The sequence below is a fragment of the Rhinichthys klamathensis genome, unplaced genomic scaffold (genome assembly GCF_029890125.1).
Source record: "Rhinichthys klamathensis goyatoka isolate OS25496 unplaced genomic scaffold, OSU_Roscu_1.1 h1tg000336l_1, whole genome shotgun sequence".
Classification (NCBI taxonomy): domain Eukaryota; kingdom Metazoa; phylum Chordata; class Actinopteri; order Cypriniformes; family Leuciscidae; genus Rhinichthys; species Rhinichthys klamathensis.
In genome coordinates, this window is record NW_026606850.1 from 485645 (window position 1) to 557733 (window position 72089).

The following is a 72089-nucleotide window of genomic DNA, read 5'->3' on the forward strand; positions in this document are numbered from 1 at the left end:
GTGCTCACCAAAACCTAAATTTTTGCTGCATCTACAAGCAGAGTGATACCTAGCGGTCAAAACTGTTCACTAGCTGAAAAGTCTGCTTTTATGCATAAGAGGGACGTAACTATATAGGCTTAGACAAGCTTTGACGTACAGCTAATCTATTTTCTTACTCTGTAAACAAATAGAATAAGTTGTTTAAAGTAAAGAGAAGAGTTCCATGAGTAAAAGTAACAAATGCCAAAACACATTTGCATTTTACTGAATGTAACGCCAAGTTCTTGAAAGACTTAAAGTATAGGAGTCCCCTTTTAACCCGTTCAAACATGAATAACTCAGTAAAATGTGCAGACACTCTGCAGATACTGTTGAATTGTTCTGACATGCTCTGGTTCCCATGACAACAACTGGTCACAGGAAGTGCTAACTTGTGATGTCACGTTGTAAACAAACCAGCCTACATGGCTAGGCTAACCTACCCTAGCATTCACCCAGCTTAGGCTAAGCTAAATAATAACTTCTACACAGCAAAATCCCCAGTGTTAAATTAACACTCTGAGTGTGGACTCATATAAACACTGAAGCAGTGTTAAAGTTAACACTGAAGCAGTGTTAAAGTTAATGAGATAATTAAGTGAATAATTGAGGGATGATTGAGCATCATTAAAGACACCTGATGATAACAAGCGGAATCACTGAAGGAGAAAACCGTAATTTTAAGTCACCAATATGGTGATCAGTATTTGCTTTAGTTGGGCTCTTGACCCTTTAATCATTAACTTCAGATTTTGTTTGGCTGCTGTACGTGAATTATAACAGCCAGATAAACATATAAAAAAAGGTGATCTGATGGTGTTGGTTGTGTTTTAACATAATCATTATTTCACAATCATTTGACCTGAATCACTGAACTCATATATAGGCCAATTTCTGAATTAGGTTTACTTTATTAATTATAGCAGCACTGTCCTTGTATGGCATCATATTTTTAGCCTTTTCAATGAAACCAAATGATCAACAAAAAAAAAACATCAAAAATATTTATGTTGGCACACACAGACATCAAGAATTAGCATATGAATCTCAGCAATGGTGACAAACAGATCACTTCTGAACATAAGCTCATTATTTATTCATGCAGCAATGCATGATTGGAGCCATGAATGAGTTTTTATTGGTGGCACCCAGAATGCACTGCAACATGCTTTAATAATTGTCACCATTGTTGAGATTCACAGGCTGATTCTTGATGTCTAATAACTGTATCAAATTAATGAATTTTTTTTTTTGTATATGAGACGTGTATAAAATGAACTTCTGTGGATTACTTTGTAAAAGTTTAAAACACTATGCTGTGCAAGAATAGTGCTGCTATAATTGATAAAGTAAACCTAATTTGGGCTCTATATGTGTTCAGTAATTCAGGTCAAATGATTGTGAAATAATTATTATGTTAAAACACAACCAACACAATCAAATCACCTTTTCTATATGTTCATCTGGCTGTTATAACTCACGTAGAGCAGCCAAACAAAATCTGAAGTTAATGATTAAAGGGTCGAGAGCCCAACTAAAGCAAATACTGATCACCATAATGGTGACTTAAAATTACTCCTTCAGTGATTGTGCTTGTTATCATCAGGTGTCTTCAATGATGCTCAATCATCCCTCAATTATTCACTTAATTATCTCATTAACTTTAACACTGCTTCAGTGTTAACTTTAACACTGCTTCAGTGTTTATATGAGTCCACACTCAGAGTGTTAATTTAACACTGGGGATTTTGCTGTGTACAGTTAGCAGTTAGCATTATTCACTGGAAGCCTTAATTGTAGCTTTTGTTTACACAATTCAAAGGATTCTTAAATACTTTCTTTTACCCCAGTTAGGGTTTGTAATTCCTCACTTTCCTTACTTTCAATTCTTCTCAGCTAAACTTTCACCTTCACTAATTAACCATAGTCCTGGCTGAGCGCTGTAAGCTAAATTTGCAGATGCCCTGTCAATTAAACTTAAGTTTAACTACATGTTAACTGTGCAGCTAGAGAAGAATTCGTATAGTAATGAGAATTTCCATCAGCATGTTGACTTAACATTTGGAGGGACCAGACATGGGGACTTGTGACTTGGTGACTTGGACTCGAGTCGACTCGAGTCGCTATTTTTATGACTTGTGACTTGACTTGACATAAAATGAAATACTTGAGACTTGACTCGGACTTGGAAGTTAAAGACTCGGGACTTGACTTGACTTGAGACACGATGACTTGAATGACTTGAGTGTTAATCACATCATGTTTTCAGTTTGAATATAAAATATATATAAAAAAATGTTTTAAAGTTGATCACGACACTATCATCAGTCATACCTCGTACCTTACGCACACCACGCCCACTTAGATCAGATATCACATCAAAATGTCAGCCGGAGGGGTACCGAGGGTCATTGCTTTCGGCTTCAAGAATTATTCACACGATGGCAAAAGACGAACAGCGCTTTGCAAGACATACAACATTAACATTGCGGACAGCCAGACGACAACCTCCAATTTCGTCCGTCATTTGAAGAGCCATTCTGCCCAGTAAGTGCTTGTCAATTTGTTAATGTTAGTTGGTAGTTAGCTAATGTAATAGCTAAAGTAGCCATTAACCCTTTCACAAGTAAGTTTAAACTATTCTAACTGATCCCCCAGCGTGAGTTTTTCTAGGCGACCGTTATTTAGAACCTGTCACTCACTTTAATGTTTCATAGTGACGCATCATTGCTTGTCAAGTGACACAGCGCAACCACAACACAGCGCTGAATGAATCTGCTTTTATGCCATTTTTCCTGTTTTATTCAAAATGTTCACAAATGTATTAGCTATAACATGCAACACTGATATTCCGATTGTCAAATATGTGTAAGTGGATGTGTTTTGTTGTTTAAACACCTTTATAATGATCGCGTTAGTTGAGCTGTATGTGCGAATGGGCGGTGCCATGTTAACGTTAGTTTACAACACATCAATTTCTCAACTTCTCACGAAATACATGAAAGTAAGTGACCGGTGAACTGGGAGAAGAATAGGGTAAAATGTAAAGCTACTTACACAATGTGTATCTGATATGAATAAAACGTGCGTCTTATTATAATGGAAATGATTATTATTGACGCTTCCATAGACATCAGTGTATATTTTACAAACTACAAATATATTTTTTGCTAGTAGTTATGTGTATTTAAATGTCTGAAACCTAAAATAAAAATGATGTGGTTGAAAACACTGAACAGTTGTGATATATGACAGCACTGAGAGCGTATGTCTCTGGCTCAGCGCCAGCCAACGCGTTTGAATTCATTGATAAATAACTTACACGAAGCAGAATAGTGGGTCATATGTCTAATGCTTTTTGAAAACTTAAAAGGGGCATATAATGCCATTTTTGTACAAGCTAATATGATTCTTTAGGGTCTAAATTAAAAGTTTGTAATATACTTTAATTAAAAATTCTCATTAGTATTGTAAGAAAACACTTATTTTACTTGGTCAAAAACAGCTCTGTTTTCAGCACGCCGTTTCAGTGTATATGACTTTAAATGATAATTCGCTCACCCCGCCCCTCTGTTCTGTGCGTACACCGTTTGTAACACAATAACCATAACGCGTTGTTCAGTATAAACGTGGAATTATGAATTATATTGAGAACGTCATACATAGAAAACATGCCGTAATGTACCCTGAGTGTAAACCTTAGACGCATTCATTGTGAAGTGTGCAGCTAGCGATTTGCAAAGATATAAATATTAATATAAAGTTTAATAAAACGTTACACTCACTTCAGTTCTTCTGGAGATTAAGCAGGAACACGAATATCTGGTACCGATCTTTTTTCATGAGCAGCTACTTAGCAAATCCAGCTTTATACTCACCCTCGTTTATAAAGCAGTCTGGTGTGTGAAATGATTCGGGCAAACATGAGAGCATTGACGTTGCTCGTGGGGAATATTCCCTTCGAAAACAAACTCAGCCACTGCGTCTTCAGCGGTTCGGATTTAGGAACATTAAAATGACTGCTGTGTTCGTTATTACACCCAAGAACAGAACACCACAATCGCTTAGATGCCATTCTGCTCATAGACAGTGCTCCAGCATATCAACAATGACCGCGCCGGTCCGCGCAGACTATGATTGACAGCTGGCTCATGAGCGAGGGCGGGTCTGTGTTGAAACTCGGCTGTCATTCAACAACCGTGGGAGGGGCTTCCGAGCCTGTGACGTCACAGGCTCGAACGGCTCGATTTGAGGCAGGGGAAAACGTATAAGGAGATTAAAACAAAACCACTGGATGGATTTTTATCATTATATGATGGTTGTGTACAGGCACTGCCAACACACATTTCAGTACAATCAACTTGTAAAAGTGCATGTACCATTATATGACCCCTTTAAGGCTTTCTTCTTCATAAAAGAAGTCGGACATCACATTTTTGTATACATTTTTATTTCTTTAAATTAGTAAACTACAGGACACCATCTTTCAAAACATGACCTGCGTGAAAGAGAAAAGTGAATGAATGTGTCATTGTTCCCAAATGCACTTCCGAATGCGCCTCTGTTCATTTCAAACCAAACTGACGCCCATAGATCAAATTCTGCAGGTAAAATTACAATAATAAGGTGACTTGACTTGGACTTGACTTGACCTACTACAAGACTTGACTTGACTTGACTTGACATAGCCTGTGACTTGACTTGACTTGACTTGCCCAGGAAAAAAATACTTGGGACTTACTTGAGACTTGAAGGTTAAGACTTGAGACTTACTTGAGACTTGCACATGTGTGACTTGATCCCATCTCTGGGAGGGACACACAGAGTGTGGCCTTGAACACGCAACCGCTGTAACCCACTGTGGAGTGTTGGTCTGGGCAAATCCAAAGTTAGTCACTAGTGCTACTGATTATTATCACATTCAGATCATTACCGCTGTTTTGATTACTTACTTTATGTTTATTTATTCTTTTAAATTTTTGTTTTCATTATTTATTTATTTATTTATTTACTTTTCCCACTTTGATAATAATAGCAGTCAGCTATTCCCCGGTCTATTTGGTCATCTATATGATTTAATTTAATTTACTCTCTTGTTCGAATGTGGTTCCATTTCCCATTGGGCCCAGAAAGGAAACAGAGACACCTTTATTTGTGATTGTGCTTACTTTTAACAAGTGCACTCATTTTTGTGACCCTGCAACACAGGTAATTTCAACAATTTACTAGGGCACAACTATAGTCCAAAGGATTGATAATAAGCATAATTGGAATAGGAAAGCTGTCCTTTTTCTCCCCATCATTCACTTCGTCAAGCCGTAGTGAACCACTACTTAAGTCCAGAGAAATAATTAAGTCGTAAGAGCCATCTTAAGTCATTTATTTAATCTCGGCTATGCCCTTTCCAGGAAATACTCTCGGAACCACATAAGTCTTAACATCCACAGCCAAGATGATAAAGATAAAAGAGACACATCACTAGCTAGATACACATCACTAGCTAGATACACATGAAACACCTAACTTTATGCTACATATCTAGCGAACCCATTAAACCGTGGTTCTGAACTTTTAGGGTCATGCATTAGTCTCTCACCACAAGTATGACCAAATGTCACAGAGCCCCTGCTTCACCTGACCTTAACCTTCTAGCTACCAAAGACTGTGACAAAACAATGGACACTATGAGAAACCACCTCTCTACCCCTCCAACCACCCACGGACGCCGTCTGCACCCAGGGACAACCGGTGCCCCTGTCACCTTACGTCGACAAGCACATGCTGCGTACACAGGACAACATTCAGCGTTCTGCACCTAATGCCATCACTGCGCCACAGCTTGTGGTGCCACAGTGCAAAAGGGGGGTCATGCCAATGTACGCCCTGGACGCACCACGTGCTGCACAGCTCAGCACCAGAGACACTTGCAAGACACTGAAGCAAGTGGCATACCGGCATCATCAAAGCGAAAAGACTGTCCGAGCCAACCGAGGACGACACTCGCTGAAATTTTTCCTCCCTTTCTCTTTCTCTCTCCCTTTCACTTTTACCAGGATGCTGCTGTGGTTCGCGATGCCTGTGCCTCCAGCCAACCAGAGGACAGCCGCAATCGGACATCTCACCAGGTCCGACAGCAGGCATCGTCCGGAGAGGACAACAACTCCTGATCACCAACTGCAGGAACCACACCCAGAAAGTGTGTGTTCGACGCAACCCCCGCAACGTCTACAGAGCACCTCACCCCAGCACAGCAGCCCAGCTGTACAGCTGGACCCGTGCCCGATGGACAGAGGACTCCCTCGCTCACGCCAAGGCCAAGGCCGAGCACATGCTCAACCAACTTGATAAAACGACTGTCACACAAGCGGACTTAGGTGGACACAACCACCGTTTCAAACGGTTCCTGGGAGCTTTGCTCGGAGCCGCCGCTGCTGTCAGAACTCTGTTAAGCATTGGTATGCCCAGTGCCAACGCAGTGAACCATGTGACTGAAATTCGGACTGAGGTCCCACAGCTAAGACTGCAACTCACAACACAGAGTGCATCCCTGCAGACCATCGGAAAGACATTGATGGGAACTGTGGTAATTCTCAACATTCACAGCGTTCTGCTGAACCAGACAGTAAAATCCATGAAACAGCTGTTTACTGTCTTCCAGAAAGACTTTGCTCAAACTCCGCTGGTCACAGCCCCGGACGGGGTGGCCTACCACATGACCAGCGACACACCGCTGCACCTGGCCCCACATGTGCAGCCCACGACCAAAGACACTCACTATCTCTGCCCTAGTAAACCCTTCCTCAAAGACAACACTGACGGAATCTGCGGTTTGCAACCCATGATCAGCAACACACGCTGCCTTGCAGAAGCCAAGCCTCGCACGCAAGTCACCGAGATACAAGCAGAGACTGTAGGTGACAGATGGCTCGTCAACACTCCCGTGCGAACAGCTACGCTCACTTACAACCAACATGACACTGCCACCCGTGTCACCTTGCTCAAACAGAGCGTGTGGTTTCAAGTACCGAAAGGTGCCATCCTCCACCTGGATGACCTGACATTGTTCCATCTTCCAAGCAAAGAGTACAGATTAGAACTGGAAACCCCATCCTTCTTCAGGAACCACACTGTCACCCTAACTCCTGAACGGGAATTGTGGTTTGCAAAAGGGGGTCCCAGTGAATTGACATTGCTCCTATCGACACAGCCCTCCAAGCTTTGTCCCGACCGCCAGTCTTGACTACCGCACCTGTGGTCCAGGCCTGGACCGCAGCCGACACTGCGCGGTGCATCTCTACGGTAACCGGCCACACTCTGACACTAGGTTTGGCCTCCACTCTGCAAAGGAGACTCAACGAGATGCAAACATCTTCAGCCAAGCTCACGAAAGCCGTGCCTGAAGGTCTCAGACAGAATCCCCGGAAAGATGGGGGTGCCAAGCCAGAGACCACGCCGAACCCCATCGAGCTGAGCCCTCAGCTCTAAGCTCCACCTGCTGCCTTACCATCCTGGCCCACCTGCTACAAGCCCATCCTGATTCGCCTGTCATCCTGCCATCGTGATGTCATCCGATGATGTCCACAACAGGGACGTCATCCGACGAAAAGGGGGACTGTAGCGACTCTGACAGGGTTATCCGGACAGATGTATCTAAATTAGCGAATCCCGATTTGCAAACAAAGGTCAGTTCTTCGTGAGTAAACAAAGGGGCATTCTGTATACGACCCCCTTCGGGCATGTTGACCAGATTGGTGCCACTATGGCTAGCACATGACACATTTGGAACAAGCCAGCGTTGTCTTCAACAAATGGTCAACCATTCAAACCTCGCCGTCTCACGGGACACGCATCCCCCCCACAGAAAGAGTCCACAAAGCTGCCTGAACGCTTAAGGACAATCACACATTAATGCACACACACACACAAATGTCCTATAATGTGTATATAAATGTATATAACACAGAAATTGTATCCAACCTTCCTGTACGCATGCACATCTTATTAGCTTTGCTTTATAATAGAAGTGTGGTTTGCTAGTGTATAGCTCTGAAGTCTAAGAGTTCATCAAAAGAATGTTCCAACACATTAACACAAAAGAAAAGTACCTCTACATGTTTTAAATGTATTCATTTTTGTGCTTAGATGTCGTCACATGCCATACTGGAAGTACTGACAATTTTATTGTGTGTTAAGCAAACTTTAAAGATGCTTGTAATTCTGCATATGAATGTAACTCTATATTCCGATAATCTTCATGTGCCGTGTCTGATATGTCTGTAATTCGCTCAATCTAACGGAGCCGAATTCCGATAGCAGAATGAAGTAAGGTGCATTATTTTACACATTTCATATTTCAGGAGCCGAACGCTCAAATACAATCTCCTCACAAGTCAGTCAAGTGGGAATCCCCCACAGGACAAAGAGAACTGTGTCCACTCCAGATCCGCGGACGGTCATGTGTGATTCGCGCAAACAGAGGCGTGAACCCTCCTCTCCATAAGAGACACAGCAGTTTCTACACCACACGAGAGCTTTTTCCTGTGAGAGGTTTCTGGATCCATGGCCCCCTTAGGGGGGGCTTTCTACGTTTTCTTTAATCTTTCTTTATTTTCGTCTTTGGACTTTTCTTACGTTTAGTTTCAGTGAAATGAACGTAATCGGCAACTTCAACCTGAAGGAGACTCTTTGAATCTGCAGCGACCACGCTCGCCCGGAAGAGCTGAGAAAGCACGCACCCGCTCTTAAGGACACACACGCAAGACACAGTTTTCCTCAGCAACACCAGGAGAACCAAAGACCTTTAAGCCTTCATTCAAACTAACGCGCTTTGCTCGCTCTGAAAGACCACGTGAACGCGTGACGCAAGGACAGAGACACAGACACATGCTTTCTTCACATCACGCCAGAGAGCGTTACCTGTGCAAGTAACCGTTTACCATTCTTTCAAGGTTTAAGATCTGTTGAGTCTTGTTCTAACTCAGAGGTTCTGTGTCTGTGATGAATTTTGCCAAACCAGAAGATCTCTCATCTTCTTTCTCTCTCTCTCCCTCCCCATCTTTCTCCCTCACAACCTCTCTCTCTCTCACTCCTGTTTGTTACTCGTCTGTCTCGTTAGTTTTACTGTTTAACTGTACATACATGTATCCTGTGTTCAAATGTAGAATTCTGTATCCGTAGTTTCAATTATTAAAACCATATTCTTGATTGATCCTGAAGTGCTCATTTACAAGTCAATGAAATGAATATCTCATAGCTACAAAGCTTTACAAGTTGTTACTATATCAGTAACATAAATTTTATAAACACGAGAAAAATTAATGTTCACGGCCGGAACATTGAGATTTCTTGGAGTTTATAAAAAGGGACAACCTTGTTGAGAAGTTGGTAAGTTAATCTTACGGCTGTTTGCTGGACAAACCGATTGTTTGATAAACTAAATTAATTCCCTTAAAGGAACACTCCGACTTTTTGGGACTTTAGCCTATTCACCTTATCCACCAGAGTTAGATAAGTCCATACATACCTTTTTCATCTCCGTGCGTGCTATAAGTCTGTTTGACGCACCCACCGCTAGCCTAGCTTAGCACAAATACTGGATGTAAATGGTTGCAGCTAGCATACTAATCCAAATAAGTGACAAAATAATGCAAACATTTTCCTATTTTCATGTTGTGATTTGTATCGTCACAGAGTGTACAAAAAACAAAGTCACATGAGACACAGACATATTTTAACCGTATAAATACTGGGAACTATATTCTCTGAAGGCGAAGCACTGCTACTTGGGCGGAGTGATAACCGCAGCACCTGAGACGCGCCGTGGTGAGGAGCAGAGAGTTCGTTCAGAGTTTGGGTACGGTACGTCTCAGGTGCTGCGGTTATCACTCCGCCCGAGTAGCAGTGCTTCGCCTTCAGAGAATATAGTTCCCAGTATTTATACGGTTAAAATATGTCTGTGTCTCATGTGACTTTGTTTTTTGTACACTCTGTGACGATACAAATCACAACATGAAAATAGGAAAATGTTTGCGTTATTTTGTCACTTATTTGGATTAGTATGCTAGCTGCAACCATTTACATCCAGTCTTTGTGCTAAGCTAGGCTAGCGGTGGGTGCGTCAAACAGACTTATAGCACGCACGGAGATGAAAAAGGTATGTATGGACTTATCTAACTCTGGGGGATAAGGTGAATAGGCTAAAGTCCCAAAAAGTCGGAGTGTTCCTTTAAAGTTGTCTCATATAATCGATCTGTAATGAGACCATTGATATATGAATGAGGAATTATAATTCGTTATGATTTACCATTCATATATACAATCGATCTATTTTCAATTTCGATAATTTAACTGTAATATGCAATATATTAATCATATTCATGATTAATTATTAAAATTCCCTATGCATAATTTGAGCTAATTAAGGCACATCTCGATGTGGCTACATGTGTTTCATTTGAAGTCACCATAACAGTGATTAGTGTTTCCATTAGTTGGGCTCTTAACTCTTATTATATCTTTTGTCTTTATTGGCTGCTGTGATAGAGTGTTTGTCAAACACATTTACAGCAGCAAAGAAAGCTAAAGTGACACGAGATCAGGTGATCATGGTTAGCAGTTGATGGTTTTATAATAATCATGAAACATATTGATTCCCTGAGGTATTTTAATCTAACAATTATGTTACTCCACTAATATACACATCACAAATAGGGCTGGGTGATATATCGCATGATATGTTATGCGCATCTCTTCAGTAAAGCCGGTTCCTTGATTATTAGTAAATCTCCTTCACCTGCTTTCAGATGGAAGATATGATGCAGATATGAGTGTTAAAGTTAATGAGATAATTAAGTGATTAATTGAGTGATGATTGAGCATCTAAAGAAGGAGAAAATCTAAAATTGTAAGCCACCGTTATGGCGATCATTGTTTGCTTTAGTTGGGCTCTTGACCCTTTGATTAATAACTTTAGATTTTGTTTGGCTGTTGTATCTGAGTTATAACTGCCAGATCAACAAAGAAAAAAAATGATCTAATTATGTTGTCTATATTATGACAATCATCATTTGATCTGTATGTTTGTGATTTATGCTGTTGATTACAGCATAACTGTGATTCTGCAAAAATATCCAGAATTTTAGATATATAAAATATTAACTATTTTATTATTTTATGCCATGCCAGCAGGCGGCGATATAAACCTTAACTGTAAAGCCACGTTGGCCAATCAGAAGCGCAAATCTGACGTCAAACACAACACAGTGTTTATTAATAAACTAGTATTTTCTGGCTGCAAAGATACAGTTGGCAATGTTGACGCCATCTTCGCATGTCCTGATAATATTGTCTGCTATTTCGCTTCTTATTAATCCAGGCAATTGGTTGATGAAACATTGATTAAAATGAAGAACATTTTTACAAAACGAAATTCACTTTAAAGAATGGCTTTCTGCAAAACAAAACTTAAATTAAGTGGTCAAAGATAAGATGACCAATATATCAGGATACATTTTGAATGGGTCATGTCCAGAGGTGGGAAATCCAGGGGCCAATGAGTAGAAGTCCTGCCATGTGTTTATTCCACCCATAAACTCAGTCAACTGATTTCACTAATTAGTTCTCTCTCCTGTCTGAATTAGCAAATCCAGATGATTGGAACAAAAAACTGAGGAGGACTTTTACTTTCTGAACCTGGACACCTCTGCATAGTAATGCCACATGTCAGCCAAGAGCAAAGAAATAAACCAGACCTGGACCTTATAGTAGCCAAAAAAAATCTGTGTATATTAAATATGAAGTAATTTCAGCCACAGCCTCAGATGAAATCAACTGAAGAGAAAAGAAGACATTAAATCTGTGAAGATCTCAGCAGAGGAGGATTAAACAACTCCACAAACAGCATTACCAGCTTCACTTATTACTAACCAGACTGACTTTATTTCTGTCAGACGTCTACAGAAGTTTTATTGAGAATTAACAGAGGTTTAACTCTAATGTGTTTCATTTGAAGTCACCATAACAGTGATTAGTGTTTCCATTAGTTGGGCTCTTAACTCTTAATATATGTATTGTATTTTTTGGATGCTTTGACAGTGTGTTTATTAAACACATTTGCAGCAGCAAAGAAACCTAAAGTGAAATGAGATCAGGTGATGATGGTTTCCTGTTGATGGTTTTATAATCATCATGAAACAGACTGATTCACTGAGGTATTTTAATCTAACAATTATGTTGTCACATTAAAAAAAAAATCTTGATACAAACCCTGTGTTACTGCAGTATGAGATCCAGAAATTTTATAACAATCAGTTAGAAGACTTTAACAAACATGAGCATGAAAAAGTCAGTTTAACATGACACACACAGACATCAACAATCAGCGTATGAATCTCAACAATGATGACAATTCAAAGTACTTTGATGCAATGCATGCTGGGTACCAGCATAGTACCAAACTCCCAGCATGCATTGCAACATGAATAAAAAAGCTGAATTGTCCTATAATTTTGTTTGATTCTAAATATTTGCTTTTATGTTTTGCTGTTGTTTTTGTTGTGAATTAGTAGCTTTTCAGTGATGTTCTGAATTATTCTGTTTATCTAAATATTTGTGATTGTCACCATTGTTGAGATTCATACGCTGATTGTTGATATCTGTGAGTGTCAGCATAAACCAACTTTTTATTTCATGTTTGTTTAAAGATTTAAACCGATTGTTATTATGCTGGATCTCATGCTGCAGTAACACAGGGTTTGTGATGTGAATATACGTATTAGAGGAACAACATAATTGTTAAATTGAAATACCGGTTACACAGGTTATTTCATGATGATTATAAAACCATCAACAGGAAACCATCATCACTTGATCTCATTTCAGTTTAGTTTTCTTTGCTGCTGCAAATGTGTTTGAGAAACACACTGTCAAAGCGGCCAAAAAAAAACACAATACATATATTAAGAGTTAAGAGCCCAACTAATAGAAACACTAATCACTGTTATGGTGATTTCAAATGAAACACATTAGAGTTAAACCTCTGTTAATTCTCAATAAAACTTTTGTAGAAGTCTGACAAAAATAAAGTCAGTCTGGTTAGTAATAAGTGAAGCTGGTAATGCTGTTTGTGGAGTTGTTTAATCCTCCTCTGCTGAGATCTTTACAGATTTAATGTCTTCTTTTCTCTTCAGTTGATTTCATCTGAGGCTGTGGCTGAAACTAATCCATATTTAATATACACAGAATTTTTTTGGCTACAATAAGGTCCAGTTCTGGTTTATTTCTTTGCTCTTAGCTGACGTGTGGCATTGCTATGCAGAGGTGTAAAGTCCAGGTTCAGAAAGTAAAAGTCCTCCTCAGTATTTTGTTCCAATCACCTGGATTTGCTAATTCAGACAGGAGACATAACTAATTAGTGAAATCAGCTGACTGAGTTCATGGGTGGAATAAACATATGGCAGGACTTCTACTCATTGGCCCCTGGATTTCCCACCTCTGGTCATGTCTGACCCATTCAAAATGTATCCTGATATATTGGTCATCTTATGATCCTACCCATCTCATGCGATTCCTTTTTCATATAATCAACATAGATGAAATTTTAAAAAAAGAATATGAGAATATAAATATGAAACGTATATTTTATGTTTTTAAGTTATATTTAAACGTCACACCACTCCGCTTTTCCCGTGTGTGGCCTAGGCTATACATGCAGGTGTGTGTGCATATGGGGTTGGGGTGCGATTTCGAATAATCGAATAATACCCAGATCTTCGAATGCTATTTTTGCTTAAATGCCCATCCCTTCTAATGAGTAGCATCAAACTACTCAATCTTTACTTATCTACTACTCTACTGTAGTGACAGAAGTCTGAAAGAGACATTCACCAAGGGACTGTACCTTTAAGGAAGGGGGGGTTAGACGATGACGAGTTCCGGTTTTTGACGTTGTGTTTATGTTTTGATATCACTCGCTGTACTTGTGATAGAAATATTGAAGTGGATAGTAAAGTTGACTCGACGCATCTCCGTCTCTTGTCTCCTCACTTACTGCACTCCACATTGGTGACCCCTGATGCGAGTTGAACACGGCTGAATTATGTCACACAACGATGGTGGTGAAAACGCTGCGGCCGCAGCGCCGGCTGCTGCTAGCGGCGCGGCTAATGTCGGCGCTATCTACGCAGCCACCATCAAGTTACCGGACTTTTGGCAACACAATCCACGGCCGTGGTTTCAGCACATCGAGGCACAGTTCCAGGTGAGAGGAATAACACAGGACGTTACAAAGTATTTCCACGTAGTAGCGGCCTTGGATGCCTCGACGACGGCCAGGGCTATGGCGCTGTTAGAGGCTCCTCCAGCTGACGGCAAGTACGACGCACTTAAAACGTTCCTGTTGAGCCTCTTTGAACTGTCAGAACTGGAGAAGGCAGACCGCCTGCTGTCCCTGAACGGCCTTGGCGACAGCAAGCCGTCCGAGTTAATGGAGAGGATGCTGGCGGTGCTGGGCGCGGCGGATCCCTCGTTCCTTTTCGCCCACATATTCCTGCGGCAGCTTCCAGCACCCGTGCGCACCGCACTGGCTAGTTCCCCCCTCCCTTCCTCCAGAGACTACCGAGCACTGGCTGTGGAGGCAGACAGGATATTCCTCGCCAACCGACAGCAGTTTGTACATGCACTGCTGCCCACCCAGCACACGTCTGTTCCACCCTCGGAGGACGACCCAGACACTGCAGCTGCTGTGACGGCCCGCCGACAGCGTGAGGACGGGTGGTGTTATTACCATTCCAGGTTTGGGGCAAAAGCCAAGCAGTGTCGTCAGCCTTGCAGTTTCGGAGCCCAGGGAAAAGCCAGGGCCGGCGCTCATTAGCAGCTATGGGCGCTGGCCGTGACTGCAAGCTGTTATTCATCACTGACACCTTGTCTGGCGGGCGGCTGCTGGTCGATTCTGGGGCTCAGCGCAGCATCCTGCCAGCGCAGCCTGTGGACACCATGGCTGGCGGGCACGGCCCCCCGATGGACGCCGCTAACGGCACACCCATTCGTACCTATGGCACGAGGCATGTGGAAGACTAAATCCAGATAAAACGGAGGTATTATTTGTTGGTCCAAAAAACTATCCACAAAACCACTTACAATACAACTTTAATATAGAAGGATGTCCTGTTACTTTATCCTCCACTGTAAAAGACCTGGGTGTTATACTAGACCGAAACTTGTCTTTCGAAAATCATATTTCATATGTTACAAGAACAGCCTTTTTCCATCTTAGAAACATTGCTAAATTACGTAACATGCTATCTGTTTCTGATGCAGAAAAGTTAGTTCATGCATTCATGACCTCGAGACTAGATTACTGTAATGCTTTATTAGCTGGTTGTCCTGCATCCTCAATACAGTTAGTGCAAAATGCAGCCGCTAGAGTTCTTACTAGGTCAAGAAAATATGATCATATAACACCGATTTTATCATCTCTACACTGGTTACCTATCAAGTTCCGTATCAATTACAAAGTACTATTACTGACCTATAAAGCCCTAAATGGTTTAGCTCCTGTGTATTTAATGGACCTTCTATCGCCCTACAATCCATCGCGTTCTTTAAGATCACTAAATTCGAGGCTTCTAGTCATTCCTAGGATATCTAAGTCCACTAAAGGAGGGAGGGCGTTCTCACATTTAGCTCCTAAACTCTGGAATAGCCTTCCTGATATTGTTCGAGGCTCTGACTCGCTGTCCCAGTTTAAAACTAGATTAAAGACGCATCTCTTTAGCCAAGCATTTACATAATGCTTACCTTTTATAATACTGCTGAATCAGATCAAATGCATTTAATACTATAAAACTTGAAGAGACTGTAGGTTATCTGTATAGGTTGCATAGTATTTGCAGTCATTACGTTCCTGTGTATATTGCGTGAATGACGGGTGGTTGGGCAGATATTGTGTTGCGGTAGGTAGTATGCCATACGGAACCGTTGTCCACTGAAACTGCCTATTCACGCACCAGTGGGGCTCGACAGCCTTAGTCAACGGGTTGGCGCATATGGTTGGGTTGCGGAGAGATTGTGAGATTGTGGTTAGGTCTCAGCAGCAGGAGGGACGTAGAGGTCAGTAAGCTGGGCTGAGTTGAGTGGGGGACGGAGGGGGGTGATTTTGGGACGCAAGAGTCACTGTCTTCATGTTTTATCATTTACGACTGTGCTATGGAAATCATCATTATGAACAGCAGCTACGCTAATTATTTTCCCTTTGCTTTTCTGCTGTTATCTCGGGACGCGAGTCCCGAGAAAATGGCGTTCGTCAGCTCCAGTTTGTATCCAGCCACTCTCGGAGACTTCAGATGCTCCAATCACAAAGCCTGTGAAGTGACGACTCAACACGGGCGATATGGACTCTCTATGGTGGACGGCACTGATCCTCAACTACTCGTCTTAAGACCGGCGTGATTACTTGGACTTCCAAAAAATACTCTAAATGTTCCGATCCAATCTGACTTGTAATGCTGCCCGAATCATGCACTGTTCCTTCGTTAGTCAGAGGAGAACTGGCCCCCCGACTGAGTCTGGTTTCTCCCAAGGTTTTTTTCTCCATTCTGTCACCTGATGGAGTTTTGGTTCCTTGCCACTGTTGCCTTGGCTTTTGGCTTGCTTAGTTAGGGACATTTAATATTCAATAATATTATTGATCTGCCTTACTTAAGGTGGACATTGACGCAATTTCTTTTATAAACAAACTTTGTTATATTGTTTTCATGTTATCACTGTGAAGCGCTTTGATACAATCTGTATTGTAAGCGCTATATAAATAAAGGTGACTTGACTTGACTTGTTTCGGCGGACGGCGTTTCGGTTGGGACTTCGTCATGGCTGCTGTGTCTACGTCGCTCCTGGGGGCGGATTTTCTCTGCGCTTATAGACTGTTGGTGGATGTTACAAACTGCCGCCTGATCGATGCCCTCTCTTTTGCTTCGTACCCCTGCACGCTGGGAGGGACAGGGGCGCTTTGTCTGTCGAACACGCTGACCAACGGGGACCTGTATCAACGCCTACTTGCTGAGTTCCCTGACATCACCACACCCACGTTTTCATCGGCGGTGGCTAAGCATGGCGTAGAGCACTACATCACCACGGTGGGCCCCCCAGTTTACGCACGAGCCCGGCGCCTCGACCCTGCCAAGCTCGCTATCGCCAGGGAGGAGTTCGCCACCATGGAGCACCTCGGCATCGTGCGCCGCTCCAACAGCCCGTGGGCGTCCCCCTTGCACATGGTGACCAAGGCTGATGGCGGATGGCGTCCCTGTGGAGATTTCCGTCGCCTGAACGACGCCACCACACCCGACCGGTACCCAGTGCCGCACATCCAGGATTTTTCCGCCCACCTAGCCGGTGCCACCATTTTCTCAAAGGTGGACCTGGTGCGCGGTTACCACCAGGTGCCTGTCCACCCGCAGGATGTCCCCAAAACAGTAGTCATCACACCCTTTGGCCTTTTCGAATTCCTACGGATGCCTTTCGGCCTCAAGGGGGCAGCGCAGACGTTTCAGCGCCTCATGGACTCGGTGCTGCGAGATATGCCGTTCATGTTTGTTTACTTGGACGACATTCTCATGGCCAGCGCGTCCGCAGACGACCACCGGACGCATCTCCGGCAGTTGTTCGGCCGGCTCAGTGAGCATGGCCTCATCATCAACCCGGCCAAGTGCGAGTTTGGCCGGTCATCCGTCAGTTTCCTCGGCCACCACGTCACCCCACAGGGGGCAGTTCCCCTCCCTGCCAAGGTGGAGGCCGTCGCCAGTTTTCCACGCCCACGCACTGTGAAGTCCCTGCAGGAGTTCCTGGGCATGGTGAACTTCTACAACCGTTTCCTCCCCCGTGCGGCCCAGCTCATGCGTCCATTGTACTACGCTTTGCGGGGTAGGAGACCGGCGGACGTGTTGGCTTGGTCCCCAGAGATGGCTGATGCGTTTGATGCTGCCAAAACTGCACTGGCCAACGCTGCTCTGCTGGCGCACCCGTCTCCAACCGCCCCAGTTGCTCTTACTACGGACGCCTCTGATTACGCCGTGGGGGCTGTGTGTGAGCAGTGGGTGAGCGGAGCCTGCGGCCTGTGTGGCGTGCCAGCGCGCAAAGGTGACTCGTCATACCAAGGCTCCTTTGGCACCCTTCAAAGTGCCAGAGAGACGTTTTGATCATGTGAATGTGGACCTGGTAGGCCCACTTCCCCCCTCCCGTGGTTACACCTACCTCCTCACCATGGTGGACAGGACCACCAGGTGGCCAGAAGTAGTTCCCCTGTCCTCCACTACATCAGCGGAAGTGGCCCGGGCGTTCATTATGGCTTGGGTGGCCCGTTTTGGCACACCGTCCGACCTCTCCTCGGACCGGGGTCCGCAGTTCACGTCGGAGCTTTGGTCTGCGGTCGCCGAGGTCCTTGGGGTGAAGGTCCACCGTACCACAGCCTATAACCCACAGAGCAACGGATTGTGCGAGCGGTTTCATCGTGACATGAAGGCCGCGCTCAGGGCCAGCCTTACGGGCAGCGACTGGGCTGACCGCCTCCCATGGGTTATGCTTGGCCTTCGCTCCGCCCCTAAGGAAGATCTTCAAGCCTCATCGGCCGAGCTGGTGTATGGCCAGCCTCTGCGTGTTCCGGGGGAGTTTCTTCCAGATGCCACCGCCCCGTGGTCAGTTGCCTCACATCGGGCTGCATCTCGGGACATTGCAGATGCTTTTGTTCCTATTCCAACGTCTCACCATGGCCTTCCCCGGTCCTATGTGCCCAAGGATTTACCATCAGCCAAGTATGTCTTCATCCGCCATGATGGCCATCGGACACCGCTGCTTCCCCCATACGATGGGCCCTTCCGTGTCCTGGTGGGGGGGGTTAAGAACTTTGTCGTGGATATGGGCGGCAGGCCTGAGCGGATGGCTATTGACCGTCTCAAGCCTGCTCATGTGGATATTGGCGAACCGCTTCAGCTGGCCCTGCCCCCAAGGCAAGGGCGCCCACCTGCGGCAACCGCGACCCCTGCCCCTGCCCCGCCCCTTGCCCTTGGCCCCTCTACTGTTAAGCGCAGCCGCTATGGCCGCCAAGTCCGCCCCCCTGTACGTTGATTTTGTTGGAAGGACTGTTATGTGCTGGACTGTTCTGTTTTGCACTAGTGCATAGTGTCACAAGTTCTATTTGGGGTACATGTTCGGCCTGGCCCTGTTTATGGGTGAATTCTGGGGGGGCCTGTGTAGTGACCCACAAGGAAGTCTGAAAGAGACATTCACCAAGGGACTGTACCTTTAAGGAAGGGGGGGTTAGACGATGACGAGTTCCGGTTTTTGACGTTGTGTTTATGTTTTGATATCACTCGCTGTACTTGTGATAGAAATATTGAAGTGGATAGTAAAGTTGACTCGACGCATCTCCGTCTCTTGTCTCCTCACTTACTGCACTCCACACTACTATCTTTTTATTTTAATGAATTTTGTCAAGGTACATCAGACTTCTCTATTTTAGGCATTTAATTTTTTATTTTGTCCTCAAGTTTACTATATTGGACAATGTTTAATTAAACCTTGTTTGCTGCATCAGACTGCTCCATTTTGTTTGTATTTATCTTTGTCTTATATTAAGCATCGGGATCGTAATCGGCAGATCACCATGACAAGAAATCGGCAATCGGTATCGGCTGCAAAAATCCTGATCGGAGCATCCCTAGCATCTACCCTTAACACAATTTGTTTTTTTACACAAGCAGTGCACAAGTTCCAGTATGGCCTCTGGAGCTGGCAGAAGTGTCATCCAGTCCAGTCCACTCCATAGAAATCTCCTACCATCTTCCAGCCATGATTTACAGGAGGAGGAATGTCTGGCACCTGTGTACTGCAGCCTGATAGCTTGCCCGCTTAGAAGTGTAGTGATCAGGGGCGTAAGGCCTCAGAGTAGGGCTGCACGATTAATCGCACGATATTGTTATGCGCATCTAATCAGTAAAGCCGGTTCCTTGATTAGTAGTAAATCACCTTCACCTGCTTTCAGATGGAGCGGCATTTACTACAAAGAGCCGTAGTTCACTGACAAGCTGAGCCAAATCGCGTTAAAATTGAGGACATATCGCCAACGATATTTAATGCGATATGGCTCAGCTTGTCAGTTAACTACGGCTCTTTGTACACAGCAAAAACTCAGTGTTAAATGAACACACCTGGGAGTGTATATGAGTCCACTCAAGAGTGTTAAAGTTAATGAGATATTTAAGTGATTAATTGAGTGATGATTGAGCATTATTGAAGATACCTAAAGCAGAATCACTGAAGGAGAAAACCGGAATATTAGGTCACCATTATGGAGATGAGTGTTTGCTTCAGTTGGGCTCTTGACCCTTATATAATTAACTTTAGATTTTGTTTGGCTGTTGTATCCGAGTTATACATGCCAGATGAACAAAGAAAAAAAATGATCTAATGGTGTTGGTTATATTATGACATTCATCATTTGAACTAATTGTTCGTTATTTAGTCTGTTGGTTACAGCATAACTGAGATTCTGCATAAATATCCAGAATTTGAGATATAATATAAAGGATTTCTTAAAAGTTGTAAAACAAAAAGAAAAAATATTTCTTTTAGGCACACACAGATATCAAGATTCAGTCAATGCATCTCAACAATGGTGACGAGCAGAATATTCAATTAGGAAAAGTAAATTACATAGACAATTCAGATCATAATTTATTCATACCGCAATGATGGGAGCCATTAATGAGTTGTGATTGGTGGCAACAAGGATTATTATTGTCACCATGGTTGAGATTCACAGGCTGATTATTGATGTCTGTGTTTCTAAATAAATGCATTTGAAAGTGATTTGATCAGAATTTTTTTTATTAAATGTGTTGGATTATAAGAAAAATACAATTATCATATGCTGTAGAACCACTAAACTGTTGCTATCAAGTTAAACCAGATCATCTGAATGAGTTTCATTTTTCAGATCACAGGATGATTATGTCAAAACATAACCAACACTATCAGATCACACTTGTCTTTGTTCATTTGACTGTAATAAATCAATGACAGCAGACAAACAAAATTTAAACTTAAAAGTATAAGGATCAAGAGCCCAACTAAAGCATACACTGATCGCCATAACGGTGGCTTACAATTTTAGATTTTCTCCTTCAGTGATTCTGCTTGTTATCATCAGGTGTCTTCAATAATGCTCAATGATCACTAAATTAATCACTTAATTATCTCATTAACTTTAACACTTGAGTGTTAATTTAACACACATATCTGCATCATATCGGCCATCTGAAAGCAGGTGAAGGTGATTTACTACCAATCAAGGAACCGGCTTTACTGATGAGATGCGCATAACAATATCGTGCGATTAATCGTGCAGCCCTACCTCAGAGCCCATGTTATTACTGGAGTTGCCTTTCCATCCTCTGCCTCTACCACTGAGGTTCTGCACCCTTCCCCACATCACTGATTAAAAAGAAATGGTTTGTAACTTTGATATATTGGTTCCACCTGTTCCCTTACCTTGGGTAATAGACCAGTTTCACAGCGTTCAGGTGTCCGCCCTTGTTGATGTTAAAGATGCCGTAATTGGAAGGGTAATTTTTTGCAGGGTATTTTTATTATATTACTGTTAATACACTGTATATATTATTTGTACTACTCTTATACTGTTACTGCTACTATACTGCATAAGGCTACTGCTAATACATTGCACATTTATATTTCATTTATATTACTACTATTACATACTACTTTCTTAACTGTATACTGCACTGTATGCTTTATACTGCACCGCTTGTCATGGTTTGTAAATGTAAACCTCTGTAATGGGCAATCACAGTCTCCAAAATCATATTCAACTATGTAAAGACTATCTGGAGAGGTGCCTTAAAAATGGTGTTCCACTATAATTTTGATTCTGGAACAAAACACAAAAATCAGTTTGGGATGTTTATAATGGCCCTGCACAATATTGTAATATTTTTGTTACCTCATTATTCGCTCAGTGTTCAAAGAGCGAAATAGCATGCAGAAATACAACTGCCACTAGTAAGTCTAAATATGACTTACTAATTTCAAATGAAATCTGCTCAGCATCTTTCAAAATGGCATCTAATTGGTTTCTTCCATAAAAAGATGGCTTCCTTAGACCAAGGCCATTTGGCAGTCCAACTACCGTCAGGCCTTGGTTTAAAAGGCCTTTTAGGGAGCCTTCCAGAACCTCCAGCCTCCTCTGAAAGACATGAATATGCTCATGCATGCACACAATTTTTCAGTTTGACAATTCCGACTTCCCTACCGGTTTATAATCAGTGCATAGACTGTAAACATGTAATTCTTAAGATTGTATGCTATAGGTAAACAATTTAACAAGTTACTTAAAATGCCACAGATTCATGGAGGCATATTAGCTTATCAATATATGTAAATATTTATATATTTTTCACATTTACCTATAAAAAAGTTAGAAAATATGCTTACTATATCTTTGATTGAAGAGGTCCTGCACTTTCTTAACCAGGTCATTGACTTGACCTTTGTTGCTGTGGGTGGTGCTGTCGGTAGTGCAAGAGGAATTGGCTGCAAACGTAAGGACAAACCATATCATTTATCTAACAGAATCGTATTACGTATCTTTGCACTATTACAAGCCATTTGTGTAGTTTTTCATAAAAACAGTATCACCTTTGAAGTGCAGTGCAAAGTTGTTTGCTGTGTCTGCGGAGTCAAGGAAGTCAGCTGCCCCTTTGCTGCTGACTTCGTAGACCTCTAGGCCAGACTTTTGTCGGTCAAAAGATTAAAATGGCCGTCTCAACACCCAACTCCTCAAGTTTGGACACCTTTACCATTTTCAGGTAAAAAAGAATATCAAATAAAAAAATCCAACATGCATACCAACATTCCAACATATACTGAAGAAACAACTCATAACAGGGCATGGCAGTCTATATGAAAACACTTTTACTGGGTGAAAATATTGTGAGAAATAAGTGCTTAAGGAAATTACATTTACTACACATTAAGAGTCTAAATGATGTGCAGAAAAAATGTGGAGAATATAATTGGTGTGAATGCTGAATCATCAAAGAATCAAATCAAAATATGAACAGAAATAGCCATTGTGTTCTGCTCCATTCACACTTGTGGTTAATAATCCTTAAATCTACAACAACAATACCACTTATCAAATCAAATTAAAGGCAGGGTCCAGGTTTCTGGAAAAACAGCTTGAGCAAGCTAAATTTTGAAAATATACAATTCAGAAGTCCAAGACTTCGCCCCGAAACTACGCATCCAGAGTACAGTAACATGCAATGCTTGGACCCGTCTGGGGGAGGGACCAATGCCAACTGTTTTTGATTGACATATGACCATTCAATCATTTCTTCATCCTTGTGAAATGACTGCTTGGTGTTTTTCAGTCCTGTATGTTCACCAGGTAAATGTTGTTCTTTTGTGATAGATCATCTAATTAATTGGTCACAAACAGTTGTTGAAGTGGAATTAAATCAATATTGTAAAAATGTATTTTAAAAACATCATGGACCTTGCCTTTAAGTTCCCTTCTTTCCAAACCTGTAATTTCAGCTGGTTCAGATTTTTCTTTTTTTTTTTGAGCTCCCTCATTTCAATGCTAAGATCTTGCCCTTGTGCCCTCAGCGCTGCTGCTTCCTGTTTATATTTGTCTTTCTGCTTCTCCTCTAGTGTGGACCACCTGCCTTTTATATCCTTCATAGTCCCTGAAGAAAAAATAATGCACAGTAAACTTAACACTTTAAAGTCTGCAGAAAATGTGTCTGACACCTCGGTTTGCCCTTGGATTGTGAAATCCACCTTTCAAACAATAATTTGTAAATACATCAACAAACAGACCAGTCTTATATCAATCTATGTAATTTCTACATGTAGTAGCTTTTTGTGATGTTCAGAGTTGATCCGATTATCTGAATATTTTGTTGATTGTCACCATTGCTGAGATTCATTTGCTGGGTTTTGATATCTGTGTGTATCAGCTATGTATTTTTCTAATGCTCACGTTTGTTAAAATCTCTCTATGTTAATTAGAAAAATTACAATAGGAAAAAGGAATAAACTGTTAAGCATGTAGTGAACTTACTTTGATGATACACTAAGCGTTAGAAGTAAATTGCCCTCCCTCCTTCCTTCCTTCCCTCCCTGCCTGCCCTTCCTCCTCTTCTCTACTGTGTTCTTTTTCCTGAAAGTCATGTGATTTGCTGGAGAGCGAGAGCAGACATCGGAAGACACAGATCCTCTCTGATTGGCTGACGTGTAACACGTACAGGCTGCTATTTAAGCCCACAATATAGTGGCAAAATACTGCAGCAAAATAATTCAAGAAAGCAAGACACTTATCTTGAATAATATCATTCAGAAAACTCAGTTTGCTGTTTGGAACACAGATTTCCTCAGGTTTGACTTTTTCACATTTGCATGTATTGCTATTTCACTTTTAATGAAACCCAATTAATCATTTCTAATTCATTCTGTGGGAATGTTAGTTCTATTGGAAGATTAGAGTGTCTTGGTTAATGAGAATGTATGTTTTATGTTATGTTGTATGTCTCACGCAGATTATAGGTGAATTAGGGATGTGCTAAAATCTGAAAGCGCTTAACTTGGTTTAATGCACTAAGAAAAAACATTTACTGTGATATAGGCTATTTCTTCAGACTGTTTAGATCTGCAACTGCAAACCGCAAAAATTGTAAATAATAATAATAATAAGACATCAGGGAATGGATGCTGCATGTGGATTGTGACTCATAATAGAAATATCTGATTCACAAACAAAATCTTTTGATCAATTGATTATTTTTAAATCAATCAAACCGATTCACAGAGCTATTAGTGGATGTAAAGAGAAGAGGCTAAGTTTTACTGGATATATTATCTATGGATTTAAATGAATTGCAATACATTTCAGGCTTAAAATTTTGGTTTTCCTAGAGTGATGTTTATGATGATAACTACAATATGATATAACAAACTGTCATACAACACTAATTTGTTTAATGTGCCCCTATTATGCTTTTTCAAATATTATCTTTTATGCAGTGTGTAGTATAGCTGTTTGTCACTGTAAAAAGTTTTAAATAGCAAAATGCGCAACGAACAAATGTACTGACTTCACAAATTACATTGTATTTAAAAGAAAATAAAAAGTCTGATCTTTCGCATGAACATTTTGTTGGTGTAAAAAAACAATGAATAACAAACAACCACTTTTGGTCACTAATGATCTGTGTGAATAATGTCATTTCCTGATGTCAAAACCTATGTCACTTCATCATCCTTGAATTTAAATATAAGACATATAAAAATAAATTAACAGCTATCTTAAGAAAATGTAAAAAAAGACTATTATAGTAGATTGCTGGAAACTAATAAAAACAATATAAAGGGTACGTGGAACATTTTACATTCATTATTAGAAGGAAAAAAACAAGTACTGGTTTTCCAAACGAATTTATTGATAATGGTAAAATAATTAAAAACATGGATGAAGTCGTGGCTGGCTTCAATGGATTCTTTGTGAATGTAGGCCCTAATTTGGCCCATGAGATAATACCTCCACAAGAGGGCGATGTCCCACAATATTTAGAAGAAAGAAATCCAGCAACTATTTTTCTGAGAGATACTGATAAAACCGAAGTACTTGATATTGTTAATAACTTTAAGAATAAAACATCAAGAGACTGTAATGATATTGATATGCTTTTAATTAAACAACTAATTGCAGTAATAGTTGATCCCATAGTATATATTTCTAATCTCTCTCTGAAATTAGGTTCTTTTCCCACAAATATGAAAATAGCTAAAGTGGTCCCTATCTTTAAAGCTGGTAATCAGAATCTTTATACTAACTATAGGCCAATCTCACTGCTTCCCCAATTCTCTAAAATTCTGGAGAAGATATTCTCCATCAGATTGGATAGTTTTATTGATAAATATGGGATCTTAACTGATAGTCAATATGGTTTTAGAACAAACCGTTCTACATCTCTGGCTTTAATTGACCTGGTGGAAGAATTAACAACCAGTATTGATGATAAGAAGTTTGCCATAGGTGTATTTATAGACCTTAAAAGGGCCTTTGATACAATAGATCACCATACCCAGCCAGCACAGCCATGTGGGGCCCACATGGGTTTGACGTGGGCTATCTAACTGGGACCCAGACAGTTTTGCTCCCGGTTTCCATGTAGGCCCCACATGGGTTTGCCCAGATGAAATGAACACTGCTCAGTGTGCACACTACAGGCTGTTAAATGTAACACTGATCAGTGTTGGAGTAAATGAGATAATTAAGTGATTGAATATGATTGATGATTATTGAAGACACCTAAAGCAGAATCACTGAAGGAGAAAATTGTAAGCCACCGTTATGGCGATCATTGTTTGCTTTAGTTGGGCTCTTGACCCTTATGTTATTAACTTTAGATTTTGTTTGGCTGCTGTTTCTGACTTATAACTGCCAGAAAAAAAAAAAAAAAGAAAAAAGAAAAAAAAAGTAATGTAATGGTGTTGCTTATATTATGAAATTTATGTCATCATTTGAACCTTATGTTTAGTGATTTATGCTGTTGGTTACAGCATAACTGTGATTCTGCATAAATATCCAGAATTTTAGATATAATATAAACCAGGGGTGCCCAATCCTGCTCCTGGCGATCGACTGTCCTGCACAGTTCATCTCCAACCCTAATCAAACACACCTGAAGCAACCAATTAAGGTCTTCAGAGCACGTCAGGATCACTTGAAAATTAAAGGCAGGTGTGTTTGATTAGGGTTGGAGATGAACTGTGCAGGACAGTCGATCGCCAGGAGCAGGATTGGGCACCCCTGATATAAAGGATTTCTTAAAAGTTGTTTTCAAAAAAAAATCTTTCTTTTAGGCACACCCAGACGTCAAGATTCAGTCAATGCATCTCAACAATGGTGATGAGCAGAATATTCAATTAGGAAAAGTAAATTACATAGACAATTCAGATCATAATTTATTCATACCGCAATGCATGATGGGAGCCAGTAATGAGTTGTGATTGGTGGCAGCCACTGCAACATGCATTATTATTGTCACTATTGTTGAGATTCACAGACTGATTATTGATGTCTGTGTTTCTAAATAAATTCATTTGAAAGTGTTTTGATCAGAACAATGTTTATTAAATATTTTGGATTAAAAAAAATACTGATAATCATATGCTGTGGAATCACAAAGCTGTTGCTAACAAGTTGAACCAGAAGTTGAACCATCTCAATAAGTTTCATTTATCAGATCACAGCATGATTATGCCAAAACATAACCAACACTATAAGATCACACTTTTCTTTGTTCATTTGACTGTTATAAATCAATAACAGCAGACAAACAAAATTTAAAGTGACAGTCTAAGGGTCAAGAGTCCAACTAAAGCAAACGCTGATCGCCATAACGGTGGTTTACAATTTGTGATTTTCTCCTTCAGTGATTCTGCTTGTTAACATCAGGTGTCTTCAATAATGCTCAATCATTATTCAATCACTTAATTATCTCATTAACTCCAACACTGGTCAGTGTTACATTTAACAGCCTATAGTGTGCACACTGAGCAGTATTCATTTCATCTGGGCAAACCCATATGGGGCCTACATGGAAACCGGGAGCAAAACTGTCTGGGTCCCAGTTAGATAACCCAGGTCTAACCCATGTGGGCCCCACATGGCTGTGCTGGCTGGGTATTTTGCTTCAAAAATTGGAAATTTATGGAATTAGGGGAATAGGGCTAAACTGGATAAAAAGCTATTTAGAACATAGACAACAATATGTGCAGATGGGGGAGGAAAGGTCGAAGCTCCAGAATACAATATATGGTGTACCACAAGGTTCAATTCTAGGACCAAAATTATTTATTTTATACATAAATGATATTGTTAAAACTTCTGATTTGTTGAAATTCGTAATTTTTGCAGATGATACAAATATATTTTGTGAAGGAGAGAATCTCCAAAATTTGTTGAAGACTGTCTCTAAAGAGTTGGCTAAGCTTAAATTGTGGTTTGACTTAAACAAATTATCTCTCAATATAAAGAAAACTAAATTTATGATCTTTGGGAAACGTAGAATTCCCGAAGATTTAACTATTGAACTATTGTGTGATAATTCCAGATTAGAAAGAGTCTATGAAAACTCCTTTTTAGGAGTAATAATTGATCATAAACTAAGCTGGAAACCTCAAGTCAACTATATTAGTTCTAAATTGGCAAAGATTAATGGTATATTTTGTAAAGTGAGACACATATTGAACCGAGATACAATGCATATTTTATACTGTGTGCTTTTTCTTCCTTACTTGCACTACTGTACAGAAGTGTGGGGCAATACCTATAAAACCACCCTTAAGACGATATGCACAATGCAGAAAAAGGCAATAAGAATAGTCTGCAATGTTGGTTATTATGAACATACAAATGAACAGACATTAAAATGCAGACATTAAAATTTAAAGACATAGTGGATCTTAAGACTACACAAATCATGTACAAAGCTAAAAACAAAGTACTTCCTAGTAATATTCAAAAATGGTTTAAGGAAAGAGATAGTAGATACAATTTAAGAAGGAGAGGAAATCTCTCTCAATCAATGGCACGTACCACACTCAAAAGCATGTGCATATCTGTCAATGGGGTGAGGTTGTGGAATAATTTACCTGTAATAATTAAGGAAAACAATCATATTGTGCAATTTAAAAGAAGGATTAAAATGTCTATATTAGAAAAGTATATGAACTAAGGTGGACTTGGGACAAATGTCTCATTTTCTCTTCAAGAGGTTGATTTGAATTACCATACAGTCTGTTTCTTGCCATTTCATTAATGTTTTTATTATTGTTAGTATTACATTTTGTGTCTTTTTATTATTTTTGTTTTTCTTTCTCATTTTATAATTGTACTGTGTGATTTATTTTTAGATAAATCTACTGCTAATGATTAAGTTTTTTCTTTTTCTCAAAAAGGATAGATTATGATACTTTGTAAAGAGAAAACAGTAGCCGTTTCAAAGCTAGATGTATAAAAGGGGAAGGCAATAAGTTAGCTTCTTCCTTCTCCTTTTTTTTCTATATTTTTTCTTTTCTTTTGAACATGCTGAGATTATGTTCTTATTATTTTTTGTTAAAATATGTTCTGTTACTAATGATCATGTTCTGAAGAGGAAAAGGAAAAGAAAAGAAATAAATTATTCATTCATCCTTGCTTCTTTTGTTACAAAAAAAAGTGTTTTATTAAACACTGTTACGAAGAAGAAAAACTGACATAAAATGGGCATGCAAGTCAAACTGCCCAACTAAAGGAAACCCAGAAATAAAGGGTCTGGTTTGTAATAAGTGAAATGTAATGTATTTTCAGTTGATTTCATCTAAGGCTGTGCAAGTCAGTTGTAGTTCTTGTTTCTCCTTTCTTCAGTGATTCTGATTGTTATTAACAGGGGTCTTCAGTAATCAAACAATCATCACTCAATTAATCACTTAATTCTCTAATTAACTCTAACACTGCTTCAGTGTTACTAATAACACCCTGCAGCTGGTTCCCATATGAACACGGAGTGGTGTTAATACTGGGGAATTTACTGTGCAGTTATCATTAATTATGAAAGGTTTCTTTTTTTTTGTCTTAAAAAGTATTGAAGTGGTTCTGTTTGAAGTGTACGTTATGAAATATGTTTTTTTTTCTTTTTTTCCTGTGTGTGTTTGTTGTAGAGCAGAAGCGAGGTAAAGTCAGAGCCACAGAAGTTGCTGTTTATCTGACAGATCACAACAAACCCATTGATGTGAGTAAATCTTTCTGTTTCTGTTTAATGAGCTTAAGTCCTGAATTAAGAAGAATTTTGACACTTTTTTGTTTGTTTGATTGTTTTTTTTTTTTTTTTTTTACATTATTTTAGCAGGAAGAAGAGAGGATCCTTAGTTAAAGCTCTTGAAGAAGTGATAAACCAGATTTGAACTGTGTATAAAGCCATCCTTCTGAATCTGATGGAAATTCTAAAGCTACTCTTGAGAAAGGGAGGAGAAACCCTGATGACATTTTAGATTATAGCGAAGCATTTGTTGTCATTTTTTAAAGGTGTTGACAATTTAGAGAAAACTAAATGAAAGATTGAGAAGAGATTTGGTATTAAAATAAAATTACAGTAATTGCTGTCCAGTTTATGATATCAAACGAGCAATACAAGGATTATATTAGGATTCAAGCAGAAGACGTTGAAGGAAAATGCTCTGGGTTTTAAGAGAAAGGGAGCGTAATGATGAGTGTAATAAATGTAAAAGTATAAAAGTCCCGTTCTTTAAAATGTCTGGCATTGAATCAGACTCTAAACCAGATGAAGATGTGCCATTTGTCATGTCACCCTATAAATTAGTTAATGGATTTCCTTCTGATACTGAAATAAGGATAAGAAAATCTTATGTCATGTCATACAACAAAAATACCCAAAATGCTGAATGGGTGTATGAGATACTGAACAAGGACACTGTGAAGACCAATTGTAAGGAGACCATGAGCTTTGGAAGGAATGAATTTGAGGGCACTGTCTATGTTCAAGGTCATCTTGCTGCGGCTGCCAATCACAGATGGTGTCAGGAAGCCTATCACGACACTTATTTGATCAGCAACATGGTACCACAGGATAAGATCTTAAACAACGGTGATTGGAAAACTATTGAGAATTACTGTCGGAAAAAAGCTGAGAATGCTGTAGTCTGTAATGTCCATGTGTACACTGGACCACTTTACCTGAAAGAAAATAAACTTAAATCAAAAGAGCCGGATGATCGTGCTGACCCCAGTGAAATGAAGTGGCTGAAAGGGAAAGCAGTGCCAACTCACTTCTTTAAGGTGATAATTGCAGAGAAGGAGGATGGGACGGTGAAAGAAGAAGACGTAGAATGCTTTGTGATCCAATCCAAATTTGATGAAGATACAGATATTAAAAAGGAAGCAAAAATAGACAACACAGAAGTGGTAAAAAACAAGTATGCTCAGCATTATGAGAGAGTTCAGAAACTCTCTGGGCTGAATTTCATAGAAAGCGATCCAAAAGTGAAAGCGGACCGTATAAAGACGATTACGTGGACAGGAGAAGATGAAAAAGGAGAGTTATGCAGTGCTAAAATAAAAGTCAGAATAAGTTCAGTCTAAGATAGAAGTCACATCAGATGTTTTTCTCCAACAGTTAACCAAACGTTCACTTAAGACATTATGCTTGCGAAGCCAAGACAGATATTTTAAAATTCTGTCATTCTGTGTATATGTGTCAGGACTGATGCACTGTTTATGTCTTGCGCACGCTTCAGAAGTGTCAGTCAGCACAAGCAAGATCTTTTTGTTTTCATAAGAATGGGTCTGTAAATCACATTCACTGGTTCAGACTCATGCCATCGAGAATTCACTATGAATATAGAAGGACATGTTTAACATTACTACAAATAGAGACACTAACGCTTTTTGTCTGAGACTTTAGTCTAAAATTGTGTTGTTTTTTTAGTAGAAGTAGTACTACTACTACTAATAATAATAATAATGCTAAATAATACCTATAATGGCAAATACTTAATGATAATAAGTCAGTTTATGTGTCAGCTCAATCATGGTATAGAAGGACATGTTTAACCCTCTGAGGTCTAAGGGTTTTTTGGGGTCCTTGAGGTGTTCTGACATGCTCTGACATTTGTGCTTTTTTCAGTTATTTATAAACATGTTGGCTAAAAACAAAACTATTAATTAAATATATTAAATATATATGCTTCTACAGTGTAGTTACAATAAAATTACAGGACTGTCCATATGGTCTGTGTACTTTTTGATCATTTCATTTTCTGTTTGGAATGGAATAACGAATAAATTACTAGTTACTAGTAAATAACAGTTTTGTTGAAATATCAACATCTAAACCTCTGCTAATTTTCACTAAGATCATCTGACAGCAATAGTCAAAGTAATTATGTCTAAATGAGACCATAAATGATATGTCCACAATGACCACATTTGAACTAGTTTTTAAACTTGTACGAAGAGGGTCCATGAACGTCTATATCGGACGTGCAGAACACGTGCTCCTCAGTGGACGTCTTTTCAACGTCCGACTTTTGTGACAAAGACGTTGAAAAGACGTCTTTTGGACATCATTTTGCTTAGTGATGTTTGTTTACTATGGGTGTCAAAAAACCTTTTCATAAATGGTTCTACAAAGAACCTAAAAAAAGTGACATGAAGAACTGTTATAGGTTCTTTAAAGAACCTTTGAGAATGGTTCTTCAAGGAACCTTTCAGTGAAAGGTTCTTTGGGGAACCAAAAAAGGTTCTTCTATGGCATCGCTGTGAAACCCCCTTTTTGGTTCTTCCTGGCACCTTTATTTTTAAGAGTGTAATAAAATGTATCTTATTAATTAAAAAAGTCAAACCTTGATGTCGTAGATGTCACGCTCTGTGTGGCAACTGTCCATTTCCTGAGTTCTCAATAGTAGGTGAACCTTCTCTGAAGAGAAAAGCTAATGCAAGAAGACCGGGGACCAAGAGCCCAACTACATCTGATCACCACAATGGTGACGTCAAATGAAACAAATATCAACATCTAAACCTCTGTTAATTCTCACTGATCTTCTGTAGACGTCTGACAGAAATAGTCAAATCTGCGCTTTTGTGACAAAGACGTTGAAAAGACGTCTTTTAGACATCATTTTGCTTAGTGGGAACCCTTAGGCTGTGTGTCCACCAAAGCGTTTTTAGCCAGCTGAAAACGCTAGGCGCTCTGCTGAAAACGCCTAGCTATGGGCGCTTGAGACCGTTTTGGCAGCGCAGCATTTTTTTCAGTTGAGACGCTTTGCTTGTTATGATACGGAATATCCGTGAAAGTGTTACTAGTATCTCATTTCACACATATTTTGTTTCTGTGTTGATTCTATATTAAAATGTCGATACAATGTAACATTATTTTCTCTGGCTCTTGTTTTAATTATTTTGTTCCGTTATTATGCTTGTTGTTTTCATCTGTTGACGTTGTACATGCAGTTTGTCGGTGTGGTATTAGTCCCGAAAAAAAGTGACAGTGATGAGTGCTGTGTTTTACCCTATCGTTTTACCCGTCGGTGTGTGAATGGGTGAATGTGAGGCAAAATGTAAAGCGCTTTGGTGGCCATTGGGTCTGTGAAAGCGCTATATAAATGCAGTCCATTTACCATTTACCATTTACCCAAAGTTGAAAATTCTTCAACTTTCGGCGACCTTTAAAAAACGCAGCACGCTCAGCCCTTCAGCGTGAAAAAAAACGCTCAGCGCCTTGTTACGTTCATGACGTTTTAAAAATGCGGCGCTCCCATTGAACTCAATTGAAAAAATACGTCAGCCACGTAAAAAAAAAATGCTTTGGTGGAAACACGGCCTTAGGGGTCGACAAACGCGCCGGCACATTTTGCTGGATTTTCTTCACAGCACAATAGGCTTAAATTACTCCGTCATGTATGGTCATAAAGAAAAAATAAACATGACAAAAGAATCTGTAAGATGTGTACTGTTTTATCCACTTACAATCAAAACAATTTGTGTGGGCCGGATCGGGGCCGACATAATGTTACTATGTGGGATGCAGTTCAGGGTAGGATCAAATTTCTCCCTGTGAAAAAAAAATGTGTGTAATACTCAAAATAGTTTGTGTGTTTTAACCTGTGTGTGTGTGTGTGTGTGTGTTTGAGTAGCGTGTGTATGCATCTACACATGCAAAGGTCCAAGGGCTCGATGTTTGCAAGTACACATGCACATATGTGTACATGAGCATAATGAACATGCTCCTGAAAACTAAATTTTTCTCTTATTTTCATTCACTTTCAATGGCCGGACATTTTTGACCGGGAACACCACAAGTATAACTTTGTGCCATTTTGTACAAAATACAATTTTTAAAAAACAAAATTCCTGATGAAACATTAAAGTAGACTAGTGTGATCAACAGTGCAAATTATTTTCATAGTTTATTTAATATTGTGAAAATTATTCATAAATAATGTAAAAAAAAAAGAAAAAGAAAAAAAACAGTATATAAAACCAGTCCTAATTGAAAGAAAACAAGTTGACAAAAAGATTGAATCTGATATTGGGTGATAATATAGCATAACAAGTGATTTATAAGCCATTTTTTATAGGCCGGTCATTTTTGACCGGGAACGCACAAGTATATGGTTTTGAACAAAACCTGAGGGTTAAATACCCAGTCATACAATTAATATGAAGAATACAGGAAAATAAAATATTTGCCATATGCAATTTATAGGCTACGTGTAGGCTACATTATTCTTCTATTACATCATATTGATATTCATACTGCCATTAAATTGCCACAAGGTTAAAGCAACATGCAACATAATAACATTAGTGTTTCTAGGTCTTCTGGACTGAAGCTCAGGCTCTACTCTTCACAAACTCTTCACCAACAAAACTCAGACAACAGAAATACTTTTTATCCCAACAGAACATTAAACACTAACAGATCTCTCAAGATCTCAGCAGAGGAGAGCTAAACAGCAAAACAGCATTAGATTCACTGAAGTGACTATGTGGAACCCACCTTTCCCACTCGGCAACCCACAAATGGGTCACAACCTCAAAAATAGTTTGCAAATATCTTTGTTAGACTATCTACCAATATTAGTCAATGGAAAGTCCCCACCATAACTGGAAAAAAATAAATAAAAAATCTTTTGGTAATACTTTGGCCAGAGGTCCTCACTTATAGTGAAATATTATGACAACCGAGATTAGTGAGGGACATTTTACTCACTGTAAAAAATGATTTCCATGATTTGTTAACACAACATTTTTTATTTTGTCAAATCAACTTAGATTCACTGTTGTTCAGATAACAAAACGTTTTTAGTTTAGGTTGATTAAACTAATGGCTTGGTGGCAATGCACTGATATAAAATAAAAACATTAGTTGATTGTACTAATAGATAGTTTACTGAGTCTTAATTTTCCCTGCGCATGCGCCGGACGCCCGAGAGAGTAAACAACAGACGACACTTGAAAGAGAAGGCGCGATTTTCTCTTCAGCTTCTTCAGAAGCAAGGAAAGACTGTTTATGGTAAGTAATTTTAAAATGCAATGTCTTTATATACTGGTTTTGTCTGAGGGTAATTTAATTACATTTATTTCCTTGGCAGCGAAAAATCAGAAGATGGTTTAAATCGCAAAAAGGAGGCGTGTTTAACAAACATTCCCTCATGCTATTTTGCAGTTCCAGAAAACAATTGCGCCACTGACCAGAAAAAACCTAGTCTAAAGTCAGTGGCGCGTTGCGCATTGTTCATAATGCTATTTTAAGCGCGCATGCTTGGCCATAATGTAGCGGGTGCACAACGCGCATAGGCCTACACTTTGATTCTTTCATCAACACAGATGCTGCAGTTTTTATTTTTGCAAATCAAACATTATAACAAGGAAAATTATTAACACATGAGGGAAAACATTGTGGTGTCCATGAAGATGTAATTTTTTTTTTTTAAATTCCTCCCAAGCCTGTTTAACCGACGCTGATTTGGGTGGGTTTCTCCCATCCCCATACAACGTCACTTCTCTGTCTTTCACGGTCCTGACAAGAACGTCGGTCTCCTCGGCTGTGAACCGCTCCTGGCGCGCGCCTAGTAAATCCGCCGTTATAATAGCAATCCACCATGCAGCACCTGCTCTTAAAGGGATACTCCACTTTTTTTGGAAATAGGCTCATTTTACAACTCCCCCAGAGTTAAACTGTTGAGTTTTACCGTTTTTGAATCCATTCAGCCGATCTCCGGTTCTGGCGGTACCACTTTTAGCATACATCATTGGAGTGGACAAGACCATTAGCATTTCTAAAAAAAAAATTACCAAAGAGTTTCGATATTTTTCCTATTTAAAACTTGACTCTTCTGTAGTTACATCGTGCACTAAGACCGACGGAAAATGTAAAGTTGCGATTTTCTAGGCTGATATGGCTAGGAACTATACTCTCATTCCTGCGTAATAATCAAGAAACTTCACTGCCGTACCATGAGTGCAGCAGGCGTAATGATATGACGCAGCGCCTGAAAATAGGCCACCTTCCGTCAACACAACGGAACTATTTTCAGGCGCTGCGTCATATTACGCCTGCTGCTCTCATGGTACGGCAGTGAAGTTTCTTGATTACTACGCAGGTCAGTCAGACCTCAGTCAGACTATTCAACTATTAAACTAGCTTACGTTACGGAAAATAATGCGATCAACCTAGGCTATCAATGAGTGTTTATTGTCAATAAATGTCGCTTGGAACAAAACAATTCATAACAACACATTGAGTGGATATATGGAAATACAAAATAACCCACTTTAACATTTAAATTATTTCAATTAGCAACATGAAACATGCATATTCATGAATAACATTAGGCTACATGAAAATCGAGTTGATTATAGAACAGGGCTGGACCAGAACATAACACAATAACATAAACAATAATTGTGTTAATACATTTATTCTGAATAACGTTCAAAGCGATTTTCACAAAAACACACAGGTCGAACTGCCTGAGCTAGGTTATTCCCCGTCAGACAGGAGTGTGAGTTTTCGTAAAAAATCGCTTTGAACAATTTTTATAAAGAATAATTTGAATTGATTACACAAAAGCTCTAGTATATACTAGAGTCAAACTTCTTCAACAACTGTTGGGGCGGACGAAATGTAGCTGATGTCAAGCCATTACGCGCAAGACCTGTGCGCACGTACATCAACCCTGAAAGAAGGGGTAAGCCCATCCTGCTTCGTAGGTCATCTTTCAGCAGTGTGACTTGAGAAAAAGCTCTTTCAACTGGAGCGTTGGATATGGGGAGGGTGAGCAATTTTATAGCACCAAAAGCCAAATCCTGGAAACAGTGGTTTCCTCCAGCATCTTTAAAAGATTCCACCTCAAGCCAGAATGCGTCAATGGCCAGGTTGGGAGAAAAACCTGCTGAGGCAACGTTTCTCAACTGAGTCTCAAGAGAGTCGAGAGAGCCAAAAAAAAACTCCCTAGGCAACTCTCGGACTGTTGGCTTGTAGGACATCACGGCAGCAGGACATAGGAGCTCCAGCTTTGCGAGCAGCTCCATGGATGCAGGCAGACGCATTTGGTATTGGACCAGGAGTTCTTTCAAAAAGTCTGCGCAACGTGTTTGTACCAGTAGCTTCATTTCAGGGGACAAGGTGCTTGCTTCCAGCTTCTGGCTGAATGTGGTCCCCAAGTCAGTGTCTGCAGGTGAGAGATAGACACTGGTGGAATTTAGGTCCAATTCTCTGAGTTGTTTTTCATTATTCATGCGGAAAACGCTAGGCTTGATCATGCGTCTCATGGTTGACGTGTAGAGCCGGTTAAGGTCTCGGAATACAGCGAGGCTTTCCCCAGTCTCCAACTGGAAATTCTTGTTTACGGCCTTAATTTCAAACAGCAGCGGACGTAGAAAATGCAAGTACAGACTGTTTGTTTTGTCTTTGTACATCTCGCTGAGGAGACGCGCGGCATAACAATGCTCAGCATTAGCAGCCAATGTAAAATGCAAGGTTAGCTCCTCTTCTTGGTCCAGAATTCGGTCTATGCAGTCTGCTGTTGCCAGCCAGCGGGTGACGCTCGGGGATAGTAACTTTAGGGGAGACCCACCATTGATGGTCTCGTATATTGCTTTATAATCGGTCTGGCGCTTTGCGGAGTGTGAGAACCCGTTATACTTCTCCCTGATCAGATAGTCTATATTAGGGCTGCACGATTAATCGCACGATATTGTTATGCGCATCTAATCAGTAAAAGCCGGTTCCTTGATTAGTAGTAAATCACCTTCACCTGCTTTCAGATGGACGATATGATGCAGATATGAGTGTGTTAAATTAACACTCAAGAGTGTTAAAGTTAATGAGATAATTAAGTGATTAATTTAGTGATGATTGAGCATTATTGAAGACACCTGATGATAACAAGCAGAATCACTGAAGGAGAAAATCTAAAATTGTAAGCCACCGTTATGGCGATCAGTGTTTGCTTTAGTTGGGCTCTTGATCCTTATACTTTAAGTTTAAATTTTGTTTGTCTGCTGTTATTGATTTATAACAATCAAATGAACAAAGACAAGTGTGATCTGATAGTGTTGGTTATGTTTTGACATAATCATGCTGTGATCTGAAAAATGAAACTCATTCAGATGATCTGGTTTAACTTGATAGCAACAGTTTAGTGGTTCTACTACAGCATATGATAATTGTATTTTTCTTATAATCCAAAACATTTAATAAAAATTCTTCTGATCAAATCACTTTCAGATGCATTTATTTAGAAACTCAGACATCAATAATCAGCCTGTGAATCTCAACCGTGGTGACAATAATAATCCTTGTTGCCACCAATCACAACTCATTAATGGCTCCCATCATGCATTGCGGTATGAATAAATTATTATCTGAATTGTCTATGTAATTTACTTTTCCTAATGGAATATTCTGCTCGTCACCATTGTTGAGATGCATTGACTGAATCTTGACGTCTGTGTGTGCCTAATAGAAAGATTTTTCTTTTTTTTTACAACTTTTAAAAATCCTTTATATTATATCTCAAATTCTGGATAGTTATGCAGAATCTCAGTTATGCTGTAACCAACAGCATAAATCACAAACAATTATTTCAAATGATGAATGTCATAATATAACCACCACCATTAGATCATTTTTTTTCTTTGTTCATCTGGCAGGTATGACTCGGATACAACAGCCGAACAAAATCTAATGATAATAATATAAGGGTCAAGAGCCCAACTAAAGCAAACACTCATCTCCATAATGGTGACCTGAAATTCCGGTTTTCTCCTTCAGTGATTCTGCTTTAGGTGTCTTCAATAATGCTCAATCATCACTCAATTAATCACTTAATTATCTCATTAACTTTAACACTCTTGAGTGTGGACTCATATACACTCCCAGGTGTGTTCATTTAACACTGAGTTTTTGCTGTGTACAAAGAGCCGTAGTTAACTGACAAGCTGAGCCATATCGCATTAAATATCGTTGGCGATATGTCCTCGATTTTAATGCGATATGGCTCAGCTTGTCAGTTAACTACGGCTCTTTGTAGTAAATGCCGCTCCATCTGAAAGCAGGTGAAGGTGATTTACTACTAATCAAGGAACCGGCTTTACTGATTAGATGCGCATAGCAATATCGTGCGATTAATCGTGCAGCCCTAGTCTATATTGCTGGGCAGCTGTTTCATCGCTTTGTGGGCAATTATATCCAGGGAGTCGCACACGCATCTTATAAGTTGTAAATTCGGTTGCCTCTGTCTCAGTAACGTGTACACCGAATGATGCCTGCCGACCATTACACTGGCCCCATCTGTTGCTATGCCCACCATATTCGCAATGTCCAGTGCACACTCCTGCAAAAATCTAATGACTGCCTCCACAATTCCATTAGCATCAGCATCTGAGAGCTCCACCAAACCCAAGTAAGTGCTAATAAACCGGTTGTGTTTTTTGGAGCGATATTTTATGCATATACAGAGCAATTTGCTCACTGTAATGTCTGTTGTCTCGTCCAAATATAGAGAGAACGGGGAGTCACCGATGTCCTCTTTTAGCTCCTGTCTAAAATGAGGTGCTATCTGGAATGCACCTGTCTCGTCTTTCAGTATATCAGACAGTTCATCAACAGCATTAATGGCCGTGTAGCACGCAATGTACGTTGCTATTCGCAGTTCTCGTTGTTTCTGGACATTGTTGTCAGGGTTACTGGACTCACCAACTCTAACTGTAAATGGTCTGACCGTTGGCTGGCACCTTGCCTTATGCTTCTTGGTGGCTGCATGATCTTTAAGATCTTTTAAATGAGCACGAATATCAGCGTTGCAGTAGTTACAGTGTGCCTTTCCTTCTTCTGCACCCGGTGCAATCCATGACTTTAGGTCTGGATCTCTTTCCTGTAACTTTTTCTATATTTTGCCCACTTTGGCATATTGTCAGTGTCAGTAGCTAAGTTTGAAAAAACCCGCGAATCGCGATCTAGTGTGTGTTTGAGGGGAGGGCGGTGCCGGCATGCGTGACGTGAGCTAGTGAGGGAGTGTCTGTTATGACTGAGTTAAGGGGGCACGTCAGCCAGACCTGTAGTGGGTGTGACGTGTCACGTGTGAGTGTGTGTGTGTATGAGTGAGTGAGTGAGAGTAGCCTACTGCCTGCTGAACAGAGAGTCGCTTAAAGAAGGATCTGAAGTACCGGTGTTTCGGCTACAAAAACCCGCCGAACTGATCCGGAACCAGCCCAATTTTTATCCACCCGCCCAAACCAAATTTTGCCCGCGAAAAAGATTGCAAAACCGCCCAATCTGGCAACCCTGGAAACGGCAATAAGTAATAGAGATTGAACGGTTATACTTATATTTCTGTAGCAATAAGTGTTCAAATTAATCTTTTTATGTAATATATTTCAGACTTGTTGAGCTTTGAACATGTTTGCCAATTAACGTTACACGACGTAACTTGGACCAGACCTGGGGAAGGCGCCATTTGCTTCTCTGCAAACTTAGGCTGTTTATGGTAAGTAATTTTAAAATTCAATATGTCTCTATCACAACTGGTTTTGTCTAAGATTAATTTAATGTATTTCCTAGGCGGCGAAAGGTCCGAAAATAGTTTAAATTTATTATAATTTTCACACACATCTAAAGTGCAGTGTTATGGAAGAACCATTTCTTTTCACAGAAAAGAGAAGAACTGTTTGAGAAATATAACTTGCCATTGATGTACAAGTGATTGCAATAGGCCTGTGTGTGTGTGTGTGTGTGTGTGTGTGTGTGTGTGTGTGTGTGTGTGTGTGTGTGTGTGTGTGTGTGTGTGTGTGAGTGTGTGTGAGTGTGATAAATATCTTTATACTGCAAGGCTATATTTATTTTATTTATTTTGTTTATATATTATTTTATTGCCATTACCTGTTTTCATACAGAAGTTTAGTTTGCTAAATATATCAAATATCTTTTAGTTGGATATTGGATGTGAAAAGAAATGGTTCTTCCATAACACTGCACTTTAGATGTGTGTGAATTTCCCACACCAGGAGTAATTTATATAGTTCTATTTTATAGCGATTATCTGTTCAAAAAATGTTCTATGCAAAATGTTCTATTAAAGAGAAGATAGAAAATAAATATTTGTGTGTGCTGTAAAGTGGTTTGAAAAAATGAAATCGGAATCGGCTAAAATCGGTATCGGCCTAGAAAATTGTAATCGGTGCATCTCTATTATTTACCAAGAGACAGGTTAGCATTCTTTACTAAAACATGGGTTACTTTTGTAATACAGTATTGCCTTGAATTATAAACTGCCTTTTTAAACTACCTATTCTAAAACACTTATTTCACACAATAGTAAAATTGACTATTTGAACATAGAACATAGCTTTGTTAAAATTAAAAAAAAGAATTTTTTTAATCGTTAGAACCCATTTCTCAATACTTTGGGTTACTTTTCTAAACTCTTCACACAGTAAGCACAACAGTGGTCTATGTGGGCTAAACTGTGGATCATTTATCACTGCTTTGGCACAAAAAACATTCAATGATTATATCTTTCAAATAATCTTTCTTTGCATGAATTCTTGTCTCTCACAGACAACCATTACCAAAACTACAGGCCAATCTGCACGTTTGCATACTCTTTTCAAAACTGAGAAAGTGAGTGACCCAAGTATTGAGAAATGTGTCCTAGCAATTGTAAAAAAAAACAAAAAAAAAACTGTAATATTCTACTTGTGCAATTTTGCTAGATTGCTGCAGAATTTCGACGCATAGTGTCCACAGACCTTAAGACGACCTTTTCCATGGGCTTGATGAGTACCTGAAAGGATTTTTGCGGTTGTACCAAGCCAAAGACATTGGAGAAGCCTGATTCAGTCTCTTCAAGATGATGTGAGTATATGTGAATTTAATTTAGAATTAGAAAAATGGTTCCAGTGTCACATGCCTGATTAATAAAAATTTCCATGCAACGCAACTTGATTTTGGCCTCGGTGCTCGAGGTCCGAGGCTATTGGCCCTGAATTGCACTGGCCTGACAGTGTAAAAGTGGCTTATGACTACTAGTTTTTATTTAAAGGGTTAGTTCACCCAAAAATGAAAATAATGTCATTAATTACTCACCCTCATGTCGTCCCAAGCCCGTAAGACCTCCGTTCATCTTCAGGACACAGTTTAAGATATTTTAGATTTCGTCCGAGAGCTTTCTGTCCCTCCATTGAAAATGTATGTACGGTATACTGTCCTTGTCCAGAAAGGAAATAAAGACATCATCAAAGTAGTCCATGTGACATCACTGGGTTAGTTAGAATGTGTTGAAGCATCGAAAATACATTTTGGTCCAAAAATAACAAAAACTACAACTTTATTCAGCATTGTATTCTCTTCCAGTTCTGTTGTCAAACCGCGTTCAGTGACGCTGCTGACGTGTATCTGGTGCGTCCCTGTATTTGGGTTCAAATAAATATGGCTGATGTCACTGATGTCACATGAGCCGCGTTTCCACTGTCGGGCCAGTGCTAGGCCAGGGCTTTAAACGGGCCGTGCCGGGCTAATAGCCTCGGGCCAGTAGCACCTGGCCTGCGTTTCCACTGTCGGGCCAGAAGCTCCACAGCGCGTCACTAAAACACGCCCGTAACACGCCTCTCTGGAACAACGTCACACTAACCCATCATTTCACCAACAAATGGAAGTTTTATCAGAAAACTAATCAGAAAGAAATCACTGGAAACAGCGTGCATCGCAAAACAAACATGATAAAAGCGGCCGTTTGCTGGCATTTTTGTTGTTTACTTGAATATTTAAAACCCAAGCATCGATGTTTTACCACAGGTTTACAATAAAAAGTGATACATTGATCATAATGAATTAATTTATGTCAAAATTGCACATTAGTCACACAGAAATAAACGACCGTTAGGTCTATTTCAAAAAAGAAAGAGGACACACTTACATTATTCAGTCGAGGCTGTTTCTGTTTATTTGGTAGTTACAGGACATATATCACATTTAGAAAGAATGATAATTTCTACAAATAATGTTATATGCCACCAAAAATACGACCTGAGGAGCGTTAGCACAGTCTCGACTCCCAGTAGCTACAGATATATTTTCAGTCAGAGAAACAGGAAGCTCCCGAAAAAAAAGTAGATAGTCCGGTATAAAGAGACTACTATGTAGTATATGTAGGCTACTGACAGATAAAATAAAAACATGATTGTGATAGCCTTTATGAATGGTTTGACTTCTTCAAGCGTTCACCATGTTTTTTTACTATGCATATCTTCAAGCGTTTACTATGTTTACTATGGTAATGGTTAGCGCGCATAGTCTTTTGCATCGCGTATAAATATTTCTACCTTATAATATACGGTGATCAGAATCCACATCGGATCACAAACAGAAGGCATTAAAACATGAAAGTGAGTTAAATTATTTTAAAAGTCTTTAATGCTGACAGAATCATTCGGCGCTCCTGTCTCTCGACTCAGGTAATCCCCGCCTCTGTTCGTAACCACTCCTCTAGCCCGAGCTGGCCCGCTTTGGCCCAAGGTATTCGACGGGCCAGAAATCCTGGCCGTTGGCCCCGAGTAAGCCCCGATCAAGCCCCGGAAGTGACAGTGGAAACGCGACTGGCCCTGGCACGCACTAGCACGGCCCGGCCCTGGCCCGGCAGTGGAAACGCGGCTATGGACTACTTTGATGATGTCTTTATTTCCTTTCTGGACAATGACAGTATACCGTACATACATTTTCAATGGAGGGACAGAAAACTCTCGGACTAAATCTAAAATATCTTAAACTGTGTTCCGAAGATGAACGGAGGTCTTACAGGCTTGGGACGACATGAGGGCGAGTTATTAATGACATAATTTTTATTTTTGGGTGAACTAACCCTTTAAAACAATGTTATTCATTGCAGAGCTCAAACCAACGTAGAAGAGCAGTTGTCCTTCTTGGGCTTCCTTACTTCCTCAAAGAGGAACCCTCCAAGTTCATCAAAATTTGTGAGGTATGTATATCATGTTTGTTTTAATAATGCCTTTAATAAGGCCAATGCCTTTTCTTTTTTTCAGGGGAGGGGGTCTACCCCAGGTAGACTGTAAAGTTCTTTGGAGTAACTGAAATAGTTTTAAGCTATTTAAACTGACGTGGCCAAGACCTACATTTATTAAAGCATTACTGGTTTAATATATTTAAAACATTAAAGAACATTTACCATTAATTGTACTATAGATTATTCACATACCCTTATTCTGATGGAAGCACACCTCTGTTTAAAACTCATTAATTGTTAGCCTACAAAGGCTTTGTAAATTTGTAATTTTGTGATTCATTGTAATTTCCTTGTTCTCTTATTAGCCAACTGATGAGGAAGAGGTGGTGAAGGGGATGAATGTTGGACTCTTGGTGGTCACAGAGGCGAACACTGCAAACCTCCTCCCAAAGGAAATAATCGATGTGGCTGTGGTGTTAGAGGAGGTGATTGTGCTTGATGGCTTAACGGACGTGTCAAATGCCTTTGCTATACTAATGGGGCTTCTTTATGCTCTGAACATCACTTACCCCAAGGAGGTCAAATATACATTTGAAGTACTCCAAAAAGTGGTGGCGAGGTATGTTCGGCCAGAGTTCATGGAGTAAGGAACAAACTGTTCAGTGTTTAGTGGAAGAGGATTTTACTCTCCCCTACTCACACTCACTGACATTCTGACATATTTTTATTCGTCTGTTTTGAAAACAAAATCTCACAAATATAACTCTTTGCTAGCTCTGAAGTTGGATATCATTGAACACAATGATTTTCTCCTTTTCATTAATGTAAGTGTTTATTTTTTGTTCTTTCATTGCACTCGCTCATCCATTCACATTTCACTTCACATACACTCACTCATTGAATTACATATAAAAACAGTGTTTGCATTCAACCACGTTTTTTTTTAGATTTTGAGTTCAAATGGAATATCCTTGTAACTGAACCATTGTAAGCTTAATATTCATTATAAAATGTTATGAATTGGTGTAAGCCTTTAAAAATGTGGAATAGATGAAGAAAACTGTTTCGCAGGGTTAGTTCACCCAAAAATGAAAATTGTCATTACTCGCGCTCATGTCGTTCCAAACCTGTAAGACATTCATTCGTCTTTGGAACACAAATTAAGATATTTTTAATGAAATCTGAGAGCTTTTTGTCCATCCATTGACAGCCTATGCAACTATCACTTTCAAGCCCCAGAAAGGTAATAAAGACATCATTGAAGTAATCCATGTGACTCCAGTGGATTAACCTCAAGTTTAGGAAGTGATGTGAGTGCTTTATTTGCACAAAAATAAAAATATTTACAAAATATGAATCTATCAATCTCCAACGCACGTTCAAATTTTTTTTGTGCAAATATTGGGGTTGGCCAATACCTTTTCTTTTTTTCAGGGGAGGGGGTCTACCCCAGGTAGACTGTAAAGTTCTTTGGAGTAACTGAAATAATTTTAAGCTATTTTAAACTGACGTGGCCAAGACCTACATTTATTAAAGCATTACTGGTTTAAAATAATTTAATCACAATAAGTGAATCACAAAGCACTCACATCGCTTCATAAACTTGAGGTTAATCCACTGGAGTCACATGGATTACTTCAATGATGTCTTTATTACCTTTCTGGGGTTTGAAAGTGATACTGTAGTTGCATAGGCTGTCAATGGATGGACAAAAAGCTCTCAGATTTCATTAAAAATATCCTTATTTGTGTTCCAAAGACGAATGAATATCTTACAGGTTTGGAACGACATGAGCGCGAGTAATGACAATTTTCATTTTTGGGTGAACTAACCCTTTTAATACTGTTTGAGAAATAAAATATTGTTTTGAGAAAATTATTTTCATGCGTCATGTTCATTAAATGGGTTTTTGTTTTTAATTCTATTGCACTTAATTCAAGCTGATGTTAATGTCATCACACTGACATTTGTTTATTCTTGCACATGCTTGACATTTATAGCATGCTTGTATAGGGCATTTCAGAATGTTTGTAAACAATAGGCAAAAGATACTTCCGGGTGGCAGAACGCGAGCGGCTTCTACTGACTAACTGAAGAGATCCAGCCGGCTACTGTAACAGTTACATAGTTAAAAACATTGTTGTTGATAAAAGTTGAAACGATAATGAAAACGTGTTGTGTTTGGGGTTATTTTGCTTAGAAAAAAAAGAGCTAGAGAGTATTTAGCTAATTATGTGTAGGTCTACTATATTACATATTTATTATATTTTTTACTTATATCATTAAACACAGTTGTTATTATGATTAAAAAAAATGCATTATATTTAATTACATTTGTTATTTTTATTACTTTTTTACTGTCGACAGTTGGTTTCCCTTCCGAGCAATTTACTGGCCATAGGAACGCTTCTGCTTTTGCCACCCGGAAGAACGTCTATTACTGTTGCGACGTCATGGTGAATTGTCGTATTGTTGCTTTAATGTGTTTTTATGTTTTTATTCAAGCAGCAGTTAATTATATCATACTAATGTATACTATAATACAATTATAATTTAATAAGTATAATTTATACTTGTCAGACAATTCAATTAATTCATATTTTTGTGAATGTTATAATAAATGTTAAAGTTATGGTTTATTTGTGTTGTTATTCCATAATAATTTGTTTTAACAAAAAAGCTTTTGTTGTTTTAAGTTGTGTTGAAGTTGATTTAACTCATAATTTTAAGGCAACCGTGTAAACTCCTAAAGAAAGAGCCTCACAAGGGGATCATCATATTTGGGAGTCCTTGGAACCAAAAAGTTTGAAACCCGTCTTAAAAATAGTGTATGATTACATTTGGATAATTACAATCAATGTAAAACTATGTGCTAAACAATGTACAATGTGTCAAATTCACTAGACATTATTGTGCTAACAAATTTAAATATTTCATAACCATCTGTTCTACCTCAATAGGTCCCGTAACGATCAAGATTTCTAATTGTGTATTTGGTCGAATGGGAAGGAAAAAATATAATGTTTCCCACTACCTTGACAAAGATGAAAATGGGAATAGACTTCCGATCTAAACTAGAGATGAAATGATAAAGACCATTAATGACTTACATCATAAATGTGGGTAAAAGTGGCATCCTACAAAGAATAACTGTGAGCATGCAGCCACAAAAAATTTGCTACGTATTTAAGTGTCGCTGTTTGGATCTGCTCTGCCGGTTTCTCTGGATATCCTTTCTCCTTTGTAGGGCTAACGTAGCGGTCCCTCATACCTGGCCGGAATGACTGTCACATATATCATATATCCCCATGTGATAATGAGCTGATGAGTTGAATCAGGTGTGTTTGATTGGGGAGACAAAGAAAACTTGCAGTGTTGGGGGTCCTTCAGGAGCAGGGTTGGGAAAAACTGGCTTAGATCACCTTTAATTTAATTATTTCCTTTCGGGCCCTTGATAATATAAAATCTGCAAGCCTTTCCCCAGCATTCATTACTGAGTTTATGAGTATTTATCCATTACCTCAGCAGATCTCCCTGTTGGAAACCACCTCACAGCCCCAGTTGATCTGAGCCCCACCCGGACCCTCTATTATGCAGGATTTTTTAATGTCATGAGATTTACTAGAACAAGAGACATCTGACATCACCTACCAATGCATTTCTGATTGGCTGAGAAACACTATAAATCCATAATGCAGTGCAAGTGAAGAGATAGCAAAAGACGAGACCTCATCCTGCAGAAAACTACAGCTTGCTGTTTGGAATCCATTCCCTCAGGACAGGTTTGACTTTTTTTTTACATTTATTCATTTAGCAGATGCTTGAATCAAAAAGCTAAAACCCATTAATTTGGTCAGAACATTCCAAGAACAGAGCTAAGAGATTATTTTTCGTGTTGTGGTTTGACTTATGGCTTTTGGCTATAAATTTGCTCTGCACTGCAAAGACATAATGTACTTATAGCAATTCATTCCTCATGATTTGTGAATTCAGCCGACTCGGTCCTCTGGCCCGAAATCACTAATGCCGCTGACTTTGAAGTGGCATTAGGCATATTTACACAGACTGTTTAATGGTTTCATTTTTAATGTTTAACTGTTTTGTATAAATCCAAACTCTACAGCAGTACCGCTGCGTTTCTGAGAAACACATATGGTGTTTCCATACTGAATGAATCAGTGTATTTGAACTAATCAGCTGAGTGAATGATTAAACTCACTGATTAAAACAGTGACTTGCCTCTACCTTCTGGCTGTTTTAGTTTCATATGTAAAAGTACCATTTTATTGTTTCCATCATTTTAATATTTCTATATCCAAATTGTTGTATTTAAAAAAAAAAAATCACATTATTTATGCGATTGTAATTGCAGTGGGAATGCAATAATGCATCCTCTTCATTAAACATTCTATGTAAATATAGCCTAATGCCACTTCAGAGTCAGCTTCTGTATGTCCCAGATCTGCCGGGCAAAGATATAGTGCTTCATTATTCTAATTAAATGTATTAATTAAATTTAAGAATTTGACATAATTAAGCATATTTTAAAAGTGTAGAAAAAATGCCCATGGAAATCAAGGGGGAAATATGGAAAAGTTTGTATCTGTTGCTGTTTTTGTAAGATACATTAAAAATGCAGCTGGCTCAACAATCTGAGGGGACATGACAGGTGCTGTTTTAATGGGCATGATGCTTCTGTGTAACGATCTACAATGCTTGGCGTGAGATGTGCTTCACTGTTTACATGAGCACCTTTATGTTTGATTTAATTCTGAATAAATCCATTTGCTGATTTAGCCAAAGACGCGTGATTAATCAGAATCAGAGCAGCGGCTTTGAAATATGCGATAAAAAAAAAAAGACAAATTAAAAATTCCTAAAAAATTAGGAAACGCCACTAATTTTGAATTAGTGCCCCTGCTAATTAATTCAAGATCTTCTATATTATCTGACGGAAATAGTCAAAGTATCTGTATTTTATGCCTGTGATTAAGGGCAGCACAAGTGTCTGAGTCAGAAAGTCTTTCCTTCAGATTTGGTTTCTCTCATGATCCAAAGATGTGTGATTCACACGTCTTTTATGTTCATGATTTCTGGACAAACACAAACTGTCTGTGAGTTGCTTTGCAAAAGTGAAATTACATTAAAATAAACAGTTTTTAAAAGTTAAAAACTAACCTTTAACTAACTAAAAAGTAAAAAAACCTTTAACTTAGACGTCAGAAAATATGGATTAATTGAACAGCTAACGAAACTAAAGCACTTCTCCTCATGCGGGCGGATGAAGAAAAACAGCGCAGTGTTTAAAGATCACTTCCGATTACTGAAATCACTTTACTGGTATTTTGGAGCTGATTTGTGAATGGTCTTTTACCGGTAAAAAAACAGAATGCCATTGCTTGTGTGAACACCGTATTTTTGTGTATTTATTTAGCGGTAAAGTCCTTTTGGCAATTTTACGGTAATTTACCCTGTGTGGAAGGGGCTATAAGGGGCTAGGGGTTTCTATGATTAAATAAGTTCTTATTCCTTACATTTTTGCAGGTGCAGGAACAGAAAAAGCCATAGCAGCATCTGCAATTGGAGCAGCAGGAAAAGACATGAAAAGTGTACAATCACCGGTACCAGCAAAAACATGGAGACAAACACCTTTAAAATTAACAGTAATAGCAATGGTAGTTGCAGCAGTTGCAACTGTAGTTATGGCAGGAACAACAGCAGCACTTGATGCAGTTGCAGGAACAGTAGCAGGAGCAGCAGCAGGAGCAGGATTATGCACATTAAGATCATTATGGGAACCAGAAGTGAGAGCAGTAGCAGCAATGGGAGCAGCAGCAGTAGCAGCAGTAACAGGAGGCCTAGCAGGTACAGCAGCAGCAGCAATATTGCAATCATTAGTAAGAACACAAACACAAAGAGGATCAGCAGTAGTTGGAGCAATGGCAGGAGCAGCAATAGTAGCAGTAGTGAGACCACAATTACAGTGGGTAATAAATGTAAAACAGTGGGCGACAGAGACAGTAAAGTGGGTGGTAGATCAAGTAAAAAAAGTAGAAGCAGCAGAACAAAGGCATACAGTAGTAGAAAAAGAGGAATTGTCCACAGTAAAAGTAACTGGAGGATCGGGATTATCAACAGCAGGATTTCAGGCAGGAGAAGCAGCATCAGGAGTACCAGGATCAGCAGCATTGGGATCAACAGCAGTAGGTGTCGCAGCAGCAGAAGCTGTAGCATCAGGATTAATCGGAGGATTAGGAGTTCTTGGGGGTCGATCAGGAATGAATGGATCACAACAGGAAGAACAATCACAGACACAAGCAGCTGTGATGGTAAGAGTGCATATTTTACCAGGAAAACTGCTCTCACCATTATGACATTTACAATTCATCTTTAAATGATTTAATTCTACATTAAATCCTGAGTCTTTAAGTTAGGTTGTGGGACATTTCAAACAGAAAAAAAGGCGAGTGACATATGAACATGCTAATACCTTTCCATAGTCTTTATTAGTGGTTGACTTTGATTTTTCTGGGGTTTCAATGGTAAATGATCCATTAGTGGCCTGCATTTTAAGTCTGGCCTTTCAATATGACTCATGCAATTAATGATCTCTCTCTCTCTCTCTCTCTCTCTCTCTCTCTCTCTCTCTCTCTCTCTCTCTCTCTCTCTCTCTCTCTCTCTCTCTCTCTCTCTCTCTCTCTCTCTGATAATCACCACAGTTGTTTGATTGACTTGTAAAAGGCGAGAGCGTGCGCAAGAGAAATAAGACGGCAAGCGCAAATGCCAGGTTAATGGATTAGTTCATCTCAAAATGAAATTTTTCTGATAATTTACTAACCCCATTACCATCCAAGATGTGTCTTTCTTCAGTGGAAAAGAAAATCAGTTTTTTTGAGGAAAACAGATTTGTCTCCAAACAATGGACTTCAATGGTAACCAAATTGTTGAAGTCCAAATCAATGCAGTTTCAAAGGGCTTTGAAGAGCTTTATACGGCTCTGCACGATCCCAGCTGAGCAATAGGGGCTTATCTAGCGAAACGATCGGTCATTTAAATTTTTTTAAAATAATTTATATACTTTTTAACCACGTCTAATAGGAAGGACAAATGGATTTTCAACAGTCGCTTTGTCACGCCCGGTGTAGAAAGTTTCTCACTGTGTGGCACGGTAACACTCAACAATGTTAGACAAGGTGTTGGTATTAAAAAAATAAAAGAATCGAAAATTTTCGATTCCATTAACAGGTCCATTAAAAAACAGGTCCATATTCCATTAAATTTCAGAATCGAACTTCGACTCGGCGCTGTAATATCTTCACTCGTGAAAAGTCCTCTCCCTCTCCCTGATACTTCGTCAACTCTGCACAAAAAACTACTAGGCTACTACTGCAGGCGTGCAGGTCACGTTGGTTCTATTGACGGAAATGACAGGGAGAGGGAGAGGGAGAGGGGGAGAGGACTTTTCACGAGTGAAGATATTACAGCGCCGAGTCGAAGTGCTCCCAATAAGTGCTATTCCGCCATACATTATAGTTATCCATTTTACCCGCTTATAAAAAGCGCCACATTTTATTTAGTGTCACCATACTTGGTCGTGTAACTACTCGTGTAACTATATTTAAATAGAGAAAACGTGGATGTGTTTGGTCGCTTCTAACTTCATCTCTGTTTGGCCCATATACAATGAATGGGGCTAAGCTAACTGCTCTCAAAGTTCTCCGCCCGACAGCGCGATTAAGTGCACGCACTGAGACGAGAGAGGTATGTATCAACTCGTCTTAGATAAGTGAATAACATAGTGTAATATGAAAAAACGGTGGAGTATCCCTTTAAGGGTTTCAAATGGAAATGTAGAAGAGATTAAGTGTTTTTTTCCAAGATTAAGGTTTGGACATCTGGCTTAAAATCAACACTGTGTTTAATGGCAAAATGTGTGTCTGATAAATGTGAGGTTTGTAATGTTCCTGAAAATGTCGAGCATGTCATCATGAAGTGTAGTAAATATGATTCTGAGAGGAACATCTAACGTGACAAGATATGGACAAGGACGGGGATTTTAGGGATGAGTGAGGAAACAAGAGAGTGCTGCGAAGCACTCTTTAATTTTCTCAAATCTAAAGGATTAGACCATAACATATGTTTTTTTTTTCCCTTTATTTTAGTTTTTTTTTTCTATTTATTTATTTACTTTGTGGTTTCACTGAATCTATAACCTGAAGTAATAAAACCTTGATATTACACACTCCGGTACAGTAGGTGGTGGAATGCACCTGAACAAGTTGGTTGCGTCCCACCATAAAACTCAGAAAAGAGGAAGAAGTAATGAAATACATGAAAACATTTTGTGCACACACTGTTTGTTAAATCCTTAATTTTATCTGAAGGTCACTCACAACATTGCTGGCACTTCTGCTGTAGAATCACAGTTTTGAATAAAACTAATAGTATGTCGCCTGTTTAGACTCTGAATAAGTTCAGTGAATCAGGTCACTAAATGATGATTGTCATTGTTACGCCCCGGTAGGACAAAGTACGTAACATAAAAAAAGGAAACGATATGGTTTATTTTTATTGAAAAGCGAATTAAACAATATTTATTGAAATTAACAGGTTTATAATACAATTGGGGATTTTACATCTGGAGCCGACAAAGCCCAAAATAACAAAAAAAAATACAAAAATAACTGTACCTCTTACTGCCATAATACACAAAATAAGATACAATTACTTCCCCAACTCCATAATCCAAAACAGGCAATAAAGATCAAACAGAAAAGTGGCGTCGGTCTCCCCTATCTCCCAAATCCAAAACACAAGTATATACAGGTATATGAGCAAATAAATCAGTGCAGGGATAATCTGGAATCTAGGTCGTTAAACAGGCGATAGTCATTTTCACAAATATGGCAGTTTACAAGAAACATTAGGTGATATAATAGAAGGATAGGTGTGTGCACTAGATTAATTTCACTTGTCTTAAAGCCTCCTGTCCACTATCTAGCCGGGATAATTTAGATGCAGTCTTGGCAGCGAGGTCGCTGTTACTGATGAAGCTTTGAGAAATGAACCCATTTTCAAAACTAGTGGTTCAGTGCTTAACCAAAGCTTAATTTGCCCATCATTAGTTCTTTTGTTTCTCTTTCCTTCAGTGATTCTACTTGTTAACAGCAGGTGTTCATCACTAATGCTCAGTCATCACTTAATTATACCAATTATTATCCAATTTTCATGCTGGGATAACTTTTGGTAATATGTGAGTGCAGTGAACTAGTTTAGTACATAAAACTGTTTTATAGTGTATGAGGTATTTGCCTGTCTTTCATCAGAAAGTTGCTTAGTTATATATATATATATATATATATATATATATATATATATATATATATATTAAATCAATGGGGAGAAATATCAGAACCAGATTGATCATTCACTTTAATATTTAGCCTATGTTTCCTTACATAATTTGTAACTCACACAAGCATATTTTTTTTTCCGCAGCTAGATGAATCTCCAAAAACAGACCAAACTCAGCAGAGAGAAGAATCTCTAAAAACAGATGTACCTCAGCAGAGAGAAGAATCTGTAACAGATGAACCTCCGCAGAGAGAAGAATCTCTAACAGATGAACCTCTGCAGAGAGAAGAATCTGTAACAGATGAACCTCCGCAGAGAGAAGAATCTCTAACAGATGAACCTATGCAGAGAGAAGAATCTCTAACAGATGAACCTCAGCAGAGAGACGAATCTCTAAAAGCAGATGAACCTCAGCAGAGAGACGAATCTCTAAAAGCAGATGAACCTCAGCAGAGAGACGAATCTCTAAAAGCAGATGAACCTCAGCAGAGAGAAGAATCTCTAACAGATGAACCTCAGCAGAGAGACGAATCTCTAACAGATGAACCTCAGCAGAGAGACGAATCTCTAAAAGCAGATGAACCTCAGCAGAGAGAAGAATCTCTAACAGATGAACCTCAGCAGAGAGACGAATCTCTAACAGATGAACCTCAGCAGAGAGAAGAATCTCTAACAGATGAACCTCAGCAGAGAGACGAATCTCTAAAAGCAGATGAACCTCAGCAGAGAGACGAATCTCTAACAGATGAACCTCAGCAGAGAGACGAATCTCTAAAAGCAGATGAACCTCAGCAGAGAGAAGAATCTCTAACAGATGAACCTCAGCAGAGAGAAGAATCTCTAACAGATGAACCTCTGCAGAGAGAAGAATCTCTAACAGATGAACCTCAGCAGAGAGAAGAATCTCTAACAGATGAACCTCAGCAGAGAGAAGAATCTCTAACAGATGAACCTCAGCAGAGAGAAGAATCTCAAACAGATGAACCTCAGCAGAGAGAAGAATCTCTAACAGATGGACCTCTGCAGAGAGAAGAATCTCTAACAGATGAACCTCAGCAGAGAGAAGAATCTCTAACAGATGAACCTCTGCAGAGAGAAGAATCTCTAACAGATGAACCTCAGCAGAGAGAAGAATCTCTAACAGATGAACCTCTGCAGAGAGAAGAATCTCTAATAGATGAACCTCTGCAGAGAGAAGAATCTCTAACAGATGAACCTCAGCAGAGAGAAGAATCTCTAACAGATGAACCTCTGCAGAGAGAAGAATTTCTAACAGATGAACCTTTGCAGAGAGAAGAATCTCTAACAGATGAACCTCAGCAGAGAGAAGATTCTCTAGCAGATGAACATCCGCAGAGAGAAGATTCTCTAAAAACAGATGAACCTCAGCAGAGAGAAGATTCTCTAACAGATGAACATATGCAGACAGACAACTCATGGACTGAGAAAACAACAACAGAACAAGAAGAATGTCTTCTAAAAGCAGGTAAAAAATAATTAAATTTTGTATAATTACGTTTTTCATCACTTTACAATATTATTTATTTATGTATTCATTTTTAAAGCAAGCTACCTGAAAATAAATCTCTGAGACAGAATAAGTCATACACTGTAAAAAAATGTTTGTTGACTTAACTCATTATTTTGTGTTATCTTTTTGCATGTTTTTTTTTTTTAGTTTAACTAACTTATTTCGAAAAGTTTACCTGAAGAATTTGGAAAGGTTTACCTAACAAGTTATAAAGTACAATGAACTGATTTAATTTAGTTGAGTAAACTTTGAATCTAAGTTCGGCCAAAGTTAAGTTTTCTAAACTACATCCAACAAGTTCAGCCAACTAAAGTGGTGTCTAATTAAGTGATTCATTGAGTGATGATTGACCATTTTTGAAGACACCTGATGTTAGGCTAACAAGCAGAATCACCAAAGGAGAAAATTTAAATTTTAAGGCACCATTATGGTGATCAGTGTTTGCTTTAGTTGGGCTTGTGACCCTTTAACTTTTAACATTAATTTTTGTTTGACTGTTTTAATTGAGTTATAACTGCCAGATGATCAAAGAGAAGAAGTGATCTGATGGTGATGGTTATGTTTTAACATAATCATCCCTTGACCTGCATCACTAAACTTGATTAGAGAGTTTTATAGTGATTCAATAGCAAACAATTTTCAGCATTTTCAATATAATCCAAAATAATTCTTAAAAGTTTTCTGATCAAAATACTCTGATAAATTATTTTATTTAGACACACACTGACATCAATAATCAGCCCGTGAATCTCAACAATGGTGACAATAATAAAGCATGTTGCAGTGCATTCTGGGTGTCACCAATCAAAAATTCATTCATGGCTCCCATCATGCAGTGCGGTATTGTCTGAATTGTCTTAATAATTTCCTTTTTCAATTGAATATTCTGTTTGTCACCATTGTTGAGATTCATACACTGATTATTGATGTCTGTGTGTGGCTAAAAGAAAGATTTTATTTTTAATTTATCAGAACATTTTTTAAGAAATCCTGTTGTGAGAAATATTGTGTTGAGGATTTGAAACAATCCGACACCCGTCTCCACTGTGACACCTAGTGGTCACTTGCAGGTGTTGATCTGAAACAACCTTGACAATGAGCCATTCATTTTTTTTTATTATTATTTTTTTGTTGTTGTATTTTTGTAATTATGTGAAGCTTGCAACCTGTAGGCTCCTCACTGTGCAGAATGTTATTTTGGTCATGAAAAATTAATATTAATAAATCAAGCCACAATGTCTCACTTTTTTATAGATTTTTATTCAAAAATATTAATTTCTCTGCTGTCGAAGGACTTAGCCTACTTCTTTTATTTACAGATAATTTCTACAGCCTTTGAAAAACTCCTCTCACAAAAACCCACAAGGTCATGCGTTGACTTCACTTTTATACAGATGTGTGATTGTGTGGTCTGTTCCTGACCCTGTCAATCAAACGCTGATTCGGCGGACCATGCCACCTGTGGAAACCCTCTGACGCTTCATTTAGCCGTAGTCACGTGACATGGGTGTTTTGAATCACGCATCGGATCAGTGTTTCGAAACATCTGCGCTTCAGGATCTCGAAAAGCTTCGGAACGTCTGTTTCGACTCAGCCATTCCTAAGATTAGGCTCTAAATTAGTTTTGTGATGCAGGTCAAATAATGATTATGTTAAAACATAACCAACACCATCAGATCACCTTTTCTCTTTGTTCATCTGGCAGATATAACTCAGTTACAGCAGCCAAACAAAATCTAATAATGTCAATAGCTTAAAGGACAATTCTGGTTAAAAATGAACCTAGGGCTAAATAACACATGGGTACCGAGTCGACCATTCTATGGGATGCGTTTTCATGATAATCGACTGTACCCAGTTTTAACGTTATTTTTAGTTTAACCACAGATTAGCTTGTATGGGGCATCGAATAAGTACGTATAAAAATCGCTAGTTAATACCACTAACAAGAATCAAAATAACCCCACAGTAACACGGTAGCATAAATGAGGGTCTCTACCTGCAAAACGAAGCATTGAGAACTTTGTAGGTGTAAAGAGAGTTTAATAATAAGATACTTTACATTTTGCATATCAAGGCAAGAGCCATCTTTGAAAAACAGTCGAACCACGAACGAGAATGGTCGATTTAATGTCGTCTTTTATCTTCAGTTGATTTCATCTCCGTCAGATGTAGTTCTTGTGTTTCTCTTTTCTTCAGTGATTCTGCTTGTTATCATCAGGTGTCTTCAATGCTCAATCATCACTAAATTAATGACTTAATTAACTAATTTACTCTAACACTGTATCAGTGTTACTTTTAACACCCTGCTGGTGGTTCCCATTTAAACACAGAGCGGTGTTAAATTTAACACCAGGGATTTTACTTTGTGCAAAAACACTTCGGGTGTATTGACTTTTAGTCCTGGCTCAAGATCCTTTCCTGATTTAGTTGTCTTCACTCAATCCATTGGGGTGATGCCGTGATGATGCCATGTGGAATAAGCTGCAGTTTAAATAAAATGTCATTATTCTAAAATTCCCCTACCGCTCATCACCTATGGCCCATACGGAATTAAAATATATTTCCATATATTTATCAATATCAATATATAATATTTTCTAAATATACTGAATAATATGAGAAATTATATTGTGTTAATATATTGTGTATATAAAATGAATAATACATAAGGAATTTCCACTTTTCATTTATTGAAAAATGTATTTACAATATATTCACACTGTAAAATGTCATTAGATTAGTGTAATTCGCCTTTGGCTAAGCCACACCCTAGAATGTAGATTGACTAATCACAGCGCAGCCTAGAACGCGCTCCCACAGAGGTCCGACACTTTTTCACAGCGCTCCATTGACTTTAACACAGTCAATGGAGCATATTTTTGGTCTCTGCAGGCTATTACCGTCATAGTTTTATCAAAAATATGGTTAAACGTTGTGCCTGGGGCATTTGTAACACAGATACGCGTTTCCCAGAGAGGTTGGAGGGGGGTGTCCGTTTTTTTCCCTTCCCAAAACCGAAGTCAAATCCTGACAAGTGTCGTCTTTGGATTAAAGTGTGTGGACGTCCTCACAGTCAGCTAAACCCCTCAAAAAGCTCACTTGTGTGCTCTAAAGTAAATGTTGCTTTTAACCTTACTGTGAAGTTATACTAGTTAGACAGAGTTATGCTGTTAGGTTATGATTTCGGTTCTCTACTCTAATTAATGAAGAATCAAGGTGCTAGCAAGCAAGCTTAGCGATCACGTAACGTTAACGTAAGTTAGGATTTATGTTTTGAGTAGCGGCTGGATGTTAGCTAACTTTGTTATTCAAGATACAAACACTTAACGTTAATGTTACAGACACGCTGTGGTAGTTTTGAAGGTGACTAACGTTACCGCCACCGTATGTCACCATTTTAAAGGTGAGACTTTGTTTAATATGTTTAATATCAAAAGTAACCTGGTCTGTCAGCCTGTTGTCAGTCTCCTCTCTGCTCCGCGATGTATTTTTCACTGCTTGAGAACATGGTGTGTGCGTGAGAGCGGCATAGCTTGATGGACATAGCGACAGTAACTAAGGGGGGTGGGGCTTAGCCAAAGGTGAATTGTTGAGGAAAACCAGTGGTGGAGGAAGTACTGAATCTCAGTACTTAAGTAAAAGTACTAATAACCAGAGACATATTTACTTTAGTAAAAGTAGAAGTACCACAATGACAACCCTACTTAAGTAAAAAGTAAAAAGTACCTGATTTTAAATTTACTTTAAGTATTAAAAGTAAAAGTACTTAAAACAGTTAATTCTAACTCATTCAACCTAATACTCATATAATGATGTTCAATATGATGGAAAAGCAGTTATATTTTAAGTTTTTGTCACCATTTCTGAACAAGCTTGCAATTAGGCAATATACACATCAAGCTTACTATATAGCCTACCCTTACTATATACGGTATATATATATATATATATATATATATATATATATATATATATATATATATATATATATATAACACATATTATGTTAAAACGCCGTATATGACGGCGTTTGGCTGTAAACGCGATTAATTTATGGCGTAATTATGAACCTCTTGGATTGCCATACTAATCCTAACCAAACGTATAATACACACGCACCCCACATCATTACTAAACCTACCAATGCGTTTCCTATGCATGTAAAAACGAATCGGTTACCTAACGTAACCTCGGTTCTCTCTAGAAGAGGGAACGAGTATTGCGTAAGCTAGCTTACGCTGCGGGAAAGATTCATCTTTGCTGAGATATTGAAGCCAAAAAATTATTTCATAATTTTGTATCCATACACAACGCAGTTCCTCTGCGGCAGACCTAGAGCGGGCTAGCTAGCAGCTCATTGGTTCGCTCAGAGAGAACTGCTTAAGCCTATGGGAGAGCGGGGCTGAACCCGCTTCCAATGAGAGGCGCCCGCGCGCTCATTGCGTCATGACCCGCCAGAATGGGCGTGGCCATGGTGTATATAAGGAGCTCTCCCAGGCTTATATGTTGATTTATTTCAGCGTGAAGCGAAACGCTAGTAGCGCAAGCACGGCCGGGAACGCAATACTCGTTCCCTCTTCTAGAGAGAACCGAGGTTACGTTAGGTAACCGATTCGTTCTCTTACGAGAGGTTCTCTCGTATTGCGTAAGCTAGCTTACGCTGCGGGAACACCTGGCCAACGCCGTGCGCGCTACGAATCCACTCATGAAAAACCCAGGGATATACCGGGGGAATTTTTTAACGTGGAGTGAATGTACAAAGAGGCCGCAGAGCGGGCTCATGAAGTGTACACATAAGCATGTATGGGGCCAGCAGAGCGGGCACATGAAGTGTATAAGCATTACAGGAGAGCACAAGGGGCGAACCGGTTGTGAGGGACCTCCAGAAATGCAGCTTCTTAGAGAGCTGTTCGTCAGACAGCTAGTAATTTTGCCTGTAAGGCGGGAACTTCCAAGTTATAAAACCTGACAAAAGTGGACGGGGAGGCCCATCCCGCGGCCACACAAATGTCATGAACGGAAATTCCACAGGACCATGCCCACGATGAGGCCATGCCTCTAGTGGAGTGCGCCCTGATGCCCAGAGGGCAGGGCAGGCATTTAGATGCGTAAGCAGAGGCGATAGCGTCCACTATCCATCTAGACAGTGTCTGTTTTGAGGCGGCCAGACCCTTGGTGCGCCCCCCAAACGACACGAAAAGCTGCTCAGCGCGTCTGAACGCGGCAGCGCGCGTAGTGTACAATCTCAGAGCCCGCACCGGACAAAGGAGATTGGCATCGCGCTCACTATCGGATGAAGGCAGAGCCGATAGGGAGATAATCTGAGCCCTGAACGGGGTACCAATCGCCTTCGGGACATAGCCATGCCTAGGTTTGAGAATGACAATCGAATCATTCGGTCCAAACTCAAGACACGCGGCGCTGGATGAGAGCGCGTGAAGATCCCCAACGCGTTTAACTGAGGACAGAGCCGACAGGAAAACGGTTTTGAGCGAGAGGTATTTCAGATCCACAGACTCGAGCGGTTCGAACGGGGGTGCTTTCATAGCTTCAAGGACTATAGAAAGATCCCAAACCGGAACCGACGGGGGCCGCGGAGGGTTCATCCTCTTAGCTCCCCTGAGGAAGCGGATGACTAACTCGTCTTTGCCCAATGACTGAGCGCGTCGGGGTTCCGCGAACGCCGCGACGGCTGCCACATAAACCTTGAGAGTGGAGGGGGACCTGCCCTTGTCCAGCATCTCTTGAAGGAAAACAAGCAAAGACGGCACCTCGCACGACCGTGGGTCCAGCTGTTTGTCGGTGCACCATTTTGAGAACACAGACCATTTAGACGCATAGAGCCTTCTCGTGGAAGGTGCTCTAGCCTGTATGATAGTGTTTCTTACTCCCTCTGGCAAATCAACGAATAGTCGTTGATCACCCATGCATGTAGCGCCCAGCGCTGTGGATGGGGGTGCCAGATCGTGCCGCGAGCTTGAGAGAGGAGATCTGCTCTGACTGGGATGGGCCACGGGGCTGTCTGTGACAGCTGCGTGAGCTCCGGAACCCAATTCTGACTCTCCCAACGCGGGGCTATGAGGAGCACCGAGTGGCGTGTGTCCCTGATCCTCTGAATTACCTGTGGTAACAGAGCGATCGGAGGGAATGCATAGAGCGGGCGGCGAGGCCATTCCTGGGCTAGCGCGTCCTCGCTCTTCGAGAAATATATTGGGCAGTGAGCGTTCTCTTCTGACGCGAAGAGGTCTACTTCTGCTCTGCCGAATAGTCGCCACAGTAACTGGACCGTCTGTGAGTTCAGGGACCATTCTCCTGTGGAGATGAGGTTCCTGGACAGTATGTCTGGACCGTCGTTCAGATGGCCCGGCACGTGCGTCGCTCTGAGCGAGAGCAGGCGGCTCTGAGACCAAACTAGAATGCGGTGCGTCAGTAGACAGAGATTTCTGGATCTGACACCGCCCTGACGGTTGAGATAGGAGACCACGGCCATATTGTCCGAACGGATCAGGACGTGGTGTCCCTGGATGCGCGGGAGAAAGTGCGAGAGCGCGTTCTCGACCGCCAGCATTTCCAGACAGTTTATGTGTAATGGGCTTTCCTGAATCGACCAGTGGCCGAAGGCCGGTGAGCCCTCGCAGACTGCACCCCAACCCGTGTTGGATGCATCTGTCGAGATGACTTTTCGGCAGGAAAAGGTCCCCATCGTGACGCCTAGACGAAACCATTCTGCTACTGTCCATGGCTGCAGCGCCGTGAGACACGTTTGCGTAACCCTGATCAGCTGGCGGCCCGTGTTCCACGCGCGGTGGGGTACACGGCTGTTCAACCAGAACTGAAGCGGGCGCATGTGCAGAAGGCCCAGCTAAAGTACAGCGGAGGCTGAGGCCATGTAACCCAGCATCCTCTGAAAAGTTTTCAGAGGCCTGCGGGTGCCCATCTGGAACGAGGCGGCTAGACGCTGAACACTGCGCGCGCGCTGTGTAGACAGGCGAGCCGTCATCGTGACCGAGTCCAAATCTATTCCTAGGAAGGAAATCGATTGACTGGGATGAAGGGAGCTCTTTGTCCAGTTGACAGAGAGGCCCAGCGTTTCCAAATGGTCGAGGAGAACTGCGCGGTGCGACAGAAGCTCCGTCTGTGATTGGGCCAAAATCAGCCAGTCGTCCAGATAATTCAGAATGCGCAGCCCCTGGCTTCGCAGGGGGGCGAGCGCCGTATCCATGCACTTCGTGAATGTACGGGGCGCCAGAGATAAGCCGAACGGGAGAACGGCGTATTGATAAACAAGACCCTCGAAGGCGAAACGTAAGAATGGCCTGTGACGGGGATTTATCTGGATCTGAAAATAGGCGTCTTTCAGGTCTAGAGATATGAACCAGTCCCCCTGGCGCACCTGCGCGAGGAGTTTCCTGGTAGTGAGCATCTTGAACGGTCTCTTCATGAGCGCTTTGTTCAAAGACCTGAGATCTAAGATCGGTCTGAGGCCGCCGTCTTTCTTGGGAACCAGAAAATAACGGCCGTAAAACCCCGACCCGGTCATAGATGGCGGGACTCTCTCTATCGCGCCCTTTTGCAACAGCGTCGCAATTTCTGAGCGGAGCGTGCCGGCGGCCAGCGGGCTGACAGAAGATTCGAGCTGCGCGCGCGCACGAGGCGGGCGGCGGCGAAACTGTAGCAGGTAGCCGTTCTTTATAATGCTTAACACCCACGGGGAAATGCCTGGAATGGCTTCCCACGCTTTGGAGCATGCGGCTAGTGGCCGAATGGCTGTATTGCCCTGATTGCTGCACATAGCGGGCTGGACACAGTGTGTGGGCGCGCTTTGAATGTGTGTGGCAACGGGATTTGCACTCAGAGAGGAGTCTATGGGCCGTGACACAGAGCGAGCAGAGAGGGGACACGTGCACGAGCTCGTGGGCGTGTTTATGTTCTCTGATATTAGAGCGGGCTGTGCCCGTTTCATGTGATGGGGCTCTGATAGAGACACGGGATATGTTATGCTTGTGTGTATGGGTGAACACATGATTGTGGGCACATTTTCTACACAACTGGCAAAATTTCTCTTTTTGAGATTTCTCTGGGTAGCCGTAAAAACGGCTTTTTGTCGCTCGCAAGCGGGCTGGGACACCGGCTTGTTTGTGGCGGTCAACACTACAGCAGTCGGCGAAATAACGGGGACTGGCAGAGGGCGAAGCTTTGACGGCGGTCCGGCCGCAGCGGGAGAGCACCGTCGTTTTCTTGACATTGTTAGGCAGACTTCTGATGATCAGGCTTCAGCGTGATCTTAGGTCGCGGGCCACGGGGGGGCGGCGGTCTGCGGCGGCTGTCAGAGCGAGAGCGAGGGCGAGGGCGGCCGCTCTGACTGCGCTGAGCTGTTTGAGTCTGCGGAGGGGGGCGCTGTGATGGGGCTCTGGCGGAGGGCTCGTGAGAGCGGCCCGCTGAAGAGCTAGCGCGGCGGGGTAGAAACAAGTTCATCGCCTGAGTACTTCAGAAAAGCGATCGACGATTCCCGTGACGGCAGATCCAAACAGGCCCGTCGGGGAGAGGGGCGCGTTGAGAAACGCGGCGCGCTCAGAATCTCCCATGTCGGCGAGCGTGAGCCATAAGTGTCTCTCAGCAACACAAAGGCTGGCCATGCATTTCCCCAGAGCTTGTGCGGCGGCTTTAGTGGCGCGAAGGGCGAGATCCGTAGCACTTCTCAAATCCGTGACGGCGGGGGGGGGTTTTCTACCGCCTTCGGCCCATTCACGGAGAATATCGCTCTGTAACACTTGGAGGACAGACATAGAGTGAAGCGCAGCGGCGGCCTGACCGGCGGCGGCGTAAGCGCGAGCATGAAAGCTCGAGGTCGCTCTGCAAGCTTTCGAAGGAAGCGTGGGTGAAGAACGCCATCTAGCGGAGGGCGGGCAGAGGTGCGTGGCGACCAAGTCCTCGACGGGCGCCATGGCTGCATAGCCTTTCTCGGCGGCTCCGTCCACCGAGCGCAGCGAGGCGGATATATCGGAGCGATTTCTAGCCGAGAGCGGTGCATTCCAGGACTTTGTCAGCTCTGCGTGAAGTTCAGGCAGGAATGGAGCGGCCCGGGTGCACGCGGGGGTCGAGCGCCGATGAAAAAAGCTACCGTCCATTCGGTTCGGGGCCTGCTCGGGTGGAGGAGACCACTCGAGACCGAGGCGTTCGACGGCCTGTGAGAGGAGGCGCATCAGCTCTTCTTCTATCCCGGCGCGGGTCCCCGTCGACTCTCTCGCGGATCCGAGAGATGACCAGTCTTCACTGTCAGAAGCGAGCAGTGAACAGGAGTCCTTCTCCTCCGCGGCGTCATCGGAAACAACAGAGCGGCCACTCGGCGGCAACTGAATGTCCGGCAGGGGCGGGGAGGGAGAGCGGGAAGCGGGAGGCGGCGGCGGCGGCCCGCATGTTTCCGCTGGGGGCTCCGGCGGCCTTTGAGAGCGGCGTTTCTTTTTACGCGGCGAGAGAATAGGCGGCGCGGGAGCGGTTTTCACTGCCAGAAGTCGTGCCCGCAGGGACGATAACGGCAGGCTTTCACAGAAGTCGCATCCTCCATCAGCGAGGGCGAGTTCTGCATGCTCGAGTCCCAAGCAGAGAGCGCAGATGACATGGCGGTCTCCGTCCTCGAGACGAGCGCGGCAAGAGCCGCAGGAAAAACGAGACATCTTTAAAAAGACGCTCGGCTCTTTTAGATATAGAGAAAAGGATACAAATCGTCGGATGGCCTAGCTTGCAGGGCGGCTGAAGGTGGCGAAGACGGCCGGCTTCTTCAGGGTCCTTGAGCTCGCTAGAGGATGCCTTCTTCGACGGCGATGGCTTTTCTCAGGAACAGCAGAAGCGTGCAGCTTGCTGAAGATGAAATGAATCAACATATAAGCCTGGGAGAGCTCCTTATATACACCATGGCCACGCCCATTCTGGCGGGTCATGACGCAATGAGCGCGCGGGCGCCTCTCATTGGAAGCGGGTTCAGCCCCGCTCTCCCATAGGCTTAAGCAGTTCTCTCTGAGCGAACCAATGAGCTGCTAGCTAGCCCGCTCTAGGTCTGCCGCAGAGGAACTGCGTTGTGTATGGATACAAAATTATGAAATAATTTTTTGGCTTCAATATCTCAGCAAAGATGAATCTTTCCCGCAGCGTAAGCTAGCTTACGCAATACGAGAGAACCTCTCGTAAGAGAACTAATTTTCGTGTATAAATTGCACGATAAACACACTGCGTGCTATAGAGACGCATTTAGTGTGACCGGGTTGATATATCTATGGCAACCAAACATACTGGTGGTGAGACAGAAACGTGCGATGAACGGACGGTCAGGATGACGTTTTGGCAGGGGAAAAACTGATCAGAAAATTTAACGAAAATGTAACAGAACGTTGTAGAAATGTAGTGGAATAGAAAGTATAATAATTGCTGCAAAAAGTAACGAAGTAAAAGTAAAAAGTATGCACTATTAATTCAAGTAAAGTACAGATACGTGAAAAAATTACTTAAGTAAAGTAACGAAGTATTTGTACTTCGTTACATTCCACCACTGAGGAAAACAGTTGCCTCAATTAAATTATTCAAGGATGTTTTACTCAAAGTTGTAAGTTGATGAGTCCATGTAACATGTCAAGCGGGGATGAGCTCATATTGTGACCATAATATGAGCACACAGAGAGTGCACTTTGAGGTAACACTTTTAGCTCACTTTGACTCACATTGTGACCATTTGGAGAGATCACTGTGAGAACATTAAAATAAATAAAATGGCAGCTGTGATGAGGTAAATTCCTATAAAGCTGTTTTTTTTAAATGTCTGTCAATATGCACTGCATTAATACTAATTTGTTTTATTTTCAGATGAAGAATCTAAAATAAGTTATACCAAAGAGCTGCAGAAAGGACAACCCAGCATAGATTTCACTGATAAAAGTGACATAAATAAGGACTTACTCAAATCGAAAACATGTGAAAAAAAGGAAACAAAAACAAAGCCAAGTAAGCACCTTGTTTCAGCTAACGTTGATTTACTCGGCATCTTAAAAGTAATCGACACATTTGACAGACCAAGCAATGCCAGTGCAGAAGGCACCTATGTTGTAAGTGGAGCACATACAAAAAAACCTATAAACGAACCAGGAGAGAGAATTCCTAAGGCTGTAGCCTTTGCAGGAGCAGGAGTTGGACTGGCTCGGGCTGAATACAGTGTATTTGAGGTAGAAGCCAAAGGCCCCAACGCCTCAGCTTGTGCTGAAGCCAATGTGGTTGGAGCCGGAGCAATAGCTCGGGCCGAAGTTGCCAGTGCATCAGTTAAAGCCGGTCCAGTTGGTGTGAAAGTGGGACTTGGATTTGACACGGGTGCAACTATTGGTCTGGGTGGGGCGGAGGTAAAAATCCTGGGAACTGGAATCTCAGTTGGTGTAAAAAACAGTGTATCTTTTCTAGGTTCAGAAGTCTCATGTTCAGTCATGTAGTCATATAGGAATTACCTTTAAATCATGACGTAAATTATAAATCAAAGATATCCCCTACAAGCAAATATCACATATAGCATGAAACATTATCACATGTGTGATACAACAGATTTCCAAAAGAGTCGCTGTATTACAAACACGTATTAAACTTTGTTTAACAAAAATCCAACACATATTGCATGAATATTTCAATAGGCAATTTAAACTGTAAATGTCTAAACAAACGAATATTGCATGGCGTTAAACACAAATAATAACGAAATACATAGTGATTTATCAATATACTTATAACAACAAAATGTTACCACCACGCTTGGGAATATATAGTTTTAGATTATATTTGTATCTGAAATTGTTATAGAAAGTTAGAAAGTTTGAAAAAGAGCACAAGATGGCTTTCTAACTCAGTTCAGGGTTGTTGTTTTTTTTTTTTTTCAAACTGGACCTCTTCCCAGGCGATCACATGATCCCCCAGAATCAACGTCCTTAAAGGTACAGCTCCCTACATCCCGGCCCAAATGACCCAAACAGGTCATTCAAACAAAATAAGGGTGATGTGTCCATTAAACTATTTCAACTTTCAGGAGGCAGATTTTGTCTGCAGGATGGATGAAGACACCTGCCTGTGTTTTCACTTCCACAGTACACACAAGGAAAACAACTGCTGAGGAAAACAATTGCCTCAATTATATTATTGAAGGATGTTTTAGTCAAAGTTGTAAGTTTCTAATATAAAAAACGTACAAAAGAGTGTGATAGACTGTGCATTTATTCAGAGGTGTAAAGTCCAGGTTCAGAAAGTAAAAGTCCTCCTCACCTGGATTTGCTAATTCAGACAGGAGATAGAACTAATTAGTGAAATCAGCTGACTGAGTTCATGGGTGGAATAAACATATGGCAGGACCTTTACTCTTTGGCCCCTGGATTACTCACCTCTAAAACCCGTCCAGACTTGACATTTTTTTTTGTTAATTTAAATATAAACGTTACCGTGTAGTTCTGCACGGATTAAAAGGTCTGTAGATATTCAGTTGGGCTTCACTCTCTTCACTCAACCTACAAAAGACTATGTGTTTTTGCGAATTGAAAAATTAATCCAATCATAGTTGGATCAGCTATGTTATGACAAGAATATACAGTATGACCTACTGCAGTTATAGGCCTCACAAGATGATGAAAGAGAAGACCTTTTATTGTTTTATTGAAAGTAAAATCGAAAGGAAATTATGTTTTCTTTGTGTGTAAGTTTATCTTGTAAGGACTTCAGTGCTGTATTGAGAATTAAATTTAAATTATAATCTATTACATTCAATTATTTGATATATTATATTCATATATTGTGTAAATCCGTCTTATATGATGCAACTTCACTGATGGGTCTGAATGTGTGATTGACATATTTCTGTGAGTTAACACACACTAAACACGCAGGCTGTTTGTCCTCCAGACAGAAGAGTTTGAGTTTCTCACTGTGTAAACTGCAGATCTCCTCAGATCCCGATGAACGCCTCTCATTTCTCTCCTTCAGGAACGACTCACACACGTTCTTTAACACAAGATTCCCTTACGGAACAAAAATATATGGGAATATACTGCAAAATATTATGCAATATATTACATAATACATTTTCATATATGGAAAACTAGTGTTTATATTTTTCAATACTGCAATATATGCATTGACCATGTATATTAGTGAATATAAAATATACACAAAAATAAGACAACAATAGCATTATATGTAATATTCACAAAGTTGTATCCTTTATTGTGTACATATTTTGCACATACATGTTCCCATATAAATGTGAATGTATGTACACACACACACACACACACACACAGACACACACACACACACACACACACACACACACACATTCACGGAATGAGTTACAACAGATTTCTAGTTCCCAGCATGCTTTGCTTCTGACTCGTAAAGGAGAGCAAATGTTAAAATTAGGTGTTATTTGATGTGTTTTGCTCAATATTAAGGGACGAGATCTGTTAGTGTTTAATGCTCTATTATTTTTTTATTTAAAAATGTTTTCTGGTATGTGTGAGTTTTTGGGGTCACTGCTGAAGAGTAGAGCCTGTGGTTCGGTTGACGATTGGTCGAAGGACATTAAGATTATAATTACTATATTTTAAAATTGCTGTCTACTCCTCAGTACAGTGATAGTCTCTTGGATAAAATTCTTTAGTACATGCAGGTGTTGTAGAGCTGTTGTCAAATAGCCTAAAAAGAATGAATAATTTATTATGTAAATAATCGAAAAAATATAAGAAATATATTACATTATATATTTCTCTACATATGTGTTTATGTTGCATGAGTAAATATATCTGCAATATACATGCAGTACCATATCTGATCACATACATCTATATATTTTGTGCATCTAAGTGTATTATTGAATATAAAATTAATTACATATCAATCCTGTCTGGGATAGGAACTAGCTAAGAGTGAGGAGTCTTGTCAATTTCTTTATGTGAAACTTTTATAGCCTATAGTTATTTTCAAATATTTTATATTGATATTGTGTGAAATTGTCTTATTATTTGTTGTTATGCCTGTGAAGCACTTTGAGTTGCATTTCATGTATGCAAATTGCTATGTTTATTATTATTAGGCTATTAGGCCTATTAATGATTAATTAAACGTGTAAGAGTGTAAAATAAAGGCTATAGTTATATTGTGACAAAAGTTAATATAAAAAACTGTCAAAAGAAAGATTCTGTACTGTGGTATATGAAAAAAAAATAAAGAGTGATCTTTAATATATACACACATTTTATTAACCATATTTTGCCTTCTCAAGCTATAAGCTACAAGTATTAATAATTGATGCTCTTCAAAGTCTGTGATTTTCATGAGTCAAATTATGTTTCCATAGCCAACTTCTAGGCAGCACTCGGGAAAAACGCTCCCTGTTTTATGGAAGTCCTAATAGCATGCAGCATTTTATATATCTTTATTTCTCATGATCTTGACATGTTATTATCTCATGAAAAAAAAAAATGAATGGCCTCTTATTAGGCTTCCGTATCTTAGTTAAAAACAACTCTCCTGGTTTGAAGCGCCAAAGTTTGGAAACGCCCCTTCTTGTTCCTCAGAAACCACCTGGCACTTGAACTCCGCTTGAACTCAAGAGACTGAAGAGAGAGATGCTGGCTGCAAGATGGCAGCTCGAATGGAGACAACGGTAAGAATATTTGTCACGCTTCTCAGTAAACTGACTGTTTCTATATTTTATAAGGTCTTATATGACCTTTTTCTCCAGAGACACATGCGCGCTGCCATCTTTGGAAATTGTCTTTGAACTGCCATTTTCTCGGTAACTCTGTATTTCTAGGCATCGCTGTCGAAGAGTAATTGGCAGGTGAAGTGGATTTACTTATTGTAGAGTTAACGAAAGTTATCATGAGCATTGTAATGCTTAAAGCAAATGTCTTACCAAATGCCAGTAGACCGGGAAGATTTTAAAACTAGCTGTTAATTCATAACTACATAAGAAATGTGGAAATACAACGAGCGCATCGCTGAAAAGGGGGCGGGGGCGGGGCTAAGGTTTTATTTCTTATGAAAACGATCAGTTTTATTGTCTACTTTATAATAGGACAGATCTTTCCTCATCAAATTACTAAGTCCAGGTGATGTGAAGTTCGGATCATTTTACTGACTTTCTCGTTCATCAAAACGTACGAATCTTTATTCGAGTAATTTTGTTAATTTAAGTGGCTTACTTTTAACAGGCAAAATTTCACCGAACACAAACATCTACGCAATCTTGATCATATTTTAAATTAAGACATCATTATAATGCAGCCAAAGATAATTTACAGGGAACGAGTCTTTCGTTCATTTGTCACACGTGACGTGACCATAGGCACGTGACAGACGCAATGAACGGATCATAAAAGAATCGTAGGATAAAGTTTTGTGTTGAATCAAACAGCTCACTCAAGTAATTTAAACCATAATCCAACCATTTCTCCAAAAAATACTCTTTCCTTTAGGCTTAATTGTAATCAATTAATTATTCCACATTTGCATTCTGCATTTGCAATCATTTGCAAGGACTGTCCTTCCATGGGCATCTGATCATTTTTTACTTTTCAGTCTGAGTTAAATCTCTTTTTTGGCTTATTTTATCTGTAAAAGAAAACGTGCCTATTAATTCTGCACGCACTGAATACCCCCCAAAAAATGTAAATGACCAGACATGATTAAATATATTGCTGTCCATTTTAAATGAACAATTTTTTTGTGCCTTTTGAGGAAATTCATATTTTAAAATTTCTATACCGTTGTGGTATGAATAAAAAAAGCAACATGCGTCAGCACATTCTCATACAACCTGACACAGCTGATAAGCACACACAGTGCAATAATTATTCCTTTTTTCTTTCTTTTTTTTTTTTACATGCTTTTTAAATATCACAGTTCTGTGTAATATTTATGCATTCCAGTATTATGATTTTAAAAAAGTTACATTTATTTATTGACATTGTACCCCCCCCCCCCCCCCCCCCACACACACACACACAAAACAACACAAATAACAATTTAACCCCTGCATGAGAACAACAGGGTTTAATTAATTAAAACATGTGCATATTTATTCTCTGGAAGCCAAGCTAAACGAGTATACTTTGTCTTGGCTATAACATTAATACCAAAAATATGCAATATTTATTGAAATGTTGATATTTTTTCTGTAGGTAAAGAAAATGCACTCATTATAATTTCAATGTGTTTGCAGATGGATGAAGTATTGAAGCTTTTAGAAAACTACAAACTAGAGAAGTTTTACGACCAGTTTGTTGAGCTTGGGATTGAGGACGTGAAGGATTTCATTGACGGTGTGACTGATGAGGACTTGGACAGCATGAGTAAGATTTATCAACAGATTTTTCTGGAAAAGTGTATTCATACATTTTTATTTTTTTTTATAATAAAGTTATTACATGCCGTTACTACAACAATTATTCAAATTATACTTTTAAACTTTTTTTTTTTTTATTATTAAATGACATTCTCTATTTGGTGTCTCCCAAAGAGTTTAAGCAAGTTCAGAAGAACAAATTTAAGAACATGATCGATGACATTCAGAGACTCGGTTTGGCTCCTCCACCAAAAGCATCATTGAGGAAATCACTTCAGGCATATTTCCTCTATTATTCATTCCCAAAATGTCAAGGGCGCAAAGAAATACAAGGTTCGTATTTTGGCGAGTCCCTTAAACTTGAAAGACAATAATGACTTTTATTCTAAACATTAAGTCATCATGATTTTGAGTTTGTTTTTCGCACAGATATGGACCCGTTACAGAACACAGTGGAGGATCTCATTCTGAGGATCAGCATTCACGAGAACATCGGTGACAACATGACTGTGTGTCTGTTCACTGTTGATGGGATGCCTTTGACAGATGACCCGTTCTTCAACACATGTGAGTGTTTATTGATATTCATATTTAATAATGTGGTAGTGTAACGCAGTATACAGCACTGAAATAAGTTATTTTCCAATTATACTCTTTTTACTGGCAGTTGATTATTTATTTTAATACTTTATATTTGTAACGATCTCACGGGCTAAAAGCAAA

The 72089-nt window shown here is 40.2% G+C and overlaps 2 protein-coding genes across 2 annotated transcripts; both read left to right on the forward strand.

Annotated features, from left to right (window-relative positions):
• Nucleotides 1-14895: 14895 nt before the first annotated feature.
• Nucleotides 14896-19134, forward strand: LOC130106298 (uncharacterized). The gene is made up of 3 exons (XM_056272367.1): nucleotides 14896-15080; nucleotides 16871-18098; nucleotides 18130-19134. Exons 1-3 carry the CDS (start codon nucleotides 14896-14898, stop codon nucleotides 19132-19134), a joined length of 2418 nt encoding a protein of 805 aa, XP_056128342.1.
• A 24403-nt stretch (nucleotides 19135-43537) lies between these two features.
• On the forward strand, nucleotides 43538-55155 carry LOC130106299 (putative mediator of RNA polymerase II transcription subunit 26). Its single transcript, XM_056272369.1, has 5 exons — nucleotides 43538-43543; nucleotides 44044-44133; nucleotides 44484-44696; nucleotides 53617-54958; nucleotides 55151-55155. The coding sequence occupies exons 1-5, from the start codon at nucleotides 43538-43540 to the stop codon at nucleotides 55153-55155; spliced, it is 1656 nt and encodes a 551-aa protein (XP_056128344.1).
• The last annotated feature ends 16934 nt before the right edge of the window (nucleotides 55156-72089 follow it).

What these genes read in the sequence shown, in the direction of transcription:
- LOC130106298 (XM_056272367.1), top strand. Translation starts at nt 14,896, where the DNA reads ATGGGCGCTGGCCGTGACTGCAAGCTGTTATTCATCACTGACACCTTG. An exon ending in ATTCGTACCTATGGCACGAG is followed by an intron (nt 15,081 to 16,870) that starts GCATGTGGAAGA and finishes ACGGCGTTTCGG; the next exon opens with TTGGGACTTCGTCATGGCTG. An exon ending in ACGCCGTGGGGGCTGTGTGT is followed by an intron (nt 18,099 to 18,129) that starts GAGCAGTGGGTG and finishes CCTGCGGCCTGT; the next exon opens with GTGGCGTGCCAGCGCGCAAA.
- LOC130106299 (XM_056272369.1), top strand. An exon ending in AGTTCATCAAAATTTGTGAG is followed by an intron (nt 44,134 to 44,483) that starts GTATGTATATCA and finishes TTCTCTTATTAG; the next exon opens with CCAACTGATGAGGAAGAGGT. An exon ending in ACATCACTTACCCCAAGGAG is followed by an intron (nt 44,697 to 53,616) that starts GTCAAATATACA and finishes TTTTTTCCGCAG; the next exon opens with CTAGATGAATCTCCAAAAAC.